Source organism: Urocampus carinirostris, chromosome 2 (genome assembly GCF_059441175.1).
Source record: "Urocampus carinirostris isolate Australia breed hairy pipefish chromosome 2, RoL_Ucar_1.0, whole genome shotgun sequence".
NCBI classification, from domain to species: domain Eukaryota; kingdom Metazoa; phylum Chordata; class Actinopteri; order Syngnathiformes; family Syngnathidae; genus Urocampus; species Urocampus carinirostris.
The window spans coordinates 1,335,756-1,406,949 of record NC_142350.1 but is presented as its reverse complement, the minus strand read 5'-3'; the positions used below and the strand labels follow the sequence as shown (position 1 = coordinate 1,406,949).

At 42.8% G+C, this 71,194-nt stretch overlaps 3 protein-coding genes and 1 long non-coding RNA gene across 5 annotated transcripts in view; all 4 read left to right on the top strand.

The window, feature by feature from the left end:
• The window catches only part of thsd7aa (thrombospondin, type I, domain containing 7Aa), a 34,326-nt gene extending 19,822 nt beyond the window's left edge, over positions 1–14,504 (top strand). The window contains 24 exon segments of the mRNA XM_088328178.1: positions 3,298–3,453; positions 3,531–3,734; positions 3,862–4,056; positions 4,664–4,892; positions 5,052–5,191; positions 5,337–5,469; positions 5,589–5,692; positions 5,918–6,112; positions 6,225–6,491; positions 6,685–6,959; positions 7,031–7,164; positions 7,256–7,409; positions 7,542–7,683; positions 7,783–7,898; positions 7,961–8,078; positions 8,346–8,491; positions 8,712–8,883; positions 8,967–9,140; positions 9,293–9,388; positions 9,450–9,532; positions 9,635–9,848; positions 9,953–10,040; positions 10,275–10,539; positions 13,355–14,504. Of these exon segments, the coding sequence (XP_088184304.1) occupies positions 3,298–3,453; positions 3,531–3,734; positions 3,862–4,056; positions 4,664–4,892; positions 5,052–5,191; positions 5,337–5,469; positions 5,589–5,692; positions 5,918–6,112; positions 6,225–6,491; positions 6,685–6,959; positions 7,031–7,164; positions 7,256–7,409; positions 7,542–7,683; positions 7,783–7,898; positions 7,961–8,078; positions 8,346–8,491; positions 8,712–8,883; positions 8,967–9,140; positions 9,293–9,388; positions 9,450–9,532; positions 9,635–9,848; positions 9,953–10,040; positions 10,275–10,470 (3,731 nt within the window). The 3' untranslated portion in view covers positions 10,471–10,539; positions 13,355–14,504.
• Positions 14,505–14,640: 136 nt separating this feature from the next.
• Positions 14,641–16,410, top strand: agr2 (anterior gradient 2). Its single transcript, XM_088328248.1, has 7 exons — positions 14,641–15,500; positions 15,558–15,621; positions 15,685–15,737; positions 15,807–15,883; positions 15,976–16,039; positions 16,119–16,202; positions 16,279–16,410. The coding sequence occupies exons 1-7, from the start codon at positions 15,353–15,355 to the stop codon at positions 16,326–16,328; spliced, it is 540 nt and encodes a 179-aa protein (XP_088184374.1). The 5' UTR covers positions 14,641–15,352; the 3' UTR covers positions 16,329–16,410.
• Positions 16,354–20,309, top strand: LOC148370583 (ankyrin repeat and MYND domain-containing protein 2-like). Of its 2 annotated transcripts, XM_088328246.1 has the most exons (11): positions 16,354–16,703; positions 16,839–16,903; positions 16,976–17,024; positions 17,505–17,643; positions 18,112–18,210; positions 18,272–18,432; positions 18,739–18,953; positions 19,018–19,126; positions 19,190–19,318; positions 19,539–19,662; positions 19,718–20,309. In XM_088328246.1, the coding sequence occupies exons 2-11, from the start codon at positions 16,899–16,901 to the stop codon at positions 19,864–19,866; spliced, it is 1,179 nt and encodes a 392-aa protein (XP_088184372.1). In that variant the 5' UTR covers positions 16,354–16,703; positions 16,839–16,898; the 3' UTR covers positions 19,867–20,309. The 2 variants fall into 2 exon arrangements, with proteins under 2 accessions (XP_088184372.1, XP_088184371.1); XM_088328245.1 differs by lacking the exon at positions 16,976–17,024.
• A 13,087-nt stretch (positions 20,310–33,396) lies between these two features.
• LOC148370582 (uncharacterized) lies at positions 33,397–37,811 on the top strand. The gene is made up of 7 exons (XR_015849675.1): positions 33,397–33,557; positions 35,464–35,551; positions 35,669–35,750; positions 35,931–36,017; positions 36,189–36,250; positions 36,840–36,880; positions 37,083–37,811. It is a non-coding gene; the product is annotated as an uncharacterized LOC148370582 (long non-coding RNA).
• The last annotated feature ends 33,383 nt before the right edge of the window (positions 37,812–71,194 follow it).

The window sequence follows — 71,194 nt, the reverse complement described above, 5'->3', positions numbered from 1 at the left end:
AAGTTGTCCAACACACAAATGGACCAAAAACAAAACAAAGCAGGCTCAAATGCAGGCAAAACTACAGACTAGGTATTTAAAGGGATTAAACAGAACTTGCAGGAATCTCTCAGAATGTTACACCGAAGTGCAACAAAGTCCAACAAGCACAACAAGAATAAAGAGGTATCAAACAGGCATGAACAGGTTTTCAACAAGGGTAAACAACGATCTGGCCAAGGGCAGTTCCAAAAGGCACGTTTAAGTACCCATAGGAGTAATCAGGAAGTGCAGGTCAGCCGGTGTCAAGAGGCAGGGCCAGCTGGGCGTCATGACAACCGTGCAGGACATGACAGAATGAAGCTTTTGCACTTTCAACTAAAACAAAAATTTGCTTACAAATTTGACAACATTGTAAACTATTTTATTTTGGAGATCACTTAAAACCAAACTCTTCAATGTAATGGCGAATCATTATAAAAATGGCAGCAGTCAACCAAAAACTGCCCAAAGGAAGATCAGCAAATCTTAGTTTTAAACCCCGATCCTGTTTCAGTTTAGTTAGTTCTCTTGCTCTTGTAAAGTCATGTCCTTTCCAACAACCGATGTTGAGCTGTATGGGTCCCTAACCCAGTCAAAGCATTTAGTGGAGGCTGAAGAGAAATAAATGACAACTTTTCACCAAGACTTTTAAATTGTTTACATATTACCTCACAGAGTGCACTGGAACTTTGCCGTTTCTCAGTGAGTGGGAACATCTCCAAGTTGGCACGTTGCACATGTTATTGCCGGAGATGGACTTTTGAACGGAATCCATTTACTTTATCAGTGCTTGTAAGCAGGTTTTCATTTCAGCCCTGCATTCTTGTGTTTTGTTCATTCAAATTATCAAATATATCAGTCAGGTATGCCAGCTTTGCGCACCACTCATCACTTGAAAACAAATTTGAGTAATCAGACTTCTCATATCTCAGAAACATTTTAAGTACCTCCCGCAGCTGATACACATGTGCCAGCACCTTACCACGCAACAACCATCGGGCCTTCGTAGGAAGCAGTAAGGCCTTATGCTCCGCTCCCACATCCTCACAGAGATGCGAATACACGGCTTTTCAAAGGTCATGTCTTTACAAAGTTCACTATGCGCACTACGTCGTCCAACACAGGAACCATCTCTTCTGGTAAAGTCTTAGCAACGAGGGCCTAGGTGCAAAAAACTGTGTGTAACAATCAGGTCTGGGTTTTTCCTTCACTCTGCTCACAAAGCCTTTGGTGCACTAAACCATGGCTGCAGCTCCATCAGTGCAAACACTTATGCAGTTTTCCCATGTAAGTCCTCCCTGGTCCAGATACTATGATGTGACCCAAAAACATTCTTCTCCAGTTGTTTCTTCTGGCAGTGCCTTGCAAAATAGGACGCTTTCTCTAATGGCATCTCCATCCACAAAACGCAAATTAGCTAAAAGCTGAGAATGTCCACTAATATCCGTAGACTCGTCAACTTGCAACGCAAATTTCCCACTGATGCGTCTCTTTTCCAAAACATTGCTTTCGATGTTGGAAGACATGTCATCAATATGTCGGGCAAATGTGTTATCAGAGAGCGGGACTTTAGCTATGTCTTTAATTGCGCCGGGGCCGAGCATCTCGTTGACAATGGCCATACAGGCTAGTAGTATTAATGTATCTGCCACATTGTTCGTTTTTTTTTTTTATTTAGCAATGAGTTCGGCGACTAGGTAACTAGCTCTTAGCGCTTTCTCATTTACCTTTTTGGTTTTTGTCATAAAGGTTGCCTGTTTTTCTGTACTTACACGCAAGCAAACTAAATAGTCTGCCGGCTTGTTTTGAAGCGATGGGTGTTTCGTTTGAAGATGCTGTTTAAGCTTGCTCTGCACCATAGCGCTGTTGGATAGCTTCTCGCCACACACCAGGCATAATGGAGTGGGTTCACTATATTGCCTTGGGCTCACAATCTTTGCTCTCTTTTTCCCGACACTTATACTAAAGCCATCATCCGGGTCACAGTCTTGTACAGAGCCAAATTCGGAGTTTGCAGTTGTCTTTTTTAAAAACTTCTCATTGACTCTCACCACAATCTGTCACGTGTATCATTAAGCCTCTCTGAGGAAAGTTGGAATCAGCTACGTGCTGTCACACGGATGAATATTAAATTAACCCCAGTTTTTACAGCACAGACACTTGACAATGACATAGTATTTGCAGAAAATGTTTCATAATTTTTTTATAAATTGTTAAATTTTAAAAAGTGACATTGGATAATTTCTCACGGCACACCTGACGATCTCTCACACCAGCACACTAGTGTGTCGTGCACAGTGGTTAAAGGTCACTGTTCTTAATGTATTATTAGCCAAAAACAATACTTTCTGGAGTGGTCGCTTTTAAAAAATCAAACTGGTCTAAATGTGTATCACTCACTTTCTTTAGGGATGAATGAGCACTGAATGAATATGTAACAAATATGACAGACTTGCTTTAAGATTTATACTGGAAGTCGTGTGCTGGACTACATTCCGACAAGGCTTGGCTAACAAGGCTGGCCTGTTAAATTAAAGGAAAAGGCTACTGCTTGGTCTTCTCCTTCCTTTTGCTTTGTAGTCCTTGGAGCATGCTGACCACTCGGACCACTCGTTCACATGGCAGTCTTTGGTCAGGACGCACTATGCGATAGAATGACACAAAGTGGTCAAAATTACCTACAGTACCTTTTTGAAGTCATTTTTAAAGTTACGATTAAGAGTCAAAGAATACCTTTGGTCTCACTTGTGGTAAACAAATTTGGTCCTACTCCAATGGTACCTTTGTAAACACCAGATTGAATGGGCTTCTTGCACACAGCAATTGAAGACACGGCAATGGAAGGTGAAAGTTTATTTTATCCAAGAAGACTCAATTTGCATTATAATGAGTCCAAGTGCTGTCATACCACAGCTGGAATCATTCATCATCATGGGCGATCTTGAGGATGGTAGCCCGCCTCTGTTCGGGGCCTCTCAGAAACCGGCTGACATTACAATTTCCACAAATTGGCAAGGTCACGGCTTTTGTTTGTGACTTTAGAATGTATTAGAAAGGCTTTGTGGGAGCTGGTGTGGCCTTCTCTGGATGGAAACCAAACATTCTGGCAAGTCATGAAGGACAGTCTCTTCTTCCGTAGGTTAGAACTAAATTTTATTGAACAAAATTGAGGCCTTGTTCTGCCTGCAGAAAAGATGGCTAACTGCCACCCTCACAGTGACCTGTGGCAATGTCACAATATATATATTTTTTATTCGAATCTGCTTCACCATGTAGTGCTGCGGCCAGTTGCCGGTGATCTATGCACCGACGTACCCCCCGAAACCACAAGACTATGCCACATCACCTGTCCGGTAGAGTGTCAGGTGTCCTCCTGGAGTCCCTGGGGGCCATGCACTTATGAAAAGTGTCAGGATCAGACTGCAAAGAAAGGTATGTTCTTGGGCAAAAAGTCCCCGAAATAAAACTACAGAATACGCATGGCTGTTTTTTTTATGTGTTTGCAACAGGATTTAAGATGAGGAAGCGCAATATTTTCAACAATCCAACGGGTGGGACAGGAAATTGCCCACACCTGGTGGAAGCCATACCATGCGACGAGCCCAGATGCTATGACTGGCTGGTGGTACATCTGGAAGACTGCGTCCCTGATCACGACAGGGAATGTGGACCAGGAACGAGAAACCCTCAAGTTCAGTGCGTCAACACAAAAGGTTTGTGGGAGTTTCTTTGGCCTGGTCCCTCCTTTTATGTTTCTACATCTCTTCTGAGGTGGAATTTTGTGGCACTTAGTTGTGACCAACTTCCCCTGCAAACTTAACCGGATCCTCCTGTCGGCAGGCGAACGCATGGAGACGCAACTGTGCCGTGACGCCATCCTGCCCATGCCAGTGCTTTGTGATGTGCCTTGCCCAAAGAACTGTGCCCTCAGTCCTTGGACCCAGTGGTCCTTCTGTTCCCACACGTGCTCCGGAAAAAATACAGAAGGCATGCAGACAAGAACTCGCTCCGTTTTGGCCTTCAGTGCCAGGGAAGGTAAGATAATTAAATAAATGAAAAACCTTTTGAAACGCCATATTCACCTACATACTTGCCTACTTGTTAAAATCAAGTTGTCAATTAAGGACAATGGCAGGTGGAATACAAATACATACCATGTGGGTTTGTTCAATCTTTTCAGGGGAATTCAACAGCAGTTAACATTCCAAAACGACACCAACAGAAATTTGTCTTCTTTTGTCTCCCATGCTACCTATGACAGTCCTATGAAAGGAGCGATTTTCACCCACAGATGGTTCACGCCTAGCTTGGCACGCTTACTGAATTGAATGTTTTTTTTGTATGGGGGATGATACTAACCAATAGCTCGTCTAGCACTTGTGGAACGAGGCAAACAGCACATTGTGCTGTGTCTCGCCGTTTCAAGGAAGGGTTTTGTTAGGCTGCCATTCAAAGTCTAGATGCAAACACTATCTGACTTCAATTCCTTTTTGAAGAGGTCAACTACTAAATCCCATCTCGAGTTAGACGATCAATAGTTCAGTATGACAACATTCTTAGCAGTCTGGAAGTAATGAAAGGGCAACCGTTTGTTTGGGTTATAAAGCTACATAGCAATGTCACGGCTGCTTTTCTCTCCTAGGGGCAATGCAGTGTCCCAATGCCAGCGCTCTGTTGGAAACCAGGAGCTGCAACCAGCACCCATGCACTGTTTACCACTGGCAGACCAGCCCCTGGGGACCCTGCACCGAGGACTCATCCGTCCCACCCAGCAATGCCTCCGCAAATCACAAGTCCTCTTGCTCAGTGGGGATGCAGACACGGAAAGTCATCTGTGTACGGGTCAATGTGGGTCAGGTGCCACCCAAAAAGTAAGGGGGCCTCACGTCTCTATTCTAATAAAATACTGAGTTCAATTTTAAAACAAACAAACACATTGTTATTCAGTCAAAGGTTGGCTGCAATCCAGCAAATACATGTCAAACTCCAGTGGGATTGATGAGTGAGAAGGATGACGTTTGTATTTTTAGGTGTCCAGAGAGTCTACGGCCAGACACTGTACAGCCCTGCCTGCTGCCCTGCAAAAGAGACTGCCGGCTGACCCTATACAGTGACTGGATCTCTTATCCAGAGAATTCCTCTTTTACCCGAGGGACTAAGTCAAGCAAATGTGAGAAACTGACTTTTGGTTTGCCATTCTCCAGATACTAAAAGTGAATATTGTGGCAGAGGAAACCTTGTGTTTACAGATGTTGCAATCTACTGCAGGATTCTAAGAATGACAACACATAGTCTTGCCTTTTGCTCACCTGCAGGTGGAAAGATCAAAAAGAAGCAATACAGGAAGCGCATTGTCATCCAGTCGGCCGCCAACGGGGGGCAAGAGTGTCCGCAAGTGCTAAGTCAGCAAAGAGAAAGCGACACACCGGCCTCCTGTCCCGGATTCAGGTAAATTGTCTTTTAGCTCCAGGCTTAAACAGTGCACAGGTTGACTGGGATCAGTCAAGGTTGTGCAGGCTTGCATATAAAAAGGATAATTTGTTTTTGCCATCGTCCTATTTCTTTAGATGGAAAACCCACAAGTGGAAAAGATGCCAATTGGTTCCGTGGTCAGTTCGTCTGGACAGCCCAGCAGCTCAAGAAAACTGTGGATCGGGTTTGCAGGTTCGAGGTGGGACGCGCCAAGAAACTTACTTTGGCAATGTCGTACTCATTATACTTTGCAGTTCATTCATTTCTTTAATTCGTTTTTCAAACAAATTTACAAAAATATTTTTGGTGCAATATTTCCATGCATGCAATAATGATAAAGTGTAAGATTTTTGTTCTACAGTCTTGTGTAACAACATGAGCAACAGTTCTCAAAAGACACGATCTGTCTCTCTGGTCCCGATAGCCATTTCGTGTCGGAAGCAGGACGGCGGGCTGGCAGATGCAGACGCTTGTCTGAAGTTCTTTGGGTCCATGCCACCTCTCAGCCAGCCCTGCCACCTGCCTTGCCAGAACGACTGCCAAATGAGCAGCTGGTCCAAGTTCTCGCCTTGCGCGGTCGACTGCGTGGGTGTCAGGGTTCGCAAACGGATGCTTGTCGGTAAGTCAAGGGTGGACTAAGAACAATTGATAAAAGCACGGATCTGATCAACTATTACGGAAAACACGGGGTCCCCTTCTTCTGTGCAACGATTTGTGGCTTATTTGTGCAGGCAAGAGCAGAAAGCGTGAGCAGTGCAAAAACCAGCAAGCGTACCCTTTGAGTGAGACTCGGTACTGTCCGTGCAATAAATACAATGCCCAGCCTGTGGGGAACTGGTCCGACTGCATACTGCCCAAGGGCGGACGTTTGGAAGGCCAGATGGCCTCAAAAATCCAGGCCGACGTCAAGGAGTGCGGCCAAGGCTATCGATACCAGGCCATGGTTTGCTACGACCAAGAGAACCGCATTGTCCCGACCTCACGCTGCAACAGCCACGGTAGGTTCAGGATCCAAAACGCTAGACAACAAGAAATGCTTTCTGCAAACCGCTGCATGTTGATATGGAGTCAAAATAAACCCCAAAGCAGAGAAAAGATATTCAAACTAGTCCTGACCGGGGAAAAAATGGCTAGACTTTTTGTTGACGTTTACTTATTAATTTCACATGTTAGACGTTATGCTATTGCTAGGCTACATCGAGGAAGCTTGCATTATCCCCTGCCCGTCGGATTGCAAACTCAGCGAGTGGTCCAACTGGTCTCGCTGCAGTAAGTCCTGCGGAAGCGGCGTTAAGGTTCGATCCAAGTGGTTGCGGGAAAAACCCTATAACGGTGGAAGGCCTTGCCCTAAACTGGATCATGTCAACCAGGTGATGGATTCTTTTTTCCCCTCTCTTCATTGTCAGACAACGATAACTACATTTTTTTCATCTCCTTTTGTGTTTGTGTTTCAATAACAGGCACAGGTAAGTGTTTCTTCACCAGGTGTGACTTTATATGTAAAAATGTCCCCGATCACGCCAACTGCCTTCACCAGGTCTACGAAGTGGTGCCGTGCCTGAGTGACTGCAGCCAGTACGTTTGGGTAGCAGAACCATGGAGCACCTGGAAAATCAGCAATGTGGACATAAATCACAACTGCGGCGAAAGCGTCCAGACAAGAAAAGTCAGGTACAACTGATGCAAATACTAAGGGGAAAGAATGCGGGCAATGGTGAAAAGATCAACAGCCTGACCTAAAATGTTTGGAATGCCATCTCAGGTGCATGCTGAACACTATGGACGGCCCTGCAGAGCAAGTGGACGACTATCTGTGCGACCCGGAAGAGATGCCCCCGGGAGCTCGTGACCATAGGCTTCCCTGTCCGGAGGACTGCGTCCTCTCAGACTGGGGATCCTGGAGTGCCTGTCCACTGGTGAGATAAATGCACTCTGATCCCTGGTAATGCTTCACGCAATCCATGGCGCCGAAAGCAAACATTATGTGAAGCAAACGCTTGGGGTAGTCATTAATTGCCTTTTTGATAATGTATTTCCTTACTATTCAGCCGTGCAGTGGCAACAGCACACGGGAGAGACGGGCTTACCCGATACGGCAGCCTGGAGAGCAGAAGGCGTGTCCTCCTACCACTCAAGAAGAGCTTTGCAAACTCAATAGCAACTGTTACCACCATTCCTACAACATCACCGGTGAGTCTTAAATCCTCCTGTGAGGAATCAATCCTTACTGAGCCGTGTTGATGATGATGATGTCGCTCCTAACCTCATGAACCTTTCCCGGCTGTGCAGATTGGAGCACCTGCCAACTGAGCGACAGAGCCGTCTGTGGTAATGGCATCAAGACCCGGATGCTGGATTGCGTGAGGAGCGACGGCAAATCTGTGGACCCAAAGTTCTGTAAAGAGGTGGGATTGTGTTCCATACACCAGTCAAGAAGTCTGTGAACATTTTGACCTGTGTCTTTCAGCTGGACCTAGAGAGGAAGTGGCAAATGAATGCTTCCTGTGTGTTGGAGTGTCCGCTAAATTGTCACCTTTCTGAGTGGTCGGCGTGGTCTGAATGTACGCATACCTGCGGAGTTCAAGGTTTGTGTGCTTCAGCTCTGAGTACTTTACCATTTTCTTTTACCATAATCTTGTAGGGCATTTATGAAAATCAACATTAATTGCATTTTGTGTTCTTCAGTGTTTACTGGGAAGGTTATGGTGCTGACAGAGAAATATTTGAATCGGAAGTCATACAATAATCAGCGGAAAGGCCACCAATGAAAAAAAGCCCTTGAATGGATCATGCCATAGACTTAAATTCAGATCCAAGTTGAACCTTTTTTGAGAGTGCTGTCCTGTTTCCAGGTAAGCTTTGGAGGAGCCGGATGGTAATCCAGGCCCCACAGGGTGATGGCATGCCATGCCCAGTAGAAATACAGCAGTGGAAGCCGTGCCTGGTCAAGCCTTGCTACTATTGGAGATATGGCGCCTGGTCCCAGTGCAAGTCTGAGGTGAGCCTGGCCTGTTGATGTCTTCACTAACTACCACCTATTCAATGACTATCAATCTCAAGATGTGTGTGGTCCTGAGTCTTCTATGTCTTGAGCTAGGCAAGCAAGAAAGGCAGATTCCATTTGGGTTGTTTATTGCGTCTCCATTCAATATAAACCTTAACTATGTCATGGAGCTCCTTTGGACTTCCTTAGGGAAAAAGGTTTTCTCTGCTCCCAGGGTGCCAGATGTGGCGAAGGGCTTCGCTTCAGGAACATTTCCTGCTTTGTGTCGGACGGATCCGATTTCATTGGGAGCATGGTGGACGATGAGCTTTGCGGGGAGCAGGAACCAGTGCTCGACCCAGAAACAGATGTCGGACTGTACCAGGAATGCACTGTACCTTGTCCAGGTAAGATGAAGCCACTGCAAGCTCAGCTTAAAGGTGGAACCTTTATTCCGGTTTGATATTGAACATTTTAAATGTTGTTTAAGGGGAATGCTACCTGACAGACTGGACAGTTTGGAGCGTATGCCAGATGAGCTGCGTCGGTGGAGACGTTCTGAGTTTTGGTTCAGTGCAAGTTCGTTCTCGAGCGGTGGTGGCTCAAGACCCTGAAAATCTCCTACAGTGTCCAGAACAGGAGCTGGAGGTCCGGCCATGTACAGGTCCGAAATGAAACATTTCTCCCCAATCCTTATTTGGAAGGGATAAAGTCCAGTTTTGGTATTTTCAACTTTGCAAGTTTTTTTAGTTAATGAAATTGCTAGCGCACAATTGTCCAAACATGTTAAAGTAGAAAAATCCCATCTACCCTCAGGCGGGCAATGTTACGACTACGCTTGGAAAGTGGGCCCGTGGAGAGGTTCATCACGTTACGTCTGGTGCATGCGCTCGGACGGGCTTAACGTTACAGGTGACCGACCCACCAACCGCTACTCAAATTGTTCAACTCTGACCAGTTGGTAACGTTGCAGGAGGTTGCACGGCAACAACCAAGCCAAAGGCTGACCGATCGTGCCAACCGCCCTGCACTAAGCCTCGTTCTTTGTGCACAGAGGTACTAACAGGAGTCAATTGATTTTTTATAGTCTGAGGTTTTTTAGTACTTAAAACGTATGTTTAGGCAAAGCCGTCATGTGTCCCAATGTGTTTGTGCCAGTCGGGTGTCTGCGGCTGCGAGGATGGCTACACCGAAGTGATGACTTCTGACGGCTTGCTGGACCAGTGCCGGGTTATCCCGGTGCTGGAAATCCCATCGGCCAGCGACAACAAGGCGGACGTCAAAACCATTAGGGCCCTTAATCCCACCCGGGCAGGGCTCAGTCCGCCTGGCAGAGTGGGACGCGCCTGGTTCCTGCAGCCGTTTGGTCCAGGTATGGAAGGGGCTCTCCATCTTTATTCATAAATCAGCATCAGAGATCTCAGGTGCTTTTTGGTACTTCTTCGCTAAATCCTAAAGCAAGATGCTTGATTGCAGATGGAAAGCTGAAAACTTGGGTGTACGGAGTGGCAGCCGGAGTGATTGTCCTTCTGGTCTTCATCACATCCATGACGTACTTAGCATGGTAATGTAGCTGCGCCAGGCAGCCTTCATTATTTTCATTCATCTACGGTGATTCCATGGAGATCACAGTACCTGGTAGGAAGGCCCAGTGTCCCCGAAAATGATAGAAATGAAATCTTGTGTCCATTGGATCTCCATGATATCACTGCCCATTTTTCGTTTCCTTGATCATTTCTTCTTTCATTGTGTGTTTTTTTTCTTTTCTCAACCTTCACCCTCCTAAATATTCTGTTAGTCGTCGTAGTAATTGCCTTTACCCAGAGCCAAAATCCAAGTCCGCTGCAGATGGGGTATACTGGATGGAGCCAAAGCGCTATGCCGTGCCTTACTTCTGCCCTGCCTGCCAAGAGTTCCAGCAGCACCAACTCTGCCAACCTCCCAAATCTTCGCCTGCAAGCCCGGCAGCTCGCCTTGAAACCTTAATCACATGATGTGTGGCTGCCTTTTCTTGGTGCCTTGTCGCACATCTCAAAATATTACCTTTGCCTCCCGTCCTGGAGGTGAGCTTCCAGGGTCTAGTAAAGGGGTGGCCAACCATTCAGCGACTAAGCCAATTTGTTGTCTGCGTTACTAAAGAGCCACATCATACACATGGGTACACATAAACATAATCTTCCAATCATTTAGGCACGCATACACAGATCTCTACTCTTTTAAACCTAATGAAAATAACTACACCAGCATGACAATTTTCAACATTTAACATTGTGCGCACTGTTCTACACACGTAAACTCCCAGTTGAAGCATAACATCTTTCTCTTACTATGCTGCTTAGTGAGACTTCTGGCAATCTTTATCTTGAACAATCCTCAAATCTGGCTTGTATTCTGTTACTGCTACTCTAAGCAATTCTTTTAAATGAGTGTCAGTCAAAAGAGATCGATACTTTGATTTCACTTGTTTCAGAATGGAAAACACAGACTCACAGATGTACGTTGACCCTAAACATGGACAGTATCTTAAGGGCAGCTCGTTTGATGTTGGGGTATTTTTCAATGGCACACTTTTCCAGAACTCAACTGTACCTTCTCTCAAACAGCTTTCAGTTGATCCTCCTCACAAAGGTCGATCATCTCCAACTCAGCCGCAGCCTCATCTGTTCCAAGTGAGGCTTTCAAACAGTCTGTCTTCGCATTGAATGGGTCGTAATCTGTGGTCTGTTCTGTTGTAGATCACAGAACCGGGTCACAAAGCTTTCTCTCAAGTTTTCAATCAGTGTTGCATATCTGTCTCTTTTATTTTTTAGGGAGGCGCTGGTGACTTGCTCACTGGCTTTTTGCAGAGTTTAAAAAGGGTTAAATCTCTCTTTTTAATATTCCCCTCAAATGGCTTTAGTTTATTAACAAATGCAAACACACTTTGCATCAGGTCTGGCAGCATTTTTAACTTACCCTGCAGGATCAGGTTTAGTCTGTTCAGGTGGTATATTATGTCAATTAAAAATGCCAGATTCATAATCCACTTGAGGTCTGAGAACTCGGGATAGTCCTAGTCCTTCTCTTCCATGAACAGTTTCACTGCATCCAAAAGAAGCAAGAGAGTACCTTGCTTTTTGACAGCCACCTCACAGTGCAGTGCAGCGGCAGGTCACCTGGAAGCCCTTCTTGGTCTAGCTCAGCGAAGAGATTCCTGAATTGCCTGTGGTTAGGTGCATGTGTGCGGATGTAGTTGACGATTTCCATAACAGGTTTCATGACATTGTCAAAATTGAGTGATTTAGACACGAGTTGTTCCCTGTGTTTGATGCAGTGGAAATCCCAAAAGTCTGGAAATGTTTGATCAGCTTTGTACAGCCCCACAAGCCCCTTCACAGATCCTATCATGGCTGGCGCTCCATCCGTAGCTATTGCAGTTAGTTTTGGTGTGGGCAGATTTTCTTTTGCAAACGCAGCCGTCATTGCTTCTTTCACATCTATGCCATGGGTTCCATCTTTTAATGGCACAATATCAAGGATTTCTTCTTTGATCACACATTGATTTGACACAGATTGTTATTACTGCCAACTTAGGCTTGTCTTGTATGTCACAGCTTTCATCCAATGCCACACTAAAATACATGTTTGAAGGGCAGTGTGCAACTGTGATTCAACAGTTAATATCCGATTATCAATATCCGATATTCTTTGTTCCATACTGTGGCGAGACACTTGAACATCTGATATGCTCTGTTTTAGTTTATTGTTTCCAGGAGCCAAGATTTCAAAGGCGTCAATGAGGCATTTTTTATTAATTCCCTTTTGTTGTGTCGCTTTTTAGCCCGTGCTATGTTCCAAGCTAACTTACGGCGCAAGCGTTACGGTCTCCGACTATTTAGGGAACAAGTAGCAGCTGGGGCTGAACGAGTGAGGGCAATTGACAATTTCCTGTTCTGTGTTAGCGTGGAGTGAGCTGAAGCGATGTTAAACATTTTAAGCTTTGAAATGTGAAAATGCTGTGTGACATAAAAGGCAGATCGGCTTGCCATTACGTTCAATAAAAAAATATTAACTCTCCCACTCTGGCAAAAAACGTCCAGTGTTCTTTTTCATATTATTGTATGGCTGTGTTTTTTTTCCCTTCCATTTCAAGAGATAACTTGACGTAAATTGTCTACAACATGCTGGTTTAAGATCAGGTAATTGTGCAATTTTGTAATTGTAATCCTGTGCAGTCCTTCGAGACATTTTTGTGATTAAGGGCTATGTAAATAAATGTGACTTGACAACACATTGTGTCACAGCAAAGACTCTCTCGTCACTCATTTGACGCCACGCGAACAGGCTTTCATTGTCTGTATGCCATCTGGCTGTAGGGAAGGCAAATGACAGCGCCGGCTAAACATTTTTGTGGCATTTCATGTTAAAGCTCCTAAAAATATGCATGAAACTAGTTTAAGAGCTGCATGCAGCTCGCAAGCCGCGGGTTGGCCATGCCTGGTCTAGTGTGAAAGCCAGCAACTGCGCTGCGGAAGATATGTAGCTCAATCCGTTGAATGCGGTCCCTGAACCTGGCGACCTGCAGGGACCACCCCATTTGTGTCTTTGTTATGAACCCGTCAATTGTTCCATAAAATGTTGGGTGTCGGCACTGAATGGACAACCATTTGAAGGTGTATAAGAAAATGGTATCTTGAATTTTTGTCAAAAAGAGTCCAGTGAGTTTATTTGACCAAGAAACTTATTTACTGAGAGACAAATAATAAATATGAGGTCCTATGATGTAAAGATCACCATTAGCAAGTCCCAAAGTCATACGCTTCACCGGTTTTCCAATGAAGATCATGATGTGGAAACTCCCTCATGGCTAACATTTGCTTTGTGTTTGCCTTTCTGCAGCAAAAAGCCAAAGAAAGTTCAGCGGCGCCCAACCAACCGACTAAGGCCTCTGACGCTGGCCTATGATGGAGACGCTGACATGTAGCGACGGCTAACAGGTGTCGCTGTATCCGACCACCTCCCCTTGCCTTTAAAGAACCCCAACATCTGTTTTGGATTCTGCAAAAGCCTTTGTTGACCTTCCCAAGTTTGCCTTTGTCTGCCGTTGAGCTTAAAGCCTAAACGTAGACTTTGACCAAGATCACTTGGACTGAATCCAGACAGGCTAAGAAGAGGAGTAGGGACCTCTTCAGAGGCCCCCAGCCATTGGCTCCTCCACTTTTGTTTGTGCGCTACATTAGCGCAGCTAGTGGGACAGTCAGAAACTGGCGCTAGACCAGCTCTGGTTTTGGATCTGCCAGGTCTCGGGACTGCCCACGTAGGCTCCCTGGGGTTCTCCTCCCTGACATGTACAGAACCTCCGGGCAAATGTCAACCAGGGACACTTTGGGGTTTTTGATTTTCTGAATCTGGCTGCATGCTTAGCAGACAAATTTGAGAATTAAAACTTGTGTAATAGAATGATCAGGTCTCTTCATTGCCGAAAAAATCTTGCCTGCGTCTGAAAACCAAACCAATCAAGATGTTGATTATATTTCTTGTAACTTGTATTTCTTGTAACAATCAAACATTTCGGTTTTGGTCCAACAGTCTTCCGAATCTCATTTGGTTTTCCGCTTTCTTCTGTACTTAGACCTGGGACTGTTTTTCAAATATTTTAGGCCTCAGACCCGTGTTTTTTTTTCAAAGGGGTTTGAGGTCTTTATTGGGACATTGTGGAAGTTTCTGGCTTCCGCAGAACACAACCCAGTGAACCCACTTGCAAGATTTTCTTGTTTGAGGCTCAGAGATTCAGTCGCTCAGGTAGCGCCTTGGCGCTTTTGTCTCAAGTCCCACCTCCCCAATATGAGCACAAACTTGCTCCTCAAATATAAGATGTAAATATGTGTAAATACTTTCTGATTTGTTCATCTTTCTTTTTGTACTTAAAAATTAAAAAAACGTAAGTGAATGTGGGTATGCTCTTAATAACGTGCAGCTGAACTTGTCCTTTTGCTACTCTTTGTAAGACTTTCTTTCTTTGCTGACAATAAACAAAAATTAACTTGAAGAGAGTTGTTTCCTTCAATTGCTGCCAAGACTTCAACAGCTAATGGCCGACAATTCACCAAAATCAACAGGCTCGGTTCAAGTTGTGTTCTTTGCTTTTATTGACTTACAAATACAAGATCCTGCCTGTCTTAAAAGGCAATATATCTCCGGCAAGTGCTCCCAGCTATGGAGATTAGCCACACTCATCCGGCCTTTTGTGGCACCACCCAGCTTGCCTTTTATTTGCCCAAGGAGATACATTGGTGATTTTTCATCCTAACATGAATCGCCACAAGCTTCATTACATGACGCCAAACTCTAGGTCCATTCCCGGACCTGCAGTCGGATCTTTGTTCAGAGGGGCGCCCTCCCCTGTACCCAACCCACCTCTTCAAATATTGATCTTGTTCCTATGCCAACACATCAAGGATGAATGGATGAATGAATGAATGATGTCTGCAGAGGCTAAAGACAACTTTAGCACAATGTGACATTTTGGTAACAATATCTCTTTGAGGATCATCAAATAAAGATTTCTCTGTTTGTCAAAAAAGAGCTTATTATTTGGTTCAAAATAAAACTTTCATGTTGTTTAGTAAAAACGCTCAAGGGAACGGTGATCACTCTTGGAGTGAGCGGCACTTTTCCCTTCTAACATCAGACAAACAAACGTTGACATCCGGGACGTGAAAGGTAAGTTGGTAGGAGGTGGAGTCAAGGACTTCGATATAAAGCGGCGGCAGGTGAGAGGCAACTACGGAATATACTGCAACCACTGTTTGGCACCACTCTTACTTTTGGCCCTGCCCACAGGTAAGAACCATGCAAGAACCACCACACCTATGCTAATTTTGAGGATGAGAAGATATGAGATTATTTTCTGAAGCATTCCGGAAGCTGAGAAAGATGACGAAGGCCAGCTGGTCTCTTCTCCTGGCACTGGTGGCGGCGCCGCTGGCATTGGCCAAATACACCCCAAAGACGGGCAAACGGAGCCCTCAGACTCTCTCCAGAGGTGGGTAAGAAGATGCAGCCAGAAGGTGCCCGGTGCCTGATGCTGCCTTGCTCACAGGTTGGGGTGATCAGCTTATCTGGGCTCAGACCTACGAAGAGGGGCTCTACTGGGCACGTTCCAGGTAAGAAAACTGTCACGGGTGTCATATAACTTGGCATCTTGCTCCTTCGGTTCCCTCCTTCAGGAACAAGCCCTTGATGGTCCTCTTCCACCTTGAAGACTGCCCGCACAGTCTGGGTGAGTCTTGGCCCCGACCAATCAATCAGCAACCAGACAATGGCTGATGGCCTTTCGCTCCTCGGGCAGCGCTCAAGAAAGTGTTTGCCGAGAACAACGAGCTCCAGAAAATCCTGGATGAGGACTTTGTAATCCTCAACCTGGTGGTAGGTAGCTTGTCCCCTGAACAGGCTTCTCAATGAAATTGGACATCCGACAACAAAGTCCAGAGCTTTTTTTTGTTTTTGTTTTTGCACAGTATGAGACCACAGACAAACATCTTTCCCCTGACGGCCAGTACGTCCCAAGGATAATTTTTGTTGGTGAGACCTCCACCTTATGTCTTTTGCAAGAGCCCTCACTGTTTTGGTGGACAAGAACCATGTTGAATTTGTGTTGTAGACCCGTCTATGACGGTCCGGGCAGATGTGACGGGCCGCTACGCCAACCGCATGTACGCCTACGAGCCTGACGATGTCAAACTCTGTAAGACACAACGTTGAACTCAATCTTCGCTTTGGATCAAGAAGGTTCAAAGTTACTTGATTTGACTTTCTTTTAGTGATAACGAACCTGAGGAAGGCCAAGAAACTCCTCAAGTCGGAGCTGTGAAGGGCCTGTGATCACCTGTGGAAAGGCGGCGTGCTTCTATTGTTTTTGACCTGTTGTCCTTCAAATAAATGTTACGATTCCATTGTGGCTTTTTTGACACTCTTTCATGGAAGAACATCAAAACTAAACGTAGCAAACCAAGGTTGAGATGCTTGTGAAGGTTTGCCTTGAGTTGACCAATAAAAAAAGAGGCTGGTATGACCCCTCCCCTCCAAATTCTCCCTCCCTTTCCTCAGATATCGCTCAGCTGTCGCATTTCAAGCAGTTTTTTTCCAATAGCGTTTGCCAGACCTTCGCCTGACTGCAGGATGGCCGACCCCGACAAGGGCCAACTTACAGAATCCGAGAGGAAACTTCTGCAAGCCATTGAAGAGGGTGAGGTTTATTATTACCCCTTTTCCAGAAAAAAAAGCTACTGATGGACATAAAAACTATACAGACAGTTTCTAAAATTGCTTAACCAGCAGATGGTTCAACTTGTAAAATAAACTTAATAGTTTTGGTCTTCAGGTGACGTTGAAGAAGCTGCTCAAATCCTGGCAAGAGAAGATGTAAGAGTCAACTGTTTAGATGAGGTACAAACAATGTTGATAAATTGTCATGCGTCTCCACAAACAAAAGTAAACAAGACGTTCTGCATCTGACAGGGAACATGCAAACACTCATTTGAGCTGCTTACGAACTTCTAAACCAGAGGTAGGCAACCCGTAAGTGCCACATTTCCTGCATGTTTTGGGGGTTTCTCTGGTTCAATTCATGTGATTTTTTTTCACAAGATTCGTTAATAAGCTCATGCCAACCTGATAATTTGTATTACCTGAGTTGAAGAAGACAAACCTTCAAAAACATGCAAGACATGCGGCCCACATCTGTTCTAAACACACCAGAAAAAATGACAACAACAGATAATGTCAGGAACGCTGTTTGCTCGCTAAAATCATCAATAATTCTTTTTGGAAGAGAAAAAAATCTGAAGTGAAAGTAGACCAAAGCTTTAGAAAGTGGTTAAAATGCCAAACCAACTTGGCGCTCTATTACCTGCCCTGAGTGTGCACGACCAGATGGCAATGAACGCTGAGAGGGGCATCAGGTCCACACAATACCTCCTGTCGGCCACAGGTGACAAACTCTGCCGTCTGTTGCTTAGCACTCATGCTAGCATTTCCGTTCGGGTAGTGTGGGATGACGCCGCTGATGCATGCTGCCTACAAGGGGAATGCAGACATGTGCTGCCTGCTGCTGCAGCGAGGCGCCGACGTCAACTGCAACCAGCACCAGCACGGATACACCGCCCTCATGTTCGCTGGATTGTCAGGTGCAAAAGCCATACCGAACCCAAACCAAACATCTAAGTGTGTTTTCTTTGCTGATACCAGAGGTGGGCAACCCCATCCTCAAGGGCTGCATGTCTTGTGGGTTTTTGGTGGTTTCACTACACTAACTCAGTTGGGTCGCACGAAGGGACAAATAGTCAGCTCGTTAGCAAGCTGGCCAAAGCTTCTTAACAATCTTGGTGATGAGGATCACCTGTATTGGAGCAGAGAAAATTCCAAAAACATACAGGACATGAGGCATTTGAGGACCAGGTTGGCCCTTTATGACCTATACCGATTTTCCAACCATTTTCAACAGAATGTACGATAATACCCAATCCTCCTTTTCTACATCTCAAATATCAGATCGTCTTTCCATTTGCTGGTGCTAACATTGCTAATGCACCCTGCATAACTACTGCTTGTACTGATTCGGAAGACTACTTACAGTAGCTGTCATAATAATGCAGGCAAGACGGCCATCACATCCATGATGCTTGATGCCGGCGCCGAGACGGATCTGGTCAATTCAGTGGGTCGCACGGCGGCCCAAATGGCCGCCTTTGTGGGTGAGTGAGTGGTAGCCAGTGGGCATCTCGGACCTGTCCAACGTGGACTTTCTGTGGGCAGGCCAGCACGACTGTGTGAGTGTCATCAACAACTTCTTCTCCCGGGCTCGACTGGAGTACTTCACCAGACCCCAAGGCCTGGAGACGGAACCAAAGCTGCCCCCCAACCTGGCAGATCCTCTGCACAAGATCATAATGACCACCAACCTTAACCCCGTCAAGGTTAGGCCTGCCCCAATCGTTTTTGAAGTGGTTTATCAGGGTGAGCCTCTTCAGAACCTTTTGATTCTGTGGTGCTTCTGTGAGGGTGAATAGCATCAAGGAAGCCACCATTTTATGAACTACCCTGAATGCAGTGCTCACTAGTCTTCTCAGAACTTTGAAGAACTCCATTGTCTAGGGCAGGGGTGGGCATCCCGATCCTCAAGGGCCGCATGTCTTGAATGTTTTTGGAGGTTTCTCTGTAGGGGGGCAGCCACAGTGTGGAGCTTGCAAAATGTCCTCGTGTGTTTCCGTGTGATCCCACAGATTGTCATGCTGGTAAGGGAGAACCCGGCTCTGGTGGACATTGGTGCCCTGGAGAAGTGCTACCAGGTGATGGACCTGCTGTGCGAGCAGTGTGTTAAGCAGAGAGACATGAACGAGGTCCTGGCCATGAAGATGCATTACATCAGTTGCGTCCTCCAAAAGTGCGTCACTTTCCTGCAGAAGCGAGACCACACGTTGGACGCCCTGGTCAAGAGGTGATGACACAAGTCCACAAGAGTCTATTTGAGGGCTAAACTTGGATATTCGTTGTTCTTCAAGCCTCCTAAAGGGAAGAGACAGTGACGGCTTCCCTCAGTACCAGGAGAAGTTCATCCGAGACTGCATCCGGAAGTTTCCCTACTGCGAAAGCACCTTGCTGCAGCAGCTGGTGAGCCAAAGGAGCCTCTTGATGGGGTTTAAGTCCCGCTGACCTGGTCTGCTTCCTTCGCAGGGCAACGACCCGACGGCTTTCTCGGTTCTGACTCAGGCACTGACAGGCCAGATGGCCTTTGTGGATGCTGACTACTGCGCCACTTGTGGTGAGCGGGGAGCCGACAAGCGCTGCTGCCTCTGCAAATCCGTAAGTTGTGCCACAGTCTCGACCGGAGGGGGTAAGCAAAACCAAGCACTATCTTCTAATGTGGGGTCTCTGTGGACAAGGAATTAGTGCAGGGAGTAAAATTTAGGGAGCGGGTTGGCACTTATGTCAACTGAGAATGAACCTAAAGGGTCCTTTCACCACACTTAATGGCTAGGCAAACTAACCAAACTGCTGCCAGTTTCACGTTTTTGTTTTCAAGGTGACTTACTGCAGTTTGACGTGCCAAAAATTGCACTGGTTCACCCATAAGAATATGTGCCAGGCCATGCAGGAGCAGAACGCCGACTCAGAACCAGACATCCCCCGCATGAAAGAGCTAAAAGGTACATCTTTGCAAATTCAAAATTGACGCAAAACCTTATTTGGATTGTGGTATAGACGACGAGAGCAACCTGGTGGCGGAGACGGCCAACTTCCTCCAGGAGTTGTGCCTGCGGGCAGGAGAAACGGCGGCGGCCGTTGCCGGTTGCCCCGCCGACCTGCTGGGCGTTTCAAAAACGCCAGAACCATCAGGTTCACAGCAATGAATGCCAAAAAGTCTTCACATGGTTTTTGGCTACTGCACTTCAAAACCCGGCAAACCACCCAAAGAGTCTGCCAATTTCAGGTTAATGTTCTAAATTCCAAGATGGCGGACTGTGCTTTTTGTTCTGAGGAAGAATAGCTTCCATCTTTTTTCAAAGGTACAGTATGTACTATTTGACCACTCGATGTCGCTGCATTGTGTCCTATAAATGAAAATGATTGCTAAAAACTGGTGCTGTCAATCAATGAAACTATTTAATTGCGATTAATCTCATGAATATCACAGTTAACTCGTGATTAATTGTACATTAATCTCATATTCTTATCTATTTTAAATGCCCCTTTAAAGATCATTTTAATACTCTTATAAACATGGAAAAGTGGATAGGATGGCTTAATACTTCTTGTGATTAAGGGCTATACAAATAAAGATGACTTGACATGACTTTGTGCAATTTTCCTTAATTGAAAACACTGTTTGGGGTAAATTTCAGTCATCTGCATCTGAAGGAACATATTACACAATTTAACACTGTCAATCAGCACAAAAAAAATACTTGGTTGCAAAAAAAAAACCCTTCAACAAACCTCTCTAAGGCATCAAAAACAGGATGATACAAAATAAAGTTACTAGGTGCACATCTTGTAAACTACAACTCAACTATAGTGCAATAAAAAGGGCGTACTGTAAACATTCCTTTACTGGAAATTGTAAAGAATGAACATTAACATTTACATAAAAAGTATGCAAGCCGACTATTTCTTTTCTTCGAGCCGGTTACTCAAAGGTTAGCTTGTTCTTTGTTGCAGTATCCATATGCCTGTGTTTGAAGCCATTTAGTGTCACCTGTTTTTACAGAGCAGAGATGTAGAATTCGCATTTACCCTATTTTTGGACAACAAGTGATATTTCAGACTGGCTATATTACGGTGATGACTCAGTTCACACCGACAGTACACGCAGATTACTTTGGTCTTGTCAACCGATCCATCTTGCAACTTTTTGAAACTGAACTTTGTTCAGATTTTATTTTGAATGCATTTCAGCGTTTCACACTAACATGTGTGGGGTGTGCCCATTTTGTTGTTTTGTTTCCGGGTTACAAGCGCGTCCTGTAGTTTTTCTAATGTTGCTACCAGTGGCCCCAGCTTATAAAAACTACAGGCTTACTTGGTCACAATAAACATTAATTTCGCGCTAAAATAAAATGTATTTGCATTCACGTGTTAATAACACAATGTTTTTGACAGCACTACTAAAAACACAAAGAAGATTATAAACTACATTTTTTTGCCCTGCCTTTTGTGGAGAAAGACAAAAAAGGAGAAGATGAAAAGGGAAAAGAAAGAATGAAAGAGCAAATTAAGAAAAAAGTCCAAAAAGAAGAAAAAGGACAAAAAAAGGTTTTGGGAGTACCCAAAGGAGCAAGATGGCCGACAATGATATAGAAAATAAGGAAAAAGGGGGTGAAGGAAAAGAAATAAGAAAAAAAGAAAAGGGAAGAAAACGAAGCAAAAGAAAAACAGAGGAAAAGGGAAAATAAAGGAAATGCAAAAAAATGAAAAAGGTGGTTCAAAGAAGAGGAAATACATGCAAGAAAAATTATAAAATGCAAGGAAAAGATGTGTAAGAAAGAAATAACAGAAAAATGGGGAAAGAGAAAAAGAAATAAAAGGGGAAAAAAATGAAAAGATTAAAAAAAATGGTGAGAAGAAAAAAAAAGAAAAGAGGGTGAAAGCAGTGGTAAAATGACAAAAAAAGGAAACACATGCAAAAAAAGGAGAAAATGTAAGGAAATAAATGAGGAAAGGAGAAAGAAACAAAAGAAAAAGGTCTACTAGTGATCACAAGAAGCAAGAAGAGATCCACAGGTTCAAGAGCGTTCTCCATTCGGGCCCCGATGCTGTGGAATGCTCTCCCCCCTGAGATTCGATATGCAACCTCAGTGGAACTGTTTAAATCTAGGCTTAAAACACACTTATATTCTATAGCTTATGAATGCCCTATATTCTATGTTGACATATCCGTGTATTATTTGTTATTGCAACATCAATTGCAGCCTGGTCATCCAGGAAGAGGATTACCTCATGGTCGGTCCCTTCTCAAGGTTTCTTAATTTACCTCATGTCTAGGTTTTTGAGTTTTTCCTTTCCCTCATCAGGTGATGGTATAATAATAGTCTGTGGTTTGCAACAATTTGTGGTCTGTGCAGCCCTTTGAGACTCCTTGTGATTCAGGGCTATACAAATAAACTTGACTTGTGTATTTTTCTTATTTGAGATGTAAATACTTTAAATTACAGGGGAACACTTTTTTGTTTGCAATGAGTATAATATTTTTTTGTTTTGCCAACTGGAGTGCAACCGTAATCTTCATCAAAACATAATGTAAATATAGGTAATTCTAAAGACTAGTGCGATTTTACATTCAGAGCTTTGGGGGTGATGAGCACCTGAGATTCTGGCTGGTTCAAATTCTTACACAGACTTTCCTTTTTCATCTTTTTGGGGGGATTGTATTCGCATTTGGACTGAATTTAAATGGGGCCTTTTCTCACCATCACAATTTTCATTGTAGAATAAGAAAAAATGCCAGTATGCGTGGAAAATCACCTCCTTTTCTTCAGTATATTCCGCTCCGTGGCCATAAGATAAAAAGCAGGTGGGCTCAGTGGAGAAAATATGTATAGGCTCTTTGCTGTGGAATACTCTTCCCCCTGAGATTCAATCTGCAACCTCAGTGGAACTGTTTATATCTGGGCTTAAAACACTTCTATTCTATGGCATATGAATAACTTATATTTTATGTTGACAATAGCTGTGTATTATTTGTTATTGCAACATCCATTGCAGCCGGGTCATCCTGGAAGGGGGATTACCTCATGTGCGGTCCCTTCTCAAGGTTTCTTCATTTTCCTCATGTTGAGGTTTTAGAGCTTTTCCTTGCTCTCATGTAGGTTTTAGATCAGGGGATGGTGTCATAATAGTCTGTGGTTTGCAACAATCTGTGGTCTGTGCAGCCCTTTGAGACTCCTCGTGATTCAGGGCTAAACAAATAAACATTACTTGACTTGAAAGAATGAAAAAGAAAAAGAAAATATGAAAAAGTGGTAAGAAGAAAAAAAGCTGAAAAAGGCAATACGGAGTTTAGGTTTTGGGGGATACGTTGTTAGGAATTAATATTAAAAATGTACCATTTACCAAATTGTTTGAATTAGTTATCTGACTCTATCAACTGTCAGTTCATTTTGAAAGAAATTCGAAAATGACAACAAATTAACACAGAAAAGAAAATTCAAGACTAGAAATCATTAATAACGTAGCTGAAGCCATTTCAGTCACTGAATGAAATGTTTCTTTTAAACAGAAAAGAAAAAAGAAACAGGTATTAATAGTCGGACCAGATCATGTTGATTTGTATAGCCTTAATCGCAAGGGATCTCGAAGGGCTGCATAGAACAAAGACTAATGCGTAGAAACAAAGATTGTTGCGCAGAATAAAAGATAATGATAATAAAATAAAATAAATACGAGTCAACAAGATAATTTATAAGTGACAAGTATGTATTGCTCTATATTGAATCAATAACAAAAGATTGATTATGATTACAGAGAGAGGAAAATACAATTGGAAAGTTTTGACATTAAGTTCGATTTGGCATTGTTTGAGTTTTGTTTTTTTTCAGATCTTTTGAGATTTTTGATGTTCAGATAGTGTGAGGGTTTGAAAGTTTAGCCCAAAGGACAATTGGGAGGACAATTGATTACACACTGAATTTTTTTAGAATGAGTGTTACGATTGACAAATGATAAACACATGTGTATAAATATTGACTTATGGTTTGGTTAAGTTAAAAGGAAACAGTGTCTATGGAAGAGCATTTTTAGAAGACAATGAGAAACAGATTAATCAATCTTGAAGAGGGTCATAGGAAATAAAAATAACGGATTAGTTGATTTCGAGACATATCATGCTGATTTAAAAATAATTGCACGGGAAATAAATGGATAGAAATTGATTAAACTAAGATAATGTCTACTAGTAATTAAATTTAGAGAAAAATTTAAGACATTGAATAATCCGGCTAATTTGCTAGAATATCCCAGAACGTAAGCACGATAAAATTAACGAGACTCTTAAGTGCAACTGAATTCCACAAAAGACTCTTTTCTTTTTGAAAGTCAATGCACTCTCCAAAGGACATATCAATCCGTCAAAAAGAGGTCATGGACAAAAATTATTTGCTGAAAGGGGAAAAAATCAGTTGAGAACAAAGGCATCAGTCATCCATTATCTGCGCCGCTCATCAACAACGAGATCAAGGGGGTGATGGAGCACATCCCAGCTGCTTTTCAGACAGCTAACAGGAGATTCCTGCACTCGTTGTCAGTGGAACTGACAAAAAAGACAATAAAGTCATTTCGTGTTTGACATGAACACATTTTGAAAAAGTATTTTTGATGGGCCAAAAGCAACATTCAAATGGTGAATGTAATGTAGAATATACAAATCAAAGACTGAAAGACGACAACATTCAAGAATACGTCTACTTGAAGTTATATAGAGTCTTGTTAATACAAAGTGTAAATGTACGCGAGGAAGATTGATAAATTCATCTTGCAAATTTATAAATGCTGTCTTATTTGACTCGTATTCATAGATAGTGAACTTAGGTTTTAACTCAGGGGGGAAGTTTTGAGACATTCAGTAAAATAAAAGTTAAAACCTAGTTTTGTCCGCAATTGATGAAAAATGTTCTTCTGAATAAGCTCTCCATATAACTGTTTGTTGAGATTCAAATTACGAAATTTGGACGGATAGACAAATATTACACAAAAGAAATGGTGTAATATAACAAAATTACAATGTTTGTCAAATTGATTAACAATAATCAATTAGAATAACCATTCACCGTTAGATTATGGCCCACATTGAGAACATTTTTGGATGGTAGTTTTCATTTTTGGCAAAATCATTCACTTTGAGCGTGAATTACCTGCTTTCTTTGCAAAATACTGTTATTTTGAACAAATTAAATTACTTAAAAGATAATACATAGATTATGATTTTTACAAAAGGCAAAACAAAGAGTGAATCATAACAATAAAAACGTGTTTTTTTGGGCTAAATTGATAATTTAACAATCTACCCTGGTTATCTGCCTCGAGGGGAATGGCCAACAGCAAGATAACACATTGAAAATCAAAAGAAAATGCAAATAAAAAGTGCATACAAATTTTTTTTCGAATATGATCAATCCACAAAAGAGAAAACACTCAATCACTCAAATCAGGGTAAATGATTCTGACAAGGATAATGGTTAAACTGATTCAGTGACTGGATTTAGTGAAAGAGCAAAATTTGAGATCTAAAACTAACAATTTAAAAAATAAATTGTTTATCTTCGAGTTGGAGTTTTGGGATATAATGCTCAAAATGGATAGGGCAACTTATAGTGGGGATTTTGATTTTCACTTATAATAAATATAAAGACAACTTAAGAAAATATACGAATCTATAAATGAATTTGTTTATTTTAAGTTAAATTGAGCCACAAAAAAAGTGTCTCAACAGCGGGGAAGAAATAGGGATAGCATAAACTATTAAAAAACATTTTTTAAGTCTATCCTTTTTTCCATCTATAGCTTTCCCTGAATATTCAGTTCTATGGTATTCATTTATGCTCATCTCATCCACACAGGAGATAGTGACCCCTGCTTATCAGAGACGTAGTTCAGTCAGTCCTTTCGCCATCAGCTGTGTCTCCTACACACGTCCGCATCGAGGCCGTTATCATCTCAGCTGCCACACGAATTTCCAACATCACGCCAGGGGGAGTGGGGATCTTAACGGTTGCCATGCTCATGAAAAACGGCATCAAAGCCGCCAATAGTGCCCTTATCTATTCTCCCGAAAGAATACGTATTGGATTCCTCAATGATATCAAGAGAAATTGTGGTCATAAAAGTACCAAAATAAGACTCCAAAAACAGTGGGAAGAAAGGAGTTGTGGTTCAATTTCTGCTATTGTTTTGTTGAAAACTTTGGACTTTGCGGACCGCTTTGCTACATTGGTATCAGCTACCACACATCACACAATTTCATTGATAATAACCAGATATTCCACAAGTCTCACATACTTACACATCGGACCCCACAACTATAAACATAGTTACTGGGTTAATCAAAATTAACACTGATTAATTGATTGATTCTTTGATTGAAATTTTTGTTTATTCTCTAGCAAATACTTGCAAGGTCAAAAAACTTGACAATTGAGCTAACATAAGAGAAAAAGTTTTTTTTTTCACATGAATCAGATCATAGAATGAACGTATTATGACAAGAAAATACATCTTATCAAGGTTTTTCTGATGCGTTTCAACATTAGGTCTCAAACTTAATGAAGGAACAATCAGGGTAACAGGCGATATTATGTTTTTGATTTGGGGTTTTATTCCTATAGTAAGACACATCTTATCGATGCCGGTTGTCATATTTGCTAGAATTTAAAATTCAATATTTTTCTTAATGAAAAAGGGTTTTGGAGGTTTGTTTATGCATACAATTTTTTGATAAATTGGCACCATGCATTCTAACCTCTTGCCTAACTAGTGATGCTACAGTTTCGAAAAGGATTTTGGGGATCTTTTCATTCTGTTTATCTTAATTCTCGCGGTCTCCATCAATGACCTTAGAGTTAACGATTGCTTAACTGGAGATTTTTCTTCACTTTTGAACTTTTTCACCTTTTTGTTTTTGTTCGTTTTAGTTGTCCAATTTTTGTATGTTTTTGTCCGTTTTTGTTTTATCCTGTTTTTCCAGCAAGAGACATTCCTCCGAGGAGAGAAAGTGTTTTCCTTTTTTGAAGGTTTTTTGCCTCTCCGTGTGATTACCAATCTATTTTTTTAAATTCTTCAAGATTAACAACAGGGGGGAAAATGTCAGGTTTTCAATGTAAATCTCTTGAATTTCTGTCTCAAGATAATTACCTTGTTTTTATATTACTAAATATAAAAACAATGTTTCTCATACACACACACACATAAAGTAACGTTTCAACAATGAGTGTAATATCTCTTGTACGTTTATCAATCTTGTATTCTTTTATTTTGAAGTCGTGTTCTTGTCTGTACTGATTTCTCTGACGAAAATAAACCACTCCCTCTCTCGGTTTGGAATCCATCCAGAACGGACGTAAGTTCTTGTCTGCCATAATCATGTAGAATTAAACTATATACATGTATTTTATCTGTGCAAATATAGCCACTAAATAGTTTTAATGTCAATCCCTGACATTAACCAAACACAACCTTTATTCTCCTAACAATGCGTGCTCTTTTCTTGATGGGAAAAGATGGACAAGAATAGCCGACATTTTCACAAGGGGCAGATTTAATTTCTTAAATAATTTAACTAAGTGAACTCCATCGAATTAGCTGAATTAGTGTCGCTTGAGTCTCCGTCAAGCCTCCTCTCTCAATCTTTTTGAAGTTCTTCTCCCAGCCCACGTTTTTTTCCACAAGCTCCTCCCATGGGCTCTACGGCTCCACCACCTTGCCTTGATGTCTGAAAAACTCATAACAGCAGAGCGCTTATCAAAATAACTTCTCCAAACAATGCCTGCCGTTCTGCGTCAGACTTCTGTTATCAAAATTCCCCTGCCAAAACATTCGGAATTTGGATCAGCGTGACCTGTCATTGAACTTCAGCCCACTCAGTGAAAATCTTCATTGCACTCGATAAATGTAACTTGTATTTAATAGTAAAATGTATAAAATCCTTCAACGTGTAGAAAGAAGATGGCGGACAATAATGTTAGCTTTGCCTCTTATCTCAAATTATTACAAATGGCTCTTTGAAGTGAACGACAGAAGCCGGTTCCTCACCAATATTTTTTCTGCAGGTAGAGCAGCATTGGTAATATGGAATAAATGGCAAAAACATTTAGATGTGAAAAATGCGCGTTGAAAAAAATGTTTGAGTTTACATTTGGCACGAGAAGACACTGTTACTCGAGCTTTCACAACTGAAGCCGTTTTTAAAACAATTCGGCTCTTTCGATTTCCTAAATGGATTTTCAGGTTGTTTTTGTTGATTTAATTAATATATTACTAATTTGGTAATTACACTCACTATACCAAGGGTCCGCAACCTTTTCGGTGTGGAGTGCCACTTTCAAATTTCTTTGTAAATCAGTGTGCCACACCAAGATCAATGACTTGCACAACATTTTTTTTATATGCGAAAGAGCTGTCATTTTACTCCAGTCCAAATATACAACATGGATATACATTGAAATCGTATAACTCACCAATTTATCTTCCACTATTCTTGTTCATCAATCAACTAAAAAATAGAATGTGAAAAACAAGTGGAAAGGCCTGTAGCCATCCATGACTTCAACGTTTTACCACAAGAATTAACCAGAATCAACCATTCTTCATCAACAATGAACTACAATCAAAAAACAAGTGATATGGCAGTGTCTGAAACTCACGACAAAAACGTACCAGACACCTCTGAAAAGTTGCCTGCCCCATTTTTCACAACTTGAAACGCAATAAGAGAACTAATCGCAAAAAAAAACATTGTTGCAAAGTATTAAGAATTGATGATCAGAATGTATAACAGAACAACACTTTAAATGTAAGTTTATTATAAATCTACTAATAACATTCATTGCATGGATATGACATCACTGTTTTCCATCTGCCATCAGTATGTACCTGTATTTACTCCTCTTCATTCATGCAATGTTTGCGTCGTCCGCTACAAGATAGATAGATAGATAGATAGATAGATAGATAGATAGATAGATAGATAGATAGATAGATAGATAGATAGATAGATAGATAGATAGATAGATAGATAGATAGATAGATAGATAGATAGATAGATAGCTACTTTATTCATCCCCGTAGGGAAATTCACAAGCCACGTGAACTCCTCTTTCCACGATGCTTTCAATGTATGTTTACGTTTTGTAGCGTCATAAATTTTGTTACCTTCTTTCGAATATTTCTTGGTGGGCTGAGGTTTTTGCCATGATTACCCAAGTGGAGCCACCTGGGGTAATCAGGTGGCGCGCTGGAATGTGCTTCCTGATTGGTTAATTCTCCCTTTTTAAACACGTTACGCGGAGAACTCTTGGTCGGAGGATTACTTCTGTACCCCGTAAGACTCTCCCGATTACATGTGCCTTCTTGTTTACCTGATTCTGCCTGCCTGCCTCCGATCCGACCTGCCTCCGATTCGACCTGCTTTCGTCCCACGCTACGATCTTCTCTTCAGTCCTGGTAAACTCGACCTGCCTTCGTCCCACGCTACGATTGATCACGTCTCCCGCTAACCCTTACGCTTCCCCAAATAAAGAACTGTACGAACGCTCTGGGGTCTCCTGCTCTGTTCTGGTCTTCCCTGACAGTTTTGGCTTGAATCCTAACCACTTTTCCATTTCCTTGTGTTCTCTGTGCGTCTCCTTTGCAAAATGATATGCAAATGCACGACCTTGTAACACTCGGGAAAGTCCGAAGCACAAAGTTATTCGATGTCAGCTTCTGATTGGATGCCGAGTACGCAAATTATCTAACGAACTAAAATTTCCAAGCCGAATGAAGATTTCAAAATCGGAATAAAGCAAACGTTTGATTTGAAAAAAAAATATATAAAAACGAAATTTTTTTTTTCTATTTTGAAAAAAGTTTTCGGCCACCCGGGCAGAGTCGTGTAAGTTATACGCCCGATGTAAAAGATGCACGCCCCGGGCGTCCGGTGTTATGCCGAGTAATGCATCTCCTATCGCGGGAGCGAGCACACGTCACTCCCGCTACTATAACCACTTTTACCTCGTTTTATCTCACTTTTATATCACTTTTTGGGAATGTAATGGCGAACGTATATCCAAGACCACTTCGTCTTGCATTTGTTGGGAATGTAATACAACTTTAACCACTCCGTCTTGTATTTTTTTGTGAATGTAATCGAACGGTAATGCACACCGTATAGAAACCATGCGACAGGGGACAATTCTCGGCAGGGATGCATTTCTCGGCATAACACCCGGCAGCAACGGCCTGGTTATTCGGGTGGTTGTGGAAGGGAGAGGACCCATCTGAGCATCCTGGGCAGAGGACTGGAGGATGCTGCTTGGGAGGGTGGGATGGAATCCCACTTGAGAAGACAGAGCTATGCCCTTGCACAATAGTATTGCCTTTTACACATTGGTTAACTGCTGTTAAAAGTGTCGATAAAAATTGTTCTAACCTCATATTGTTAGAATATGATATAATTAAATTGTGAATGCATTTAATTGCTGTTAAAAGTGTTGATAAAAACTCATATTGTTGGGATATGATATAATGATAATGTGTTTAATTGCTGTTAAAAATGTCGGAAAAAATTGTTAAAACGTCATATTGTCAGATATAACGAAATTGTGAATATGCTTAATTGCTGTTAAAATTGTCGAGAAAAATTGTTCAAACCTCACGTTGTTTATTTGCTGTTAATAGTGTCAATAAAATTGTTCAAACCCCAAAAAAACATCAATGATATCTTGTTGCAGAAAATATCAAAACTTGAAATAACAGCAGGAAAGCAGAAGGCACGCGCGCGCACACGTACAAGCGCACATACGCATACACACACACGCTTCTTAAAAATATTCGCCATCAGTAAATGGTTTTCTGTGCTTTGCTATGCAGTGAGCAATGTGATAACTTGTTTAAGTGGTGGTGTCTTTAGCGGTGACAAAGGTTTTCAGGGTTTGTGTTTATTAGCCATTCCTGGACACTGCGCGTTTTAATGTCTCAGTCTTGTCAGACTCATCCTTGAATTCATGTTCATGTTTCGTCTCGTAACAACGTTTAACACTTGCTGTGCGAGGTCCAACACTCGAGGCATAATGCACAAACTGTCACAATCACCCGGATCTGGAACACCTGTGCTCAGGATTTGGGGCCAACAGCCAGTACAGCTGATTGGCGCACCCTGTCCATTTAAATCCTCAGCTTCCGGAAACAAGCTGTCTGATTGTACTATGCTACCTGTTGCCATCTGTTTAGAAAGCCCGTACCTCCGACTCTTTGCCTGCCTCCTGTTTTTCTACTTGATCTCCGTTGCCGACCCGTTTCCGAATTTGCCTACGACCTGCCCTGCCCGTCTGATTCCTGATCACATTTACGAACACGACGACGCCCTTCTTCTCCAGCCCGACCAACAACACGACGATTCCGCCTGTTCCCGCCAAGCCTTCGCCCGCCTGTCAAGCTTCATCAATCCGTCAAACAACGGATCGAAGAATCACGCCTTGTCATTCCTTCCTTCCAATAAAAAACCAAGTGATCTCTGTTTTCCTTCCGTCCCGCCTGACACAAACAGCACGGTCATTTTTTGCACAAAGCCCCATACGTTCCACGCTGGCTGGAAAGAACGAGATGTTTTCACTGGAGGTGCTGTCATGATTCGTTTATTTATCGCGCGCGTGTGTTTCGTTGGCTGGGTTAAAACACGGATCTCTCCTCTTCTCCTCTGCGCCACAGAGACACACGCTCACACACGTAGCAGAGGAGGAGGGACCGTAAGCCCCTAAACAACACGGTGCGCAACTGAAAATGTGTAAATTTCAGGTAAGAATGCGCATTTTTAAGAAATAATCATTATTATTTTGCCATGCGCTCGCGTGCCACTGGTTAACCCCTATGGCACGCGTGTCATAGGTTGCAGATCCCTGTGCTATACAATCCCCTCAATTAGCATTTGGAAATGCTGCTCTTTTAGGGAAGCGGCTGTTTTGGCTTGGCTCACTAAAAAGCTGACTCTTTCAGCTATTGTGAGAGTTGGGGCAGGAGCCTGAGGGTGGAGGGACTCCGAGCTGCTGTCTCATACAAGTATTATTCATTCAAGGGAAAATATCGTTGTTATTATCTACTTGTTAGCATCTACTTGTTAGAATGTAGACTTTAGCACATAGCTGTTAGCACATATTAAATAGCATGGAGTCGTTAGCATGTAGTTCTTAGCATATAGTTAGTAGCACTTAGTCAATAGCACATAACTGTTAGCACATAGTCAATAGCAGAGAGTCGTTAGCATGTAGTTGTTAGAATTCACTCGTATATATGTAGCATACAGTAGTTAACATGTGGTTCTTAGCATGTAGAAGCTTTTTGTTATCATCTATTTACTAGCATGCAGTCATTAGCATGTTGTCATTCGTATGTAGTCATTACCATCTAGTAGTCGTTGGCATATAGTGATTAGCATGTAGTCGTTAGGATATAGTCATTAGTATTAAGTTGTTAACATGCAGTCGTTAGCAGGTAGTCATTAGCATGTAGTAGTTGGCATGTAGTTGTTGGCATGTAGTCATTAGCATGTAGTTTTTAGCCTGTAGTTGTTAGCATGTAGTCGTTAGTATGAGGTCACTATTATCTACTTGTTAGCATCTACCCGTTAGCATTGACTTGGTAGTATGCAGTCATTAGCATCTATTTGTTGGCATGTCTTTTGCCCATAGTCACACGATTAATAAAGTAGGACTTCTCTGGCCCGGGAAACCTTGAACTTTTCTGCCAAACTGCTAAACGGGAGCTGAAGCCTGGTGTTGCGTCCAAACAGGGCAATGTTGCTCAGGCTCCGTGGCAGGCCCAGCCACCTGCGCAGAGATGGCTGATCTTCGTCTCAAAGGTCTCCAGAGTGGTCATGGGGAATTCGCACATAAGCAGCGGCCAGAAAAGACTGGGCGGGATGCCATGCTGATAGAATCAGGCCTTAAACTTCCCTGGAAGTCTACAAAGATTTGAGGACAGAAATACTACAAAAATACCATAAAAATACAACTCAAGTAAGAATACAAAAATACTACAGATACACTGCACTACAAAGATTCTTTAATGGAAATACCACAAAAATACAAATGCAGAAATATTCCCAAAAAATACCACAAAAATAAAATTACAGTAATAATACAGCAATACTATAACATTATGACCACAAAATTACAACAAAAATAGAATTACAGTAATATTACCAGTATATAAGAAAAATTGTACTATAAAAATACTACAAAGATACTACTGCAGAATTACTATGATGTGGTGCTAGGAATCAAATGAACTGAACCATTTCAAGGCAATGGAGCATTTCCGTTGCAGCATTGTTCACATTTTTTTTTTTATGATCGACCCCATTTTCTATATCTCAGCCTATCTTGTCTTTTATTTGGCAACAATATTTTCAAAAATGCTATAATTTTGGTGGGCGTTTGGGTGTAAGAGCTTGAGCACCCCCAAAGAACGGACCAGTTACGCCCGCGTGTGTCGTATTTATTATTAGAGTATTATTGTACACTTTTATTTATTCATACATTTATTTTTTTAATGCAGACCTCTGCAGTGTTTATGGTTCCCTTGGCAATTTTACATTTGGGAATTTTTCTGCTGACTTGTTTTTAATGATGCAATGTTCAAAGAAAAGTAGGAAATTGAAATAGAAATGAAAAAGAACAGAATTTCTTTCAGGCAGAGCGGCGTCTTTTTACGGGCAACTAGAAAGGACCCTGTCATATAAATATGAGGGAGCCATTTCTTTCAGCCTCTTTCCTTATCTCGCCGTGGATGAACGGCCAAGCCATCTCAACAGGAGTAGTATTGACTTTTAAACTGGCCTGTCTACAAACATACTTCAAAGGTAAATATGATTTTACACTATAGTCTGTTGCGGTAACACGCTTGTGTTTTGTTCCCTCGGCAGGGAATTGTGGTTTCCCTCAGCACGGAATCTAAGCACGTGGTGCGAAATCGCTAGCATAGTTGCTATCTCTGGGTTCGCACGGTTGCATCAATGTGTCGGCATTTGGACTGAATTTGAAAGGGCCCTTTTCTCACATCACAATTTACATTGTAAACCAAGAAAATGCCAGTATGCGTGGAAAATCACTCATCTCTCTTCTCCACCCACCACTCCTTTTCTCCAGCGTATTGTGCTTAAGATAAAAGCAGGTGGGCACAATGGAGAAATTGTGTATAGGCTCTTTGCTGTGGAATACTCTTCCCCCTGAGATTCAATTTGTACTCGTACTCATTTGGACATTAATACATAGCAGAGGACTTATTGCATTTTAAGTGTTAAGACAATGTTATTTTTGCTAATGACTTAGGACAAATCTCAAGCTCTGCTTACTACTTTGTTTTAAACATGGCATCGATTAAAACCATTGCAAGGGTTTAATGTATGTGACATGTTTCATTTTCTAGTGTGGTTATGTTGAAGGCTTGACATAAAATCAGGGATGTGATTTTTCCGCTAATTCGCGGAATTCCGCTTTTTTTATCTCCAAAAATAAAATTTTAAAATTTCCGGTGTTTTAATTGGTAAAAAAAAACGATTTCGTCTCGACAGCATGCCATTTGAGTGTTTCCGTAACTGAAATGAAACGTACTTGCGATTGGTTGAAGTCTCGTGTTGACCAATAAACGCGCTTGTTATAGGAGTGTGCCATTGTTCATTTCTCACACGTTTTTGCCGGGTGTTTAAAGAAAGATGTCCGTGATCGAACGCAAAGATGCTCCGCGAGCTAAAGAAATTGATAAGATTGTAAAAAACAAGTTTCGATGGGACTGGTTGGAGAAGGAATTATCTACGAATGTTGGAAAGAAGACTGTGACGAATTTGTTCAATGACTTTATTCGGAAGATCGATCGTGCCGGGAAAGCACTTTGCATTTGGTGTCATGATACCATCGACTATGGTGGGAGAGGTTTCAAAGCTCTTGAAAGTCACGCAAAGAGCAAAAAACACGTGAAAGAACTCCAGTCAAGAACGACAAATTATTCCATCGCTGGAAGTTTCGGTGCCCAAACGAAAACTCCAAAACTTTACGGCCTCCATCCCTTATTGACATCACAATCGGAAGCGGTAATAAAGAGACGTGATCCACCCCAACAACCTGTACCAGTTGCTGATAGAGTCGTGAATTTTGAGGTAGGTGGTAAACTTTTCAAATTTATTTGACAGTTTTCCCATTTTTTTCGAAAATATTATAACGTAATAAAAATGGCCATAAATATTTAACAATTACAATAATAGATTTTCATGTGTACATTACACCAACACTTTACTGTAGGGCCTATACTTATTGTACTTTCATTTATCAAATACTTGGATACGCTGCTATTAAAGAAATAAATTATTACATTTAAAATATGATTTAGGAAATTTAAAAATATTATTAAGCCTAATAGTAATCAAAACTATTGTCAGTATTTATATTTTTTAAATTAAGTACTTGTATGATATTCTTCTATCCCGGATAGTTCAATATACATTGAAAATTTATGCTGTTGTCTTGTCTATTTCTTTGTCATCTGAGTGCATTGAAAGTACTTAAAAAAACCCATGAGCTCCGGGGGGGGGCTTCGCCCCACTTTTCCCCCCACCAGGGCACTGCCCTGGTCCTACCTGGTTTCCCCCCCCCCCCCCCAGCTAGCAATCACCCCCCCCCCCCCCCCCCCGCTAATTTTCAGATAATTTCACTTTGGTCAAATCACATCCCTGTAAAATATACTGTACTTTTTATTTTTATTTTTTTTTTCAGAATTTCAAGATGTACATCTGTCCCCCACAACGCTTTCCTTCATTTGGAGGTGTACCAAGTACCGGTACATCCAGTAAAGTAGTCTCAGGTGAGTGCAGGTGCAGGTACTATGGCAAGTTTTAGACCCAACTCTTGCAGGTAGGAGGTTCTAAATTAGTATCTGGAATGAAGCATGTGTGTGTTATGATGGAACTTTTTTTCCCAGGTGTCAAGAGATGCGAGAGCACGGTTTCCTTTTTTCATTTTCCACCATGATGGTTTTTGTTTAATCTGCAGTCATGTCGTAGGTAAGTACAGTTGCAACAAGACTGGCAAAATTTTGACTGCTGCAAGGATGAAAATATAAGACTAGAGTCTCTGATGTCTCCAAATGAAGTATTTCACAGTGCACTGAGCATGCCTCTATAGTCCTGTTAAAGAGCTATTGCACATGGAACAGATTTTTGACTTTTTGTCTGCTACTTTAGGTGTCCAAGAGGGTGTATTCTCTTCCCCGGGTCCTCCAAAATGCATTGCTTCAGAGTGCTAATGTGGTCAACCAAGTGATGTCTGAGGTGAGTATAGTTGCTGTGCAAATATGGCAGTTTTGACTGCTGCAAAGATGAAATCTAAAGACTAGAGTCTCTGATGTTTCCAAATGAAGCATTTAACTGCTCTGAGCAAGCTATGATGATAGTGGTGACATTTCATAGGTGGAATAGGTTTGATTTTATTTCTTTCTTCAGGGGTCAAAGAGGCAGCTTTGCGTCTGATTGCGGAGGTGGTCAAAGGGGCAGCAATACATCAGGTGAGTCTATTTGTAAATGCAGCATTGCCCAGTTCTGAGCATACCTCTGACTGAATTCCTTTCAAAGGGCCAGTATGCGATATCTGAGCGTTCAATGTCAGGTAGATTTAGTGCAATCGAAAACGAATGAACCACAAAGTATATAAACTAGACATGGCGACAATGGCACAATTTTGTTTTTTCCTCTGGGTTTTGTGGAGAGAGAAAAATAAACTAAAAACGGGGCCTAAAAAAATAAGGCCTTTTGCTAGCTTTTCACTGGAAATCTGGAAAAAAAGCACGTGCCCCACCAATTAACCTGATTTGAGCAAATCCCACATTTCATACCTGATTTGCAGGGAGGACGGGTACTTTTTTTTTTTTTTGCTTCTTGTAGCATTATGATGGCATATGATGTAAGCTCCCTCTAGATGAACCTTTTCTTGCGTAAGAGTAGAATTCTCTAATTGACTCATTTTAGAAATGTAAGCTTGTGTGATTAGGCATTCTTGCTTAAATTGAAATGAATATCGTTTTCAGTGAAATTTACAAGGCGGTGCTAACTACACTATTAATGTACCATGTTTTACCACTTTTTGTGTTTTGCCAGGTTTGGAAATGGCAACTGGGCAGAGTGCAGTCATCTTTGAGGTACAACAATCCCAATGTGTTCGTAGTAGTGATGACAAAAAGGGTCTGCATTCAATGATGATTAGCTTTTATTCGGTTCGACTGATTGTGAAGTTGACGACAATCCGCAGCGCACTGAGGCAGACTAATTTATGGAATTGTCACAATTCAGATTAAATTCAACCACAGTAAACTTTTTTTTTTGTTTTTTTTCTGTTTGCAGCTGAATTTCGTGAGCTCTGTTTGGCAGATTTTTGGTGACTGCTGATTTGAGAAGGTCATCATTTTGATGTGATGAGAGCAGAGGATGGCTGATTATTGGAAGGGCCGATTTCCGTATGGGCATTTTTAATTTTTCGTCTGACGAGCTGATTTCAGTTTTATGCAGCCGAGACCCTTGCTCCTACTGCTCCTACTACTTGTCTTCTGATTGGATAAAGGACCAGGGGTGGTGGGGTCAATGAAGCAAGAAATGACAGAGCTAGGCTAAATTGTGCCGAAAAGCCTGTCAGTTGTAGAAATCAGCCTATAAAGTGTCTGTCACTTGTTTTGGAGTGGTACATTCAGGCTGAGACTGATAAATTATCATAACAATTAGTTAATCAAACAAGCGCGTATTTGTTATTAAGAATATAAAGCAGGTTTCAGTGAAATGCTTGGTGTTAAGCTGTTACTTTACCACCAGTTTGTCAATCTGGCTCTAAAGCAGGAGTGGCAACACTTCGATTGTGTTTTTGTAAAAATTTTTTTTTTTTTAAAGCGGAAGTCATGTTGGTTTTATTTTATTCAGGCTATATTAAAATATTTTGGGAACTATTTAGGTTCTAATGTACAAGTTGCTCCTAAGGCTAATTTCCTGCACTGTTCATGCTTTAAGTAAAATATTCATGCTATTGAAATCTTTTGTATATACTGTAAAAATGGTTCAGCTATTAAAGTTTAATTTATAACATTTGTTTTTTTTCATTATTAAAAATGACATGCACTAATTTTAAGCAAACCGGTTATTGGCCTCTTATTAAATACAAAAAAGTCCTCAACACCGCAGACTAATCAATGTATGCTATAACATTCACGATCACAACTAATTCTACACAAATAGCCCTTATAATAGCCTTATTGTAATACAGGTTTATTGTAGATGGTAGTTGGTTATTTTGGTAATTGGGGGACTATTCTATTTTTGGTGTCTGTACTGTTGGTTTTGTACGTAATTTCTTTTGGTCATGTTTATCATGCGTCCTTTCCAGATAGATACTTTATTCATTTGCACTACTTTCCACAGTGTGCCATCTGTTTTCATGACCTAGGAACATGTTCAATGGGAAAATACATTTTTTAATAGTGTCCTGTGACTGCCCTGTAAATGAAAATGATATATTTTTGCTACAGACTGAAAATATATTGCATTATTGTAACAATGCACTTTTTCATTGCAGTATAACATTTTTTTCGGCATTCCCCAGCTTTTTCGTGTGTGTGTTTTCAGTTTACTTGTCCCAATAACCATGATCAGCAATAAAAAAATAACATTAGTCCACTAATTTAAGTTTAATTCAATTTACTGCATTAGAACATGAGTCTTAGCTTGTAATGGTAATTGTTTTATATATGGTAAGTTATCTGAGACCCAATTTTGAGTTGAAATATTCAATGGAATAGTCAAGATAAAGCAAGTTTTTGTCAACGAATAATGTAACATGAATTAATTGAACAACTTGTTTGGCTATAAACCTTGTGTGTCGAAACAAAGCTTTTAGTTGTGTTTAATCACATTCTTAAGGCAGCAATTTAACTTAAAAAAAAAAAACAACGTATTTTTAAATTGAACCACATACATTTTTATTCCAGTTTATTGCGCCTACGTCACATGTGGAGGGCCTTGTTATCTATGGAGAAGGTCTGGTATAGTCCAAAAATAAGACCAGTGGATAAGTTTGTTCAAATGCAAAAGTACTGTCTAGCCCTAGATTGTTCTTTTTAATGTTTCACAAGATTGTAGCAAAAATACAACTATTCACACATTGGCACATAGAACTTGACAAATCATGTCACATTTATTTATATAGTTTTAAATCACGGGGTGCCTCAGGAAAAGTATGAAGTGGGCATTTGTCATAAGCTATTGAATAGAAGTGAGTATTAAGTCTAGTTTTAATAACATCCGCAGGCTTCTTGGTCGAAAATACACGCAGCACACTAAAACCAACTTGTGGCAATGCATTACTCCTAATAGCTATACATTTGCTTATTACTGTTAAGAGTAAATGTATGGATGCCTATATTTTTAAGAAGGGCAGCTGCAATTCCTGAACACATTTTAATGTTGCTGTAAATATTTTTTTTTCCTTTGCAAGGAAATATTCAGCAAATATTTCAAGAATAAGATTATCATCTAAAACTGCCTTTATGTTACCATTTTTGATTAATTGTCACAAGTTTGCATCCCATTTTGATAATGTTGATGGAGAACTAAATAATAGCTCTATCCACTGGCACCTGGCTTTGATACTAAAGGACCACAAGAAGTGGTATCTGGCTGGCATGGGTGTGGGACTGTTACATGTCCATTGAGAAATGTTGACCCCCTGAGCTCTTATGAACGCTCTGAGACATAATAAACGTAATGGCACTTTTACAAGGCATACTTGATCTTTGTCCCAATGGACATTTTTCATGTAGCAGATGCTTTTATAAAAAATAACTAACACGATACTTGCATTTCATATAGGATGATATTGTACTTTTAACAGCCTAGATGGTAGGGTGCCTGCTCTGAGACTGGGAGGTCGCTGGTTCAAGCCTCGGCCAAGTTATACCTAAGACTTACACCATTGGTACTCATTGCCTCCCTGCTTAGCGCTCGGCAGTAAGGGTTGGAATTGGGGGGTTTGGTCACCTAATGTCTCCCAACACAGCAGTTGGGTTTAAAAACCCGGCGCCGATCAAAGGCGACGCGTCACGTTGAGAGGTACGTGTGTTAAATGATTTCCTGTATACAGTGGAACCTCTGTTCTTGACTAATATTTGTTCCAGAACCCTGTTCGAAAACCAATTTGTTCAATCACCGGAATCGTTTTTCCCATTAAAAGTAATGTAAAATCGTTTTAATCCGTTCCAACACCCTGAATGTTTACCATGAACGTAAACATGAAGCTAACCCAGGCTAATCGTACGTTTGCGTTAGCGTAATACGCTAACATGAATGTGTATAAATAAAAAAAAGGATAAAAGAATTATGAATCGGATTTCTTACCTTTGTGGTGGACGGTGGGGAGAGAAAAATCAAGTTTTTCAACCTCTTCCAAAACTTGCAGCAGTTGCTTGCTTATAGTGCTAACTTCCTTAGCCGCATCACTTGATTTCACAGCCTCCTTATTCTTTAGTATCGTACTGATCGTAGATTTAGCCATGCTGTATTCACTAACAAGATCAGACACTCACCCACCTCCTTCATACTTAGCTATTATGTCTTTCTTAAAGGCAACAGTTGTACTTACAACTTGTCTTTTTCACCTGTCCTGCTTGCACTGACCTTCTTCGGAGGCATAATTAGGGGCTAAAACACCCGTACGCCGCTCAGCATCGCACCCTAGCGTACCGGCGTTCGAACTCTGAATTTTTGACCGAACAGCGAAGCAAGAATTTCTCAATTTTTGGTCGAACACCGATTTGTTCGAACTGAGAGGCGTTCGAAAACCGAGGTTCCACTGTATATCATGTTTATGTTTTATACTGGCTGTATAAATAAATACAATATCTTCTTTCTAAACAATTGACTGGGGCTGTGTATTGTGAGATTTTGGGGAACAACCTTCTTCCCTCAGTCTGAGCATTGAAGATGGTTTATGGCTGGGTCTTCCAACACGACAACGACCCAAAAGCACACAGCCTGGGAAAAAAAGGAGTGGCTCCGTATGAAGCATATCAAGGTTCTACTATGACCCAGCCAGTCTCCAGACCAGAGCCTAATCGAAAATCTTTAGAGGGAGCTCAAACTCAGTGTTTCCCAGCGACAGCCCAGAAACCTCAGTGATCTAGAGAAGATCTGTGTGGAGGGCCAAAATTCCTCCTGCAGTGTGTGCAAACCTGGTGAAAGACTACAGTAAATGCTTGAGCTCTGTACTAGCAAACAAAGGCCATGTACCAAATATTAACATTCATTTGCAGCTATATCACACAAATAAATCATTAAAAAAATCATGTGCTGTGATATCTGGATTTTTCTTTTTACTTTTATCTCTTACATTGGACATGCACCTTTGGTAAAAATTTCAGAACCCTCCATTAATTCCAAGTGGGAGAAATGGTAAAATAGCAGGGGGTGTTCAAATACTTATTTTCTTCACTGTAGACACAAAGACTTATTTTACACACATTGTAATGGAATGTAGACAGCACTGGATACAGTAGAATTAATTAAGAATGGTCCATTTATGAATGAGGTAATATTTATCTTACGGTCTGCATGAAATGATTGTTCTCATTGATTATCCGAACTGCATAGGATCCAACTGGAAAAAAAAAACATATATATATATATATATATATACTGGACTGTCTCAGAAAATTAGAATATTGTGGTAAAGTTCTTTATTTTCTGTAATGCAATTAAAAAAACAAAAATGTCATACATTCTGGATTCATTACACATCAACTGAACTATTTCAAGCCTTTTATTATTTGAATAATGCTGATTTTGGCTTACAGCTGAAAAAAACTCAAAAATCCTATCTCAAAATATTAGAATACTTCCTCAGACCAAGTAAAAAAATAATTTTATAACAGCAAAACTAAATCAAACATTTGAAAATGTCCATTGATGCACTCAGTACTTGGTTGGGAATCCTTTTGCACGGATTACTGCATCAATCCGGCGTGGCATGGAGGCAATCAGCCTGTGGCATTGCTGAGGTGTTATTGATGCTTCGATAGCGGCCTTCAGCTCATTTGCATTTGTAGGTCTGGTGTCTTTCATCTTCTTCTTAACTATACCCCACAAATTCTCAATGGGGTTCAGGTCAGGGGAATTAGCAGGCCAATCAAGGACAGTGATGCCATGGTCAGTGCACCAGCTACTGGTGGTTTTGGCACTGTGGGCAGGTGCCAAATCAATCTGGAAAATGAAATCCCCATCTCCATAGAGCTTTTCAGCAGATGGAAGCATGTAGTGCTCTAAAATCTCTTGGTACACAGTTGCATTTACTCTGGACTTGAAACACAGTGGACCAACACCAGCAGCTGACATGGCTCCCCAAACCATTGCTGACTGTGGGAACTTCACACTGGATTTCAAGCAATATTGAAAATGGAAAGGTGATGACTAACATTTACTCCTTGTTTTTTGTGTTGCCAAAGTTTTGACATGGCATAGGTGTGCCACAGCTTTTTCAGTGGACTTCTTATAGAAGTCTCCCACTAAAATTGACATGTAGGCATTCACAACCTAAAAGATAGAAATAAAATAAGATATACATCTTAACAAAATGTGTACGGTAATATTACTGATGTCAAACTACAACGTAGTTCCGCTTACCTCACTTTCGATCTCTACATTTGGAACTGTTCTTTGTATGCCAGCATAAAATGTTTTATAAGAGCCTACTTTAGAAAGCAAGACAAATAGACTTTCCTGCCCATGCCTCAGCTATTCCTGCGAATGAACATAATATTTAGCTTGTGTCAAAGCAACAGTGTTATCTCATGGATGCCATAAGAGGGCGCTGGTTCGCGCCTCGGCCGAGTCATACCTAAGACTTATAACATTGGTAAAATGGCGGCGCCCTCTGTTGGCTGCGGCTGCATCGGCTTGCTACAACGGGTCAGGTGTATCGACATTTCGTTCTTACAAAGAATGACAATACAAAGGAAATTATTATTATTATTATAATATCCACATAAATTCTCCCCAACATCCGCCCCTACTCTCACTTTTACACTTTCTTTTTCCCTTTCTCTTCCTTCCTGTCCTTCTCCCTTTACCGCTATAACAAACGAATTTTGTATCATACAATCGCGCTTTGTCTTAATACACACTTTATGTAGACTACAATCGATTTATTATTGTAATAAACTCGCTGTCTTGGTTAAATAAACTCATGATATAGAATACGATCGCTTTTGTCGAAAGCACAGCAGAATGCGCGTTTACGCGAGGGGGGAGGATTTTGCATGGGAGTCGGATTTAGGCACTACACCAGCAGCTTGTCGGGAGTTGGACGAGAAACCTCAGATTGTCTATTGGGGTGTTTCTGTGCTCTAGCAGGCATGTGATAATGATCTTTGCCTGCGGCCTTGGATTTGTCCAGAATGCGTTTTGCAGTTTGGACCTTTCTTTCGGCAAGGTCGTTCCTTCGTGGGTAGCATGTACTCGAGGTGATGTGCTTAAAGTCCTATTCTTCTGCAAAGCTGTGAAATTCTGAAGAGCTATAGCACAGGCCGTTGTCGCTAACTACTCTCTCTGGGATGCCGTGCGGTGCGGATCCTGCCTTGCACTTTGCGATGACAGCTGACAACGTGCAACTGCTGAGTTTCTCTATTTAAAAGTATCTGCTGTAATGGTCAACAATTATTATGAAATCTTGAAAATTCCATTCAAACATGTCGGTTTCCACAACCTGCCACGGTCTGCTGGGTATGTTATTTTATGTGAATGGAGTGGCTCTTTGCTTTTGGAGTTGAGACGTTCTTGGAACATTATGCAATTTCCAACAGCGGCTAATATTTGTTAACCCATTCTAAGATGTCCAGTGTGAATGCGTGCAATCATCTCAGTTCTCAATGACTGGGAAATTATTATTTTGTCATCTTTAAATAATAATCCATTAATGCCCACTATCTCGTTTCTGTGATTCCAGTACTCCTGGAAGTTGAGTGGCCACTTCTTCCTCTCGTCGGGCCAACCTGACTTGGTAATGTTTCTGAGCGCACACAATTGTTTGTCGTGGGCAGTGGCCTCTTTGATCAGCTGAAGTTTTTGCTCACTCACCGGGACGCTGCTGATAAGTATGTGTCGTGGTGCTTGATGGACTTTCGTGGCAGCGTGTCGGCCTCAGGTGTATGTCCTTACCTTGGCAGTGAATGATGCTTATGTCGTAATGCGTGAAGTAGTAATATCATTCTTTGAAGACGTTTGGGTGCTGCAGCCAAGGGTTTTCGCAGTATGGCTTTCAGCAGCTTGTGATCCGACTCCACAATCACTTTGCAGCTGTACATGTTCTCATGAAAATAGCAAATAGCTCTATTTGCGGGCAGTTTTTTTCGGTGCTGTTAAGCGATTTGAATGCGTACGCCGAAGGCTTTTCATCTTGCAACATAACTGCTCCCAGTCCGCATTTAGAAGCATCAACTTGTAGTCTTAGTTCCTTTTGTGGGTCAGAAAATGCTAACACAGGGGGGTGTCTGATCAGCTCTTTGATCCGTTTGTACGCCTCGTGTTGTCGTTCTAAAACCAACTCATTGTCTTGCTTTAGGAGTTGTCGCAGGTTTGTATTTGCCTGAGACCGATTCGACGCAAATCTTGCTAGGTAGTTGACCATTCAGAGTATGGTCTCCAGCTCAGCTTTGTTTGGCGGCGGGATCTCTTGAATAGCCTTCACTTTGGCGGTGTTTGGCTTCATGCCCTCGCGTAACAATGTGTGGCCAATGTACCTGATTTCAGGAACACAAATCTGGCATTTTTCAGAGTTCGGTCTTACCCCTCTTTCTCTTGTGCACTGCAACATGGCTCTGAGATATGCGTTGTGCTCCTCTTTCGTCTTTCCAAACACCAATATGTCGTCCACTACTGCTGTCACGCCGCTGAGGCCCTCATATGTCTCGTCGACTCGCATTTGAAACTCTTCTTGTGCAGTGTTGAGCCCAAACGGTAGTCTCAAAAAAGGGTACCTACCAAACAGTGTGTTGAATGTGGTTAGCATGGGCGATTCTGTGTCTAGTTTGATCGGCCAATAACCAGATCTGGCGTTGAGGATGCTAGTTTCGCTGTTGCATCTTCCAGTGTGGGGAGGTGGTAGTGTGGCCTCTGGATAGCTTTGTTGAGGTCTCTGGGGTCCATGCACACTCTCAGCTTGCCAATGTGTGTCTTCTCTACTACTACCAACGCATTAACCCATTTGGTGGGCTCGGTGACTTTGCATATAATGCTGTTCTTTTCCATTTTGTCTAGTTCCTTCTTTAATTTGTCCAGCAATGCTATGGGACCACGGTGCAGCGGATATGCCAACGGCGTTGCATTGCCCTCGACGTAAAGGCGACATTCGCCCGGGAATTCTCTAATTCCTTCAAAGACGTCTGGGTATTCTTTAATTAGACTCATTGGTCACTGCTAGCACCAGCTTAATCAAATTCAAGTCCATGCTGGCGCTCATGCCTATATGGGTGGTGCTTTGGTGTCAATTATGTGGAACTCCAGTAAGGCTGAGTGGTCTCTGTGGCTACACTTTAGCCAACAGGTGCCTCTCACCTTTAACTGTTCTCCACTATAGGCTGTGAGTCTCTGTGTAGCTGGCTGCAGTGCTGTTCCTTTAAAAAGGTGCCAGAACCTGTCTTCTGGAAGGGCATTCATCTGTGGGCCAGTGTCTATTTTAAATTTTACACTCCTTGTGACTACATGTATTTCTGCGTATGCTTGTTCGGTGTCTTTGCCTGTGTCCTTTATTGTGAGACCTTATATGTAGAGTCCCTGTTCATTGTCAGTTGCCTCCATTACAGTGTGCATGGCTTTTGGGCGGGGCTGTGGCACAGCCTTTGAGCTGCTTTGTTTTAGCAAAATGGTTCATTTTCCTGCAATTTAGGCATTGCTTCCCTTTTGCTGGGCATGAGTCGTTTGCACTGTGTTGTCCTCCACAGTTGCTAAAGACTGTGTTGGCAGTGTTTTCTTTTTCTATGTCTTTTTTAATAAAATGGTCTCTTGTCAGGTCTCTTAGTGACAGCATGTATTGCTTCCACACCAGGCGCTCCGTATCCAGCCATCTTTCTCCTCTGAGCCTGGGCTAACTCATAGGAACGTGCAGTATCAATAGCCTTTTCCAATGTTAAGTCTGCGCTCTGGCTGAGCAGCTTCTCCCTCATATGAGGTGAATTTGTGGCAAAAACAATGAGATCTCTGACAATTTCATCGCTGTTTGGGTAGCCGCAGTCTCTCAGTTTGAGATCTTTCACAAAATGTTCAAAAGTCTCCTTGTGCCCATGTGTCTTCTCTTGGAAACGATATCTTGCGTGAATGGGGTTTGACTTGGGAATGAGGCACTCTGTGTACCGTATTTGCCGCACTATAAGGCGCACCGTGTTATATGGCGCACCGTGTTATAAGGCGCACCTTCAATGAATGATATATTTTTAAACTTTTTCCATACATAAGGCGCACCGCATTATAAGGCGCTATAAGTGCATGCTGGTTTAAGATCAGGTAATTGTGCAATTTTGTAATTGTAATCCTGTGCAGTCCTTCGAGAGTAATTAAGGGCTATATAAATAAATGTGACTTAACTTGACTTGGCTACAGTAGAGGATGAAGTTACGTTATGCAACCTTTAGATGGTGCCGCGCTAAAGGGAATGTCAACAAAACATTCAGATAGGTCAGTCAAACTTTATTAATAGATAACAAACAAGCTTTCCACAACTTCATTCACTCCCAAAATGAATAAACAGCTGTTTTATTATTTTAAAGGTAAAGCATTTTCGTGACACATCTTTAACATCTTTGAACAACAGCAAGGCATAACATTTTACTTTTCCTCCATTTAGTCAACACGCAAAAAAACGTCTGATACTGTTATGGTAAATTAAACGTTAGTGCAATCGCAATATAGTGACACTCGTAATGGGAAAAAACAACAAGTGCAAAACAATAACAATAAAGCAATAACATAATAACTGTAAAATGAAAAACGTAAACACACACCAAGTAGGATCACCTCTGAATTATTTAATGTTAAGTTCCCGTGCCAGCGCTGTTGCCTTCATTCGAATAGTTATTGTACTGACACTTCTACTTGCTGCACTTTGTTCAACAACCCACTGTTCAAGTGTGTCCTCTAACTGTGGCCATCTCACTTTATTACCACGGAAACTTTGTTTAGTCTTCCTTACTTGGCGCAGCTTATCCTCATGCTTCCTCCACTTCCACATCATCGATTCATTGATGTTGAACTCTCTCGCTGCTGCTCTATTTTCGTGTTCTACCGCGTGACTGATCGCCTTGAGTTTAAACTCTGCGTTGTAAGCGTGTCTCTTAATAGGAGCCATTTCAGGGTCTTTATACAAACGCACAAATAAGAGAGAATATTTGTTTAATGTTTACCAGTATGCACAGCGCACTTCTTCTACACGAAAAATGGAGTCGGTCGCTGCTTCTCTTAGTTGCGAGACCTTGCAATTCAATATTGATCCATATATAAGGCGCACCGGATTATAAGGCGCATAGTCAGCTTTTTAAAAAAAAAAAATCAGATTTTATGTACGCCTTATACAGGGAGTGCAGAATTATTAGGCAAATGAGTATTTTGACCACATCATCCTCTTTATGCATGTTGTCTTACTCCAAGCTGTATAGGCTCGAAAGCCTACTACCAATTAAGCATATCAGGTGATGTGCATCTCTGTAATGAGAAGGGGTGTGGTCTAATGACATCAACACCCTATATCAGGTGTGCATAATTATTAGGCAACTTCCTTTCTGTAAAAGATGGACGGAGTCCTCTTTAAACCCAACATGAACTTGTTTATTTACAGAACACAATATAGCGTCTTTGCTAGTTTACAAACATGTCTCCAGATACCACGCGGTCTTCCTGTGTGTACCGTAATAACGCGTCTGCCGCGCAGGCACAATCAATTACCATACATGACATCTCCCCCTTTTTTTTTTTTTTTTTTGAAAGAAACAAATAGCAGCATCTCACAAGGCTGTCTAAAACAATAATCGGTAGATCTGACATTATCTTACCACAGGGAAGATTATTAACAATAAATCAAACAATCAACGGTCAATTGCACATTGCTAAATGAAATTGGCATTCAAGTCACTGTTTTGGATTCAAAGCAGTAATTGCAACTACAATCCAATGTGCAAACAATATGTCATTTCAATCATAACATTTGGTCACAACTCACATTTCTGGGACAATGTTTTCTTTTCTTTTTTTTTTCACAGCATTATCATCCGAACAAGAACAATTAGTCCCCTGAGTGTGTTGTCTCTTCCATTTCTTAACCCCTCTCCCCAAAGGCCATAATGAATTTTAACTCATTCACAGGTCAATTCTGTTAACAGGTTTACACACCCTTCCAGACCAAAACTGCTAGCATCTGCTGACACTGCCGTGGGTTTGGTGACATCATAGTAGGCCAGCACCGGTGCAGTAGTCAGTAATTCCTTTATGTTTTCGAAGGCTGTCTGTTGAGCATGTCCCCACATCCAGTTATTCTTGTCCTTCAGCAACTCATGGAGCGGCTGCCCCACAGTGGAGAGGTTGGGAATGTACCTGGCAAGGAAAGTCACCATTCCCAGGATTCGCTTTAGCTCAGTGACATTTACTGGAGGTGGCATTTTACAAATTGCTGCAACCTTCTCAGGATCAGGTCTAATCCCTGACTTGTCGATGAGATGCCCCAGGAACTTTAGTTGGCTTTGCCTAATGGAGCACTTCTCCTTATTCAGTTTAAGTCCAGCTGACTGAATACGATGCATCACTTTGTTGAGACGTCTGTTGTGTTGCTCCATATTGCTCCCGTAGACCAAAATATCGTCCATGAAGACCTCTACACCTTCCAACCCTTGTAGAGTCTCCATCATCTTCCTCTGGAAGATTTCAGGTGCACTAGTAATTCCAAATGGCAAGCGTTTGAAGCTGTACCGACCAAATGGAGTTATAAAGGTTGTGAGCTTGATGCTGTCTGGATGCAGTGGAATTTGCCAAAACCCGCTGGCTGCATCGAGTGTTGAAAAAACAGTTGCTCCACTTAGCTTGGCTGTTATCTCATCCACAGTAGGTAGGATGTATCGCTCCCTTTTGACAGATTCATTCAGTCTTTTGAGATCAACACATATGCGAGCTTTGTCTGTGTTCTTCTTTGAGACAGGGACCATAGGTGCACACCACTCAGTAGGTTGTGTCACGGGCTCAATGATGCCATTACTCTCCATTCTCTTTAGCTCTTCTTTCACCTTCTGGAGCATCGGGAGTGGTACCCGGCGTGCAGTATGTACAGCATACGGCTGGGCATTGTCTTTAAGCTGTATTCTCACTGGCTCTGTTTTCAATGTCCCATAGTCTGCGTGTTGCTGAATGTTCAAACTGATTTCGTCTATTCTCCTCACAAGATTCATTTTCACTGACATTGAGCGACTTAAGAGATTATTAGTGATCCCCTCTACTACATAAGCTGTTAGTGGATATGATTTTCCTTTGTAGGTTACTGTGGCCTGGAACCTCCCTAGACAAATTAGCTCTCCACCTGGGCCGTCCAGTGGAATGTCTGGTGGCTCCAACACACTTTCTGGAGTGTATGCGTTGTACGTCGCCTCGCTGACTACATTCACATCTGCCCCTGTGTCGATTTTGAAGGTTATTGGCTTTTTATTTAGCCGGAGCTCAACTGACCACTGTTCCTTTACATTTTTCACATGTGACACAGCACCCAGGAAGTATGCTGACTGCTCGGGTTGTCCTGACTGTTCTGCCCGCTCACTAATCTCATTCACTTGCTTTTTATTCCTGCACATTCTAGCCCAGTGCCCGGCTTTGTGACAGATATGGCAGGTAGATTTCTTAGCAGGGCAGTTTTCATCTTTGTTATGCTGTGTTTTTCCACATTTAAGAAATTTTCTCACATTTCCCCATTTTCTGTCTTTCTCCCCACCTTGTGGTTTAGACTTTGGGTATCTGTAGCTCTGCCTTGTAACTTCATGCACCGTCCCTACTGCTTCTCCTTGCATGTTGACGTGCGCAGTAATCCCTTCCGCCTGTCGAACTACTTGCACAGTCTGAGTCAATGTCAGGCCTTCTATCAACTGAAGCTTACGCGACACTTCCTTGTCCAATATTCCAATAACTATCCGGTCTCGGATGTTTTCCTCACGGCTCGTGCCGAAATCACAATGTTCTGATAGTTCATGTAAAGCCCTTATGAAGCTTTCTGCCCTCTCCCCAGGCTTCTGGAAACGCTGATGAAAACACGCGCGTTCGTGGATGATATTCCTCCGCGGAACGAAGTAATCATCAAACTTCTTCAGCACAACGTCATAATTATCCTCTTCACCGTCATTAGCAAAAACAAAAGACTTGAACACATTCTCCGCCTCGCTTCCCATTGCGTATATCAAGCAGCTTACTTGAACTTGTCCATCGTCTTTGTTTAGTTTCGTAGCGATTCTGTAGCGCTCGAAACGCTGCCTCCAGTCCGGCCATTCTGACGGTTTCTCGAAAGCAAAGTTCGATGGAGGATTAAACTTGGCCATTATGACTTGTCTCCTTATCTGGATCCTTTCAGACTTCTGACACCATGTAAAGGACGGAGTCCTCTTTAAACCCAACATGAACTTGTTTATTTACAGAACACGATATAGCGTCTTTGCTAGTTTACAAACATGTCTCCAGATACCACGCGGTCTTCCTGTGTGTACCGTAATAACGCGTCTGCCGCGCAGGCACAATCAATTACCATACATGACACTTTCCTTTGGCAAAATGGGTCAGAAGAGGGACTTGACAGGCTCTGAAAAGTCAAAAATAGTGAGATATCTTGCAGAGGGATGCAGCACTCTTAAAATTGCCAAGCTTCTGAAGCGTGATCATCGAACAATCAAGCGTTACATTCAAAATAGTCAAAAGGGTCGCAAGAAGCGTGTAGAAAAACCAAGGCGCAAAATAACTGCCCGTGAACTGAGAAAAGTCAAGCGTACAACTGCCAAGATGCCACTTGCCACCAGTTTTGCCATATTTTAGAGCTGCAACATCACTGGAGTGCCCAAAAGCACAAGGTGTGCAATACTCAGAGACATGGCCAAGGTAAGAAAGGCTGAAAAACGACCACCACTGAACAAGACACACAAGCTGAAACGTCAAGACTGGGCCAAGAAAAATCTCAAGACGGATTTTTCTAAGGTTTTATGGACTGATGAAATGAGAGTGAGTCTTGATGGGCCAGATGGATGGGCCCGTGGCTGGATCGGTAAAGGGCAGAGAGCTCCAGTCCGCCTCAGACGCCAGCAAGGTGGAGGTGGGGTACTGGTATGGGCTGGTATCATCAAAGATGAGCTTGTGGGGCCTTTTCGGGTTGAGGATGGACTCAAGCTCAACTCCCAGTCCTACTGCCAGTTTCTGGAAGACACCTTCTTCAAGCAGTGGTACAGGAAGAAGTCCGCATCCTTCAAGAAAAACATGATTTTCATGCAGAACAACGCTCCATCACACGCATCCAAGTACTCCACAGCGTGGCTGGCAAGAAAGGGTCTAAAAGAAGAAAAACTAATGACATGGCCTCCCTGTTCACCTGATCTGAACCCCATAGAGAACCTGTGGTCCCTCATCAAATGTGAGATTTACAAGGAGGGAAAACAGTACACCTCTCTGAACAGTGTCTGGGAGGCTGTGGTTGCTGCTGCACGCAATGTTGATCGTGAACAGATCAAAGCACTGACAGAATCCATGGATGGCAGGCTTTTGAGTGTCCTTGCAAAGAAAGGTGGCTATATTGGTCACTGATTTGTTTTTGAATGTCAGAAATGTATATTTGTGAATGTTGAGCTGTTATATTGGTTTCACTGATGAAAATAAATAATTGAAATGGGTATACATTGTTGTGTATGTAGTAGGGTTGCAGTCGGATTCAGAGACAGGCACGGACGGTACATTCATAGAGTGTTTACTTAACTTCTTCTTCGGTAGTTCTCAAGCACAAGTACAAGGCTGCGCATTAGTATACAGCGACACCGCAGGAAGGGGAGTGTATTACACGACACCACATATTCCCTTTTTGTTAGAATAGGACACAACAGTAGCATTAATCTAAAATACGCAATAACTCTTGGGTAAGTATGAGCTTATAGAAAACATACATTTCAATATTCATTACCAGATTAGAGGTAAATATTTATCAAAGGTAAGCAATAATGTAAGTAACTATACTGTCAATATCGGTAAGCAAAGTGTGTAAACCTTGTAAACTTAAGCAGACTGTATGAAGATCACATCATAAACAAACATGACAATTTTTTTTAACAATGAACATTCATCATGTCTTTTTTTTTTTAAACATCACCACATCTTTTCTGTATTTTTTTTTTTAAGTCACATAATCTTGAAGCCATGCAGGAGCATGTCGTATTCTCGGTGCACTAGGAGAGGGATGTGGTGAGGGCACAGTTACAGTTTCAGGTTCAGGTGGCTCAGCAACTTGGTCGCTTGGCAGGAGGCAAGCATCATTATCAGGAGGCTGTCGCGCTGAAGCAGCAGCACAGGTGGAAGAATGGGCAAGGTGGAAAGCATTCCACACCTTTCCATCAGACAGCAGGTAAGTGGCTGGACCCTTTTGGGATACCACTGTCAGTGGCTTGGTGAACCTTGAGTGTCCTTTCGCAATGATTCCAGGTTTGCGGATGCGAACCGCAGAGCCAATCTGGAAGCTGGGTGATTTTGCACCGCGACGTTTGTCGGTGTATCGTTTGGACTTCCGTTGTTTGTTTTGTATGTTTTGTAGCATGTTGCCTTTGTCAGCAGTAGGACGCATGGAGTGAAGACCTGTGATGTGAAGCTTTGTATTCAGAGGTCTACCATGCAAAAGTTCAGCGGGGTATACTGAAGTCACGGCATGTGGTGTAGCTCTGTAAGTCTGTAAAAACTCAGTGAAGAAGGCTTTCAGTGGTTTACCTTCGATGTTGGCTGTTTGTAGACAGTCCTTGAAGACTCTGTTGAAACGCTCAATTTCACCGTTGGCTTGTGGGTAGTACACAGAGCTGCGACGGTGTGTGATGTTCCTGTCACTAAGGAATGCTTCAAACTCAGTCGACACGAACTGAGGGCCATTGTCAGTAACAATTTCCTGTGGATTACCTTCTCTGCTAAACACAATGGAAAGAAAAGTCATAACAGAGGCAGAAGTAACATTTGAGCAGAAGGCAATCTCAGGCCATCAGCTGTAATAGTCAATGAGGGTGATGGCAAAGCGGCAATCAGCAGGCGCAGAGTGAATAGGACCAACAATGTCCACAGCAACCTTTTCCCAGGCAGCAGTTGGGGTAGGCACAGGCTGTAACGGAGCAGTACGTGTGGTTGCGGTTTTGTCATGCTGCAAGCAGGTGGTGCATGATTTGATGGCGAGCTCAACGTGAGAATCCATTCCAGGCCACCAGCACAAGTCTCTCAGTCTTTGTTTTGTGCGGACGATCCCTTGGTGTGTAGCATGAGCAAGTTGGATCATTTTTTCCTGTAGCTGTTGTGGTATCACAACACGATGAGTGCCACGCACAATGACACTGTTCTGCAAGGCAAGCTCATTTTGCACACGGAAGTATGGCACGATGAGGGGGTCAAGGCCTTTTGTAGTACGAGGCCATCCCTTCTGCATGTAGTGTCGCACCTTTTGTAGCACTGGACATTCCTCACATGCACTGGAGAGCTCATCAGCAGTGAATGCAGCAAAATCAGGAGACACAGCAGCCACCATCTCCATGATGCCATCATTTTCCAGTTTCGTCAGCTCCTCCGACACCTTGTCATGCACGGCATATGGGAGTCTGCGTAGCTTTTGCTGGACTGGAGGGACGTCTGCACGCACTTTAACTTTGTGTAGAAAACCTGTAGCAACGCCTAAAGCATTTGTATTGTTGACAGAGTGACTCATCTCCGATGCAGCAGGTGTTGTAATCTGCCCATCTTGTATGTGGAGGCGAAGTGCAGTGAACAGGTCCATTCCCAGTAGTGGAGTACCTTTAGGAACTATGTAGAAGTCAGTATGTGCACTCTGGTTGCAGTATGTAGCAGTAAGTTGAAGACAGCCCAACACTGGAAATGGCTTCTTCATGTAGGTCACCAGACGTACAGTAGGCTTTGAGAGAGGCAAGTGCATGAATGATTGTCTGTAAATTCTCTCTGGCAGAATTGAGACTGCTGAACCAGTGTCTACAAGCAGGTCAGTAGTAATAGACTGTTCATCATTCGCATGGAGAGCAACTGTACACGTAAGGCGCTTTGGGACTGCAGCTGTAGGGGCTACATGACACACAGTAAGTTCTGGGACAGTAACTTCTCTTACTGATCGAGTAGGAATTGCGCTGCGGCACACTTTACTAAAATGTCCAATTTTTTCACATTGGTTTCATTTTGCATTTTTAGCAGGGCATTTGGGGTCATTTGCTAGATGAGAGTTGGAGCCACAACGGTAGCAGGTTTTGTGTTGATTCCTTTTATCTCTCAAACGCTGTGTATGCATACTGCTCTGATTCCTTTTATCTCTTTGTTGCACAAGCTTCACAGGAACGTCAGGCACGTGCACAGGAGCAATAGCATTAGCATCTGACATTGATGGTACAAAGAAATTTTCTAGCGCATCACAGGCGGATTTGTAAGAAGTGCCAGTGTTGGCAAGGGAAAGAAAAATTCTCTGCCCTTCTGTGCCTAAACAGTGCAGCAGTAGTGCGCGTTTTCGTTCGTCTGGCATTTCGTTAGCAGTCAATGCTAGCAGGTAATTTTCGAACATCTGAATCCACGTGGTGTACAACATTGTAGGCTCACCCGGGGTTTCAAGCAAAGCAAGGGGTTGTGAAATTCCGATCCAAGTCATCCTCGTTGCCAATATGTTGTGTATGTAGTAGGGTTGCAGTCGGATTCAGAGACAGGCACGGACGGTACATTCATAGAGTGTTTACTTAACTTCTTCTTCGGTAGTTCTCAAGCACAAGTACAAGGCTGCGCATTAGTATACAGCGACACCGCAGGAAGGGGAGTGTATTACACGACACCACATACATTTGTTTTTTGTTAAGTTGCCTAATAACTATGCACAGTAATAGTCACCTGCACACACAGATATCCTCCTAAAATAGCTAAAACTAAAAAAGCCCCACTCCAACTTCCAAAATATTCAGCTTTGATATTAATGAGACTTTTGGGTTCATTAAGAACATGGTTGTTGTTCAATAATAAAATTAATCCTCAAAAATACAACTTGCCTAATAATTCTGCACTCCCTGTAGTGCGGAAAATACGGTACATGTTGTAGTACGTCTTTACCTTTTTGGTGTCGTCCTCTGACAATGTCGATGTGTTAAAAATATATCTTTTCCTTTTCGCCCGACCCATAACAACAGGTAACTGCACTTATCCTGCTCGTGCTTCCCACGCAGATGTCCGGAGAACATCAACTCGGCATGTTTTTGGAACCGGCGCCACATCTCCGGTAGATTCAGCATATCCCAATCCATCCTGGGTGCTGGGACGCCAAAAGACTCAAGCTTCGGTCGGCTGCAGCAGTATACGACCTCCACGCTGATACCATATACTTTTGCTCTCCTGCTTGAAGTTTATTAATAAAACCAATAAGATGACAATACTGTCCGCACTATTGTGTTTATTTACCCTCCACCAAGCCGGTAAATTCCAATTCTTGCGGGAGTGTGTGACGTCAGAATTACAGCGTCCCTCTCAGTCCATACGCCGCGCAACTTAACACCAGTGTCTGAAATAACGTCTGCCCGGACGCCCGGGGCGTGCATCTTTTACGTCTGGCGTACAACTACAAAACGTCTCTGCCCGGGTGGCTGACAACTTTTTCAAGGAAAAAAAATCCTTTTCTTTACTGATAAAACATTTTATTACGATTTTGAAATCTCTGTTCGTTTTGGGAATTTCGGTTTGTCTGGAAATTTCGGAATTTCGGTTCGTTTGGCAATTTGCATACTTGAAAGCCAATCAGAAGCCTGCATCGAATAACTTTGTGCTTCCGGACTTTGCCGCGTGTTATAAGGTCGCGCGTTTGCATATTATTTTCCAAAGTAGACGCACAGAGGACACAATAGAAATGGATAAGTAGTTAGGAGTTGTTCAAATTTGTCAATTTAATAGCACTCTTACTCGTGGTATTGCGGTAAGACGTTTTCCACTGTGTGACATCATTACGAACGCACCATTTTTCGTTTTGCTAATTGTTGATCGCCATGTTGTATTGAATGGAGCTGTGTTGTTGTTTGCTTGCTGTTGAGGAATAGATATGCTTAAATGCTGAACCACAATTTCCTGCTTATCTTCTCACGCATGAGGAAACTGCACACTCTTGGACTGTGTCGGGTGTGGGTTTTTTGAACTGTGTAGGTATTGGGTTATTTTGGATTGGGTCGACTCGGATCCTAAGTACTTGATTTTTGGACTATGATTTTTGGACTGTGTACATACTCATCTTTGACAGAGCTAGAAGCAAAGCAGCCGAGTCCTGCCATGGTGTCTCCGCCCGCCGGGCATTATGCCGGCGGGCGGAGACACAGCTGCGTACGATTCCTGTTCAAAGATGTGGGAGCTGATTCGGAAAGAATGTCTAGGTTGGATTTTTCAAACAAGTTTTTTAGAAAGTATCTGAAATTTAAACCGGAGGAGATAAATTGCATTATAAACTTGCCTTTTAGCAAGGGCTTTGATGTAAGTTTTGTAACGACGGCTCTTTTGCAAGAGTTTTGGGACCGCTTTGAGGGGGTGAGGCCCCAGTTTTCTGGATTTACGGTGGAGGAGCTGACTGATAATGCTAGCAAGATAGTCATTGTCAGAATGTTTAATGAAGTGGTGAATGCTGATGACATCTGTTATTGGTTGATTAGATACTGCTCGATAAAAGGCCAGGCTATGAAGGTGAGGGATGAGAACAACATTTGGACTTGTGCCTGGAGGATACCCATCCAACAATGGCAAGACCCTCAGGGCTTTCAGGGACTGAAACACCTCCCGTCAATGATAGTCCTGGGGGAAAACTCTGTCGCAAATGTGGTGAGCATGGGCATCTGGCTGAGGTATGTGATCGATTTTTTTGTGGAAAGTGCAGGACAATTGGACATTATTTTGAGGAGTGTACCAATAGCAGAAAATGCAACCTCTGTGGGGAAACGCACCACCTCTATAGGAACTGCCCGAAATCGTTCGCTAACAAGTTGAAAGCTAGGAAGGCAGTTAACAAAGACAACATAGACAATGAAATGGATAAATGTAACAAAGACAATGAAATGAATAAAGATAACAAAGACAATGAAATGAATAAAGTTATGGAGATACCCAATGAAAATGAACAAGAAATGAATAAAGTTATGGAAATACCCAATGAAAATGAACAAGAAATGGACAAAGAAAATGGACAAGACAAACAAATTGAAAATACAGATGTCCCTCCCAAAACCCCTAGTCGGGAAGGACCTGGAGGAGAGGCAAAAAGTTCAAATTTGATTTTTCATACAATACCTGAATTTAGACGAGACAAACAAATAGAAAAGGCAACTGTCCCTCCCCCTCCCAAAACACATATTAATCAGGAAGGGCCTGGAAGACAGTCAAAAATATCAAAATTGTTTTCTACGCCACTATCGGAATTTGAAGAAGACAAACAAATCGGAAAAAGGCGAACGACTCTCCCAAAACCCATACGGCCACTGGAAAGAGGGGTAAAAATAGGACAAAATTGGGGGTGGTGAAAACAACGGAAACAAAGATAAGAGATTTAGAGGAAAGCCGATTGCCGATGAAAACGCCCACAAGGGAACTGTATGAAGTTGGGGAGGGAAAAAATCTGATCCCTTATGGGCAGGGAAGTAAGAGACCCCCCGATAGGTCCTCTGGCCCACCCCCTAACCCAGAAAAAATGGGAAGACCTGGAACCACAGACAGAGAGTCAGAGGATTCCAGAGTTTTCCCCGGTGAGTCTCCAAATGAGGTACCGTTCTTAAGTGGTGCTTTGTGCCCCAATTAGGAGTCCGACACAGGTGACACTCTCAATGACCACCAGAGAATGGACTCAGATCCCCCGGTTTCGTCTAAGTAGTTTATATACTTTAACAACACTTATGAACATTACCTTCTCTACTATCAATGTGAGAAGTGTGAGATCAAAGGTTAAAGCTCACAGCGTTTTATCGTTTTTAAAAACCATCAAAACGGATGTGTTTTTACTACAAGAATGCTGCATCCCCTTTTTAAAAAATTATAAACAGTGGGAAGAGATTTGGCCATATCCTTCATAATGGAGTGGCTCAAATGAAAACCGTAACGAAGGGGTGGCCATTTTAATAAACAACCCTCAACTCATCATAAAGGGGAGTACTGTGATGAGAGACGGACGTGCAATTTTAGCAAGACTTTCCTATATAGGGAACTATTTCAACCCCATTAACATATACGGCCATCCTGACAAACAACTCAGGTACGAACTCTTAGAGGACATCCAGTCGCATATGCTAGGCCATCAACGACTAATCGTGGGAGGAGATTTTAATTGCATCCTAAGTAGAAAGGATAGAAAGGGGACCGATGAGGAGTTTAAAGTCGATAAAACATCAATTTTATTGCAGGACATGTGCCGGACATTTAAACTGGAAGACTGTTTCAAATCCATACATCCAGGACAGGAGGGCTTCACCTGGTTCAGCAGTGACAATGCCAGAGCCTCTCGAATAGACTACATAAATATTGGGGTTTAACACTGAGTGATGCCAGATGAATTCCTGTCTTTTTTTCAGATCACTTGCTACTGTCCTGCTCTCTCTCATTTCCTTCAGGTATGACTGTTGGGAGGGGTCTGTGGAAGTTGAACTGCTCCCTGCTGGAGGATGAAGCCTTAGCCGCACAATACAGGGAGCGGTACAAGGACTGGCAGACCCTTCAAGACTCGTATGATTCACGAGCACAATGGTGGGAGATGACAAAGAAACAAACGCAGATTTTTTTTTTTAAATACAGGGAAAAATAAGAAACTTAAAGAGATGAAACGCACGTCGGGACTACAAAGGAGACTCCAACACTATTTTACCCTAACAGAAAAGGGGATGGACTTTAATGATGAAATCAGAGAGATAAAACAAGAACTAATAATAATAATAATAATAATTTCCTTTGTATTGTCATTCAACAGAGGGCGCCGCCATTTTACCAATGTTATAAGTCTTTGGTATGACTCGGCCGAGGTGCGAACCAGCGACCTCCCAGTCTCAAAGCGGGCGCCTTACCATCTAGGCTACTGAGCTGGTAAACGCTTTGGTGGAAATAAAGAGCAAAGGCATCATAATAAGAAGCAAAGAAAGAGAAATAGAAGAAGGGGAAAAAATGTACGCGCTATTTTAAAAAAAAAATTATGAGCAAAAGTGAGGGGCTTTTTAAACTCCAAAACTAAAACGGGCTAGTAACAAAGGAAAGTAGTGAAATAACCAAATTAGTCGAAGACTACTACAAAAAATTGTATGAAAGGAGAGAAACACATGAGAATGAAATGGGGCAAGTATTAGATCCCCCCCGTGGCTGTGCTCCGAATGGCTGCAGATACCATACAATCTGCGAGCGGCAAGCCTAGGACGCAGCCATAAAGAAGAATCGTCTGCACCCACCCGGAGGAGGGAACCGGGGGTCCCGGCTGCAACGGCCTGGTTATTCGGGTGGTTGTGGACGGTAGAAGTAAGAAGGGTGAGGACCCATCTGAGCATCCCGGGCAGAGGACTGGAGGATGCTGCTTGGGAGGGTAGGATGGAATCCCACTTGAGAAGACAGAGCTATGCCCTTGCACAATAGTATTGCCCTTTACACATTGGTTAACTGCTGTTGAAGGTGTCGATGGCGGTTGTTCAAGCCTCGTGTTGTTAAAATCTGATGTGGTGAAGTTGTGAATGTGTTTAATTGTTGGGATATGATATAATGAAATTGTGTGTTTAATTGCTGTTAAAAATGTCGGAAAAAATTGTTAAAACGTCACGAAATTGTGAATATGCTTAATTGCTCAAACCTCACATTGTTTATTTGCTAAAAAACAAAAAAAAACAAAAAACAAGAAGTACTTAAGTGTCGATAAAAACTCATGTTGTTGGGATATGATATAATGAAATTGTATGTTTAATTGCTGTTAAAAAAATTATTAAAACGTAATATAACGAAATTGTGAACCTGCCTAATTGCTGTTAAGATTTTCGAGAAAAATTGTTCAGATCTCACATTGTTTATTTGATGTTACTAGTGTCAATAAAATTGTTCAAACCAAAAAATATTGTTAGATATAACCAAATAATGAATATGCTTAATTGCTGTTAAAAGTGTCGAGAAAAATTGTTCAAACCTCACATTGTTTATTTGCTGTTAATAGTGTCAATAAAATTGTTCAAACCAAATTGCTGTTAAGATTGTCGAGAAAAATTGTTCAAACCTCACATTGTTTATCTGCTGTTACTAGTGTCAATAAAATTGTTCAAACCAAAAACTCTGACATATCCTTACTAGGAATCAAGCCAAAACCTTATCCCCATAAGAAATATTCAAAAGAGGCTAACACAATTTATGACGCTACAAAACGTAAACGTACATTAAAGGCATTGTGGAAAGAGGAGTTCACGTGGCTTGTAGCAGACGACGCAACGCAAACATGCATGAATGAAGATGAGTAAATACAGGTATATACCTGATGGCAGATGGAAAACAGCGATGTCATATACATGCAATGAATTTTGTAAGTAGATGTAACGACCCTCAATCATGCGTGACGCAAGGGTTCACAGTCACACGGTTTATTGCCTGCATTCAGTGAACAAAACAATACAAAGAAGTCAGGGCGCCTGTGCACGACTGTATACATCTTCAGCACGAGGTGATTGAGCTTAAGGTATGGCCAGCAGACAATATGCGAGCACATTAATAGTGAAACCTTAATAATAACAATGAACTTAGCTTTCCCACGTACCTGCATTCAGTAAACAAAATGAAATGAAATGATCTGTATTTATAGAGCGCTTTTCAAGTCAATGACTTCCCAAAGTGCTTTACAATGTGCTCCACATTTCCCAATAGCCGCCTTGCAGCCATGTAAGGCGCTAACCTGCTTATTGGGGTGTTAGGGGCTCAGTGTCTTACCCAAGGACACTTCGACATGTTACATGGACGAGCCGGGATTCGAACTGGGATCCCATGATCCCAAGACAAGTGCTCTACCTCCTGAGCTACTGCCGACAAAGAAGTCAGGGCGTCTGTGCACGACGCCATACATCCAAGACATTAATAGAAACAAAAATACAAAAACGGGACATCACTCAACATGCCGCACATCGTGGCGTGGTTACATTGAAACATTTTGCATCACAGTAATCATCGTTTCAAGCTGCATTACTTTACTTTTAATTAGTGCTTTTTTTATGCATTATTTAGCACAACTTATATACATTTAAATACAAAAATAGTTTGAGGAAAACAGCTCCTATATCTCGCAAAATAGGCATTTTTACCCAAACTGATATTGGGCACAGCTTACCTTCAGCACGAGGTGATTGAGCTGAAGGTACGGCGAGCGCAAAAGCCCATAAAGTACCAAACGAAAAAGTCAGTCCCACACGCCCATGGCTCAACAAATGAATGCGGTACAAGAATTTTAACAGTAATGCAACAAAAACACAGATTTTGTGAGAATTCAAAAAAAAACAATCAAATTTCAACTCTGTTACATAGATTTATAATAAACTTAATTTTAAAGTGTTGTTGTGTTATATATTCTTATTATGAATTCTTTAAAACTTTGCAACAATGTTATTTTTTGCGATTAGTCTTCTTATTATGTTTCAAGTTGTGAAAAATGGGGCAGGCAACTTTATGGCGGGGTAGGCAACTTTTCAGAATTGTCTGCCCTGGTAACTTTTTGTCATGAGTTTCAGACACTGCTTAACGCGAGTGTAAATACCTCAATATATGGCTAGTTCAGTTTTTTTAGACACCCATGGTCACTGCACACAATAGAAAACTGATGTACTCAATGAAAATGTAACCGCGGTGTACTTGTCCCACCAAAGATCCACATTCACGCTGGACTGGATGATGAGGTTTTTATTACAGTTACTGCAAATTAATGAGTCACAACATTAGCTTTTCTGATGGTTTTGATCTCTTTGATCTCAGTAGCAGTTCTCTCTGAAGACTGTCCGACAAAGAGAATCAAAGAGCTTTCTTTTCAATTTACATAAAATAGATTTTAGAATATCACAATACATTTTTACATCCATTTTAACAAGATACTTTTAACAAGAGATCGTATAGTGGATTTTTAACGTTTACAATGAATTCAACATATTTTTCTTTAGTCTGAATTTTAACCAACATCATCCTTTTTAATGTATATGAGAAAATAGAAATAATAACAATAATGAGTATAAAAATGGGTACAATTTACCTGCAAATGAATGAGTCACAACATTAGCTTTTCTGCTGGCTTTGATCTCTACGAGGGGAATTACATTTTAGTAAAATAGAAACAAAACGAAAATAAATCCAAACAGCTTGACAATATCAATCACATTACTGTGCATGTTGAGAGATTTGTCAGCTGGGGTTATAATGTTTAAAATTAACTTCTTTTGTGGCGCACCAAAAGATGTGTCTTACTAGTAGCAGTTCTCTCTGAAGACTACCAACAAACCCCGCCTCCCCGTCACATGTCAGAAGCCAAAACCAAACCCCACCCCATACCAGCAGATGGCACTGTTGGACTCATCATTGCAGGACACTTACCAAAAACTATACACATATTTCAGCAGAAATTTCAATAAAACAAAAGTTATTATTACACCCATTACATACACCCCCCTGAAATTCTGCTAAATATGGGAGTGCTACACTAAACAGAAAAAAATCACATGCAAAAGTGCAAATTTTGATGTACAAAAAGGGACACAAAAACTGGTACAGTATTACAAGGAACAAACTGAAGTGCACGTCAGTTCTAAAACTCTCCCAAAAAGGAGTGTGAAAAGAAAGGAGGCGATCAAACTCCTAACTAAGCACAGACTCAAAGATGCCTGTTACATCAAGTACTCACATAGGCACAATTCTTGTTTCTTGGTCAAGCTTTGCTACTCAAACTGAAAGTGTATCTCTAAAGAAATTAAACAATGAACTAGCAGATACTGCGGGCACAGAATTGTCACCTACCAACTGGTCATTCATCTGACAATAAAGACGACTGGGAGGCCTGATGGACTGGCAGACCCTAAGATCATAACGGCTAGGTTGAGTACAAATAACCTGAGCTTGAGGGTCTGGGACAGTCAAGTCTAACCGGTCAGTATCGGGGGAGACAGTGTTTAGTGTTCAATGGGGTCTTGTCTGGAAGGACAGTGTCTGGTGGGCCCATACTCAAAGGGATCATGTTTTCAGAGCACTGTGGTGGGCTTTCCGTATTGTCACTTGCAGTATGATCAACATCTTGTTCGGGGATGTGCTGACTTCCTTGACTGAATGTATCGACTGTGAGAGAGTCAGACTGGACATCAGATCTGCTGTCTAGTGAGTTATCCTCCACCTCTGAATGAACTTGCTCTTCACCTGACTGTATCACCCAGTTTACTGTACGGACATCACTGCCTTCGACCGCGTCAGGTAAATCAGGACATACATCACTTCCATGCATAGCAGCGTCACACCCTGAGTGTCCAGATTCGCTGGCCATATCTCCCTCACAGGGCAAGAAGCTAACAGAGAGCAGCAAATTCCTGTGAACTACCTTCTCTTTGCCCGTCAGGCAATCCTTGACTCTATAGACATTGAGATCAGGCTTGACTGATATGACTTCATACCGGGTCGACTCCCACTTATCTGCAACCTAGCGTTTCCCTGGGACACCTCTGTTGGCGATCAACACCCGGTCTCCCCCGACGAGAGGTGATCCTTTGGCCCTACGGTTGTACAGCTTGGCATGGCGAGTCTGTTCTCTGAGAGTGTTCCTCTGTACAATCTGAGCAGCTTCATGTAGATCCTTCTTCAGATGGGTTACAAAGTCAGAGTAGCTGTCAACAGCATCATTGGTACTAGCATGTTGAAACATTACATCGACAGGGAGATGAGGGATCCTCCCAAACACTAGGTAGAACGGTGCAAACCCTGTTGTCTCATGCTCTGTGCAGTTATAGCAGAAGGCGAGCTGCTGCAGCATTTGTGGCCACTTTGCTTTGGGATGAGGGGGAAGGGCTCTGATCATATCTCCCAATGTTCGGTTAAATCGTTCTGCGATATCATTTCCCATGGGGTGGTACGGAGTCGTATGGGATTTCTGCACCCCAGCCATCTCTAGAAGCTCTTTAAACAGTTTGCTCTCAAAATTGGCTCCCTGATCAGAGTGGATACGCAGAGGGAAACCATAGACAAGAAAGAAGTCCTGCCACAGACGGCGAGCAACTTGTTTGGCGGTTTGATTCCTGCAAGGGAAGGCGTGCGCCATCTTGGAGAAATGATCAGTTACGACCAGGACATCTACAGACTTGTTCTCTTGCTCAGCAGTCCAAAAGTCTATACAGACCAACTCCATAGGCTCAGAGGTGACTATGTTCTTGAGTGGTGCACGGTTGTGTGGTTCCCTACTATACAACGCCGACAGGATTTAATATAGTTCACAACATCACGTTCCATGCCATTCCAGAAGAATCGTTGCCTCACCAGAGACAAAGTACGGTTCTGGCCTTGGTGACCTGCTGAGTCATGTAAACCGTGGAGGACTTTCTGTTTCAATGAGTCAGGCACCACAAACTGGGATTTTCTTGGCCATGCGAGGATCTTTCCTTATTATGTGGAGCATGCCATTCTGTATCGTGAGTCTGCTCCAATGCTTCAGTAGTTTCATCACACTTGGCGACTCGACAGCTCTCTCACGCTTGGTAGGTCTCTTGTGCCAATGCACAAAGTACATGGTTCTGCTTATTGTGTTGTCCTGTTCTTGAAAACCAACAAGCTGACTCTATGGGAGTGCCGTCGACTGATCTTCCTTCTGCAGAAGATTGAAGTTAGCACCCGTTCCCATCACTTGACCCACGCCGCCAGTGGACTGAGCACTGAGGACAGCAGCAACTTCTTCTGATGTCACAGAACCATTCGTGCCTGGTGGAACTGCCCTTTTCACTGACTCATCTGATGTCTCAGCACTCTCGTCTACAACAGCGTGACAATTGTTGGATACTCTGAACACCTCTTGCACAGTACTGTTGTTCACTCCGTTGATTTGGTCCAACAGTGAGTTATAGGGCTCGGTAACAAGGTGATGACCCACACATGACCGTACAAATGGCTTACGGCTCAGAGCGTCGGCTACGATGTTCTTTGGGCCGGGAATGTACTTCAGGTCAAAATTGCATGCAGCTAGCTTCGCTACCCACCGCTGTTCACACGCATCAAGTCTTGGTTTGGTCAAAATGTATGTCAGCGGGTTATTGTCAGTCCACGTGGTGAAGTGTCTTCCTTTCAACCAATGGCTGAATTTATTACATACTGCCCATTTCAAGGCAAGAAATTCGAGCCGGTGTGCAGGGTAGTTGAGCTGGGAGCGAGAGAGCGTTTTACTTGCAAAGGCGACTGGTCTGGCTACTTTCCCACCAGGTGGCAGCTGTGACAGGACTGCTCCATTCCCTTTGAAGGATGCGTCGACAGACAGAATAAACGGCGCATCAAAATCTGGGTGGGCCAGAGTGACACCTGTCACAAGGTCGTGCTTCAGTGTTTCAAATGCGTTCTGGCATGCATCGGACCAATCAGCAGGCGTCAGCTTCACTTGACCTTTCCTCACTAGTTTGCGGCCTCTCTTGTGCTTATGCTGGGCACCAGATTCAGATGTGAGCCTGAACAGAGGTTTTGCCTTTGCAGAACATGCTTCAATGAAGCTTTGGTAATACATCACCATGCCTAGAAAAGATCTGATTTTACTAGGGCACGGCGTCTTACTGTCAGACTCCATTAGGTCAGCGAATTGTACGTCATTTATCGCTCTCACCTTCTCAGGGTCAGTCCGAATTCAGTCCTCACTGATGACATGCCCAAGAAATTTCACAGTCCGTCTGAGGAAAAAACACTTTTTGGGTGCGAGCTTGAGGTTGTGTTCCTTGAGGCGAGTAAACACCATCTGCAGGCGTTGGAGTGCAACTTCCTCTGTAGGTGCAAACACCATCAGGTCGTCGAGGTAACATAATAGGCTCATGAAATTCTGATCACCGAATATCGACATCATTATCCTCATAAATTTTGCTGGGCTGTTGCAAAGTCCCTGAGGGAGCCGGTTGTACTTGTGAAGCCCAAAGGGTGATGAGAATGCCGTGTACTTTTTGTCATCAGGGTGCAAGGGGACATTGTTGTAGCCTGACGTAAAGTCCATCGTGGAGAAAAAGGCATTTCCCCCAAGTGCGGCCAAAGCATCAGCTTGATGCGGTAGTGGGTAGGCATCCTTTATGGTTCTCGCATTAAGCCTTCTGAAATCAGTACATACCCTGAGTTCTCCATTCCGCTTCCATATGAGAACAAGCGTAGATGCATAGTCGCTAGTCGACTTCCGAATAATTCCTTTCTCTTCCATCTCGTTCAGAGTCGTCCTCAGTTTTTCATACTGACTTGGTGGTATACGTCTGTAGGGTAGACGGAACGGCTTATCATCAACAAGGTGGATACGATGTACAAAATCTTTGGCCTCTCCACAGTCCATCTTATGGCGAGAAAAGATTGACTTGAATTGTTCGATGATATGAAGGAGCTTGTCTTTACACTGCAGCGAAACCTCGCATGACTTCAGGTCAATGTCTTGCAGTCCCAGAGCTTCCAATGTACGCATCATGTCCTCTTCTGACCTGGGTTGGACCTTTTTGCTCTGTACACTATGCACGTTGCACCTGACCTCCTCTGCACTGGGCAGGTCTTCCGCTGCGATGCAAGGAGACACATCTGCAATTTTTCTGTTTCTTCTCAGCACCACAACTCTGTCCGTAGGATTAAATATTTTAACAGGTACCCATCCATCTTCCCAGAGTGGAGTAACAACTCGTCCGACAAGGACTTGTCTGGGCTTAGCCTTAGATTGGGTTGGCTCAACGACCACTGTGTGCCCGCTGACATCCCGGCCGACTCAGGTAACTTGCCCCAAATAACGTACTCGGTCCGTGGTTTCAGCGTCACACAACTCTTGATTTTCACTGTCCCTACCTTGTCTGGAATGCAATCACCTCTCCATCTCTCTGCGTTAGAAAGCATTGACAGGAATTGACTGTGGTTATCGGAGAGACCGTTGTCAGGAGTGGAAACTAATCTCCAATTGCCGTCAGTGCTTTTCAATTGAGTCAAAATGTGTTTGATGGCATCGCTCCCAAGGATCATCTGTTCTGTCTGGCCTGGCACAACCATTACTGGCATTATCATTTGGCATCCGTAAACTGTGACGTGAATGTCGTACATGTCTCTGGGAGAAACTTGGTGTCCACCGCAGCCTACAATGACATAGTCATCGGCCGTTTAACTCATCATATCAGGGAATTGCTGCAGCAGGGACTTAGCAGCGTCCTCACTTACTGTACAAGCCATCGACCCGCTGTCTAACAGCGCAGTGAAAGTGGGGCCATCTTGTACAAGTACAGGTGTGTAAAACAGTTCGTCAGTCTCCGCTATTCTCTGAAACCCCTGAAAGATCAGCTTCTTCGATGGAGGTATCGTGTTGCTGTATAACTCAAATGGATTTATTATCTTGCATGTCAGGCATCACATTAGTGGTGGGAAGCATACTCAGTTGATCTGCACCGTTCTCCCCTAAGTGCAGATCAGTCAGTTTCCCTGAGGCAGTGGGACAGCTTTCTTCACTGGACAATCAAGTCGAGAATGCCCTGGGGCATGGCAGTGAAAGCAAAGGTTTTTGTCTCGGCAATGAGAGAGAGCACTGTGTTTGACTTCTTTGCAAATGATACATGGCTTGTCAGTGAAACCATTAATTCTGTCTCCAGGTCGCCTGGTTGGAGTTTGCCTTCTCTCTTGAAACTGGTTAGGTGCACTACGTAGCAGAACTTTCTCCAACATACTATAACGTCTGTTAGAGGGACATACTGTGGGATCGAAGTCTGAGGTGGCTCGTGCATGAGGGTTGGACTGTGGCTCATCTCAGCTTTGTGTATGGCAATTTCCGCCCTATCCGCAGGTTGTTGTAGGGAAGCTGCTTTGTAGCTCTTCTCAGCGTGGTATTCATTCAGCACCTCTAGTACTTCACATGCTGACCACTTATCGATGGTTTTAGATCTGAACGTGAGTGCCAGTTCTTTGCAAGGGCAGTTCCTAATAAACATGCGAGTTACCTCAATTTCAGGGTTGTCAAATGTTTTACCCTGCTCTCTCAAGCAGTCAGAGGCAAGGTCAGCTGCTCTATTTAGTCTTAGCCAGTAGTCATAGGGGTCTTCCTGGTCTTTGGGCAAGGTTAAGTAAAAGTCAGCTAAAGGGACAGCAGAGTACTTGGTACAGCTAAAGTGTTTCCTGAGAAGACTATAAATCATGTCAGGACTAGTATAGACGTCCATATTACTGTTTCTAATGCCAAACCTAACTACATCTTTAGCTTTTCCTCTCAAATGCATAATGATTTCCACGGCCTGCTCTTCAAGCCTCACGTTACTCTTCTTAATAAATGTCCGCATTAGATCTTCCCACTCATGTACTTTTATTGAGTCTGAGCCATCCCCAATAAATGACGGCGGTTCCTTAACCTTTCTCTGTATAACCACCTGAACCTGTGATACATCTGACACATGACTAGGCTGACTCAATGTGTTTTCTACATCTTGTGTGGCAGCATAGCTAGGAGCTACTATATTGTGCGACTGTATGTGTGAGAAAATGCTATCAGCCAATTTATGTCCTATCTCCTGAATAATATTTGTCATTTGATCAGCTACACCCTCAGAAATGTCACTCGTGGCATTTGGCGTAGATGTGGGTCTGACCTGAAGTGAAGGTAGGCTGGCATGTTGGTCAGCTGCATTATAGGTGCTGACACTAGAAACTGCCTCTACTCTATGTGTAGCAACGCCTAAGGTAGAACTATCAACAGAGGGGATGGGGGTAACCATGCCCCTGCCCCTGCCAATGTGAATAGGTGTGTCAAATTGTGGAGCTAACACATTGCTCTGGTTAAACATGTTTCAAAGATTAACAGAAAAAAATGTAAATAAGTCAAAATCACAAAATAAATCAGCAGCCTGCGTAACACGTCACTGTATAGCACACTTAGTTATCTGCATTACTGTGACACTGCACGGTAATGAGCTTAACGATAACGCTGTAACTAAAATTTCAAAGACTGTGAGCTGATGTGGCAGGTAGGACAGTCCTCGGTTCGGAGAGTTTGACAGAAGTCACGGGTCACGGCATCAATTTAACCGCGACGTGGGACCCTCTTCCCATGGGCTCACCACCTGTAGGAGGGGCCAAAGGGGTCTGGTGCGCAGAGAGCTGGGTAGCAGCCAAGGGAGGGGTCCTTGGCGCGACGATCCACGGCTACAGAAACTGGCTTTTGGGACATGGAACGTTACCTCTCTGGCAGGGAAGGAGCCCGAGTTGGTGCGTGAGGTTGAGAAATTCCGACTAGATATAGTCGGACTCACCTCTACGCACGGCTTGGTCTCTGGTACCAGTCCTCTCGAGAGGGGTTGGACTCTCTTCCACTCTGGAGTTGCCCGTGGTGAGAGGCGCAGAGCCGGTGTGGGCATATTAATTGCTCCACGGCTCGGCGCCTGTACGTCGGGGTTCACCCCGGTAGACGAGAGGGTAGCCTCCCTCCGCCTTCGGGTGGGGGGACGGGTCCTGACTGTTGTTTGTGCTTATGCACCAAATAGCAGTTCGGAGTACCCACCCTTCTTGGGGTCCTTAGAGGGTGTGCTTGAGAGCGCGCCCCCTGGGGACTCCCTCGTACTGCTGGGAGACTTCAACGCTCACGTGGGCAATGACAGTGAGACCTGGAGGGGCGTGATTGGGAAGAACGGCCCCCCTGACCTGAACCCGAGTGGTGTTTCGTTATTGGACTTCTGTGCTCGTCATGGTCTGTCCATAATGAACACCATGTTCAGACATAAGGGTGTCCATATGTGCACTTGGCACCAGGACACCCTAGGCCGTAGTTCGATGATCGACTTTGTCATCGTTTCGTCGGACCTGCGGCCGCATGTTCTGGACACTCGGGTGAAGAGAGGCGCGGAGCTGTCAACTGATCACCACCTGGTGGTGAGTTGGCTTCGATGGTGGGGAAAGATGCCGGCCCGACCCGCAGACCCAAGCGTGTTGTGAGGGTCTGTTGGGAACGGCTGGCAGAATCTCTTGTCAGAAGAAGTTTCAATTCGCACCTCCGGCAGAACTTCGCCCATGTCCCGAGGGAGGCGGGGGACATTGAGTCCGAGTGGACCATGTTCCGCGCCTCCATTGTCGAGGCGGCTGATCGGAGCTGTGGCCGTAAGGTAGTCGGTGCCTGCCGCGGCGGCAACCCTCAGACCCGTTGGTGGTCACCGGCGGTGAGGGATGCCGTCAAGCTGAAGAAGGAGTCTTATCGGGCCTTCCTCGCCTGTGGGACTCTGGAAGCAGCTGGCAGGTATCGGCTGGCCAAGCGGAATGCGGCTTTGGCGGTTGCCGAGGCAAAAACTCGGGCATGGGAGGAGTTTGGCGAGGCCTTGGAAGCCGACTTCCGAACGGCTTCGAGGAAATTCTGGTCCACCATCCGACGTCTTAGGGGGGGGAAGCGGTGTGCCATCGACACTGTGTATAGTGCCGATGGGGCGCTGCTGACCTCGACCCGGGACGTTGTGAATCGGTGGGCGGAGTACTTCGAAGACCTCCTCAATCCCACCGGCACGTCTTCCTCTGGGGAAGCAGAGCCTAAGGACTCTGGGTTGGGCTCTCGTATCACTGGGGTTGAAGTCACCGAGGTTGTCAAAAAACTCCTCGGTGGCAGGGCCCCGGGGGTCGATGAGATCCGCCCGGACTTCATTAAGGCTCTGGATGTTGTGGGCGTGTCATGGTTGACGAGCCTCTGCAACATCGCGTGGACATCGGGGACAGTGCCTCTGGACTGGCAGACTGGGGTGGTGGTTCCCGTCTTTAAGAAGGGGGACCGGAGAGTGTGTTCCAACTACAGGGGAATCACACTTCTCAGCCTCCCTGGTAAGGTCTATTCAGGGGTACTGGAGAGGAGGGTCCGCCAGGAAGTCGAATCTCGGATTCAGGAGGAACAGTGTGGTTTTCGTCCTGGCCGTGGAACACTGGACCAGCTCTATACACTCTTCAGGGTCTTTGAGGGTGCATGGGAGTTTGCCTGTCCGGTCTACATGTGTTTTGTGGACTTGGAGAAGGCATTC

Excerpts from the sequence above, each read along its gene's own strand:
- agr2 (XM_088328248.1), top strand. The coding sequence starts at position 15,353 with ATGAGATTATTTTCTGAAGCATTCCGGAAGCTGAGAAAGATGACGAAG. Across the intron at positions 15,501-15,557 it reads CCCTCAGACTCTCTCCAGAG|GTTGGGGTGATCAGCTTATC; the intron begins GTGGGTAAGAAG and ends CCTTGCTCACAG. Across the intron at positions 16,203-16,278 it reads GCCTGACGATGTCAAACTCT|TGATAACGAACCTGAGGAAG; the intron begins GTAAGACACAAC and ends ACTTTCTTTTAG.
- LOC148370583 (XM_088328245.1), top strand. The coding sequence starts at position 16,526 with ATGACCCCTCCCCTCCAAATTCTCCCTCCCTTTCCTCAGATATCGCTC. Across the intron at positions 18,433-18,738 it reads CCAACCTTAACCCCGTCAAG|ATTGTCATGCTGGTAAGGGA; the intron begins GTTAGGCCTGCC and ends GTGATCCCACAG. Across the intron at positions 19,127-19,189 it reads GCACCTTGCTGCAGCAGCTG|GGCAACGACCCGACGGCTTT; the intron begins GTGAGCCAAAGG and ends CTTCCTTCGCAG.